The sequence below is a fragment of the Zea mays genome, chromosome 10 (assembly GCF_902167145.1).
Source record: "Zea mays cultivar B73 chromosome 10, Zm-B73-REFERENCE-NAM-5.0, whole genome shotgun sequence".
Classification (NCBI taxonomy): domain Eukaryota; kingdom Viridiplantae; phylum Streptophyta; class Magnoliopsida; order Poales; family Poaceae; genus Zea; species Zea mays.
In genome coordinates, this window is record NC_050105.1 from 36,127,565 (window position 1) to 36,199,653 (window position 72,089).

Genomic DNA, 72,089 nt, shown 5'->3' on the forward strand with positions numbered 1-72,089 from the left:
GTTTTCATGGGCTTAAAATACTGTAGTCTTCTTTGGTTTCATCATCACTCCTGTCAACTATAGCCTACTCAGCCTCGGCAGTTTCACCTTCGGCAATAGCTTCTTCCGACACAACTAGACCTGATCGCCTCATCACTTTCGATATTGGTGTTGTCTCTGTCACTTCAGACTCATCTCCCTCACGAGACACCCTTGCAGTTGATCTAACTTGGGCCATTTCAATAATCATTATTCCTTAAGACGAAGTTAACTTCGAATGACGAAGAGCGTGTTTGGAAAGCGTGATCCAGAAAGCTTCGGCTTTGGTTAAAATTTTCAACAACACAACAGTGCGATGGCAATGAATGCTCTGGTAACTCCTCACCAACATGTCTATAAATAGATGAACAATAGCCTGATATTGTTCATGTTGGATTGTATTCACTCTCTCGCATCCACGCCTTCGAGCAAGCCGAAGGTATCAATGTAATATTAACATTGTTGATATTCTTTTCTGTTTTATGGAATATAAGAATAAAATCAATTAATGAGATGCAGTTATCATATTTATCCTTTTGCATTCCTACTTGCATATTAAATGATGAAGGTATATCCTTCTTGACCTTCGTCTGACGGAGCTTTATCTTCATGATAAGATAATCCTTCAGAGGGACGAAGGTCCTTAATGTTTAACAATTGTGTTGCCTTGTTCTTGATTCACAACATTTGAGAACAAGTGAACACAGCTTGCTAAAGCGCAGGCTCAGAATGAGAAATTAAGCAAGGAGTTGAAGGAGACTCAGATGCTTCTGGAAGAGAACTCCAGCCGATTCAACCATGAAACCGAAGCTTTGAATATGACAATCAAGGTTGAGGCTGAAAAGAACCTGAAGCTGAGTGAAGCACTCAAAACTCTTAAGAATAAATGTTTTAATTTTGCAACCCAATGCACTGCTCGATTAAAGAGTATATTCAATTCAGTCGGAGCTGCATCCGAAGAAGCTAGTCTCTCTTCCGAAGATATCCCCGGAGCACTTGAAAGCGTCGAGAAAGAGGTTGACGTCCTCGATGAAGTCATAACTGGCCACGGTGACTTCTGTGCGCTAGTGGCTTCTCGTGGTACGGCTGCAGCTTTCATAAAAGCTAGGTGCAACCATGCAAGGGCGTTAACAGGCCAAACTTCAGCCTATCTCTAGCTGACCTTATTGACATTCTGGCCGAAGCCCGAAGCATTGGTAACAGATTTATTAGCTAGATCTGGGCGAAGGGTGACCGAGAACTAGCTGGAGATGAAGCTCGAAATCTACTTAGTAAGATATAAAAAATCTTTTTACCTTTGCACTTTTATTTAATACTTTATCTTACCACATTCCTCAGTACCTGCCTTTGTCATTCTTCAGGATGTTGGTACCAAAAGCTAGCACACCGAAGCTATAACTGAAGCATTAGAGGATACTTCGGAAGCTTCGTTTGCTAGTATCTGTAGAAACGCTTTTTGGGAACTCTTTGTGGAAAGAGATGTATTACTTGACAAGAAATTGTAATTAACTATGAAGAAATAGTTGTAAATATTTTGTAAATGCTTGGTAATGCTATTTTACCTTTCCTCCTTGTGTTATCTGCTTTGCTGTGGATGAAACCACTACTCGTAGCTTTTTGAGCCGAAGGCGAAAAACATCTTCCCTTCTTTTCGTTCACAACCAAGCACCTTTCAATCATAATCAAACATAAACTTCCTCATATGCAATGAGACGAAGCATCTTCGTACATAGAAACCTTCGCTTTTCCTGTTAATGCTTTGTGCTTTATGCCATGATGATGAATCTACGGATGCCTAATGCATGTTTGTATGAATGCAAAAGATGATGTAATGAAGCGTGCAAATGTATGTCGAAGGTAAAGAATTCACACGAACACATACACAGACTCTGCATCCCCTTAGGAACAACTTTGGAGTCTCTTCACCTTTTACTTACGTGGTACATCAGCTCTACATTCCCTTGGGAACGACTTTGGAGCTAAGCTCTACTATCACACCCGGATTTAAGGGGTAAAGCCGGGTGCATCTCATATATGCGACAAAGAAGACAACACATATAATAACAGAGTGCATAGAGATAAATGTCACAATATCATAAATGTATTTATTACATAGTGGAAGTCTTACAAAATAAAAGATAAACATAAAGCGAACTAAAGTCCATCCTTGGTGCCATAAAGTCGACTAGGAGACGCCACCTAGATCAAGTCGAACTCCTCGTTGTGTGGCTGTTGGTACTTGCTCTCAGTCGCAAGGAGGCCAACAAGGGTGAACAGTGATGACAACAGGGTTACGTGCTAGAAGGCAATAGCTCTGTTAATCTGGCCTCTCACGGGCACTATGCGGGGGTATTTATAGGTACCTGAGCGCCCAGCGCATTGTGCTAAGGACGCATGTGCCCTCAGCTACCTAGGTTATCCCCAGAATATTCCCATAAAGCGGGGTTACAGACTGTAATTACAGGGATGCCTTTACAAATTAGGCCCGTAACGCGCGGCGGCCACGCAGGGCCCGTTACGATAGGCCGGATCGCACGTGGGCCTCTGAGCTGGACGAGGCCGCACTGTGGGATGACGTCGTCGCCGGTCTTCGTCTGGTGCTGATCAAGCGAAGGGTGTCCCTGCCTGTTTTGTCTCTGTCAGACCAGCGGCTGCAGCGAAGGCTTCGAGCGAAGGGTGGCGTCTTTGCCTTCGCCCCAACATTTGCCCTCCGAGGGACCAGTTCGGCAAAGTCACCTGGTGCCGAAGACGTCGCTAGATGGCGGAGACGCTGCCCTCGCTCGAAGTGGTTCCGCGGGGGTTTTTGATGTGACCGTTGATTGACGGCGTACTGTTGGATTGCGGGTTTCCCGAAGCGCCGCGCCCTGTTGGATTGCGGGTTTCCCGAAGAGCCGCGCCCTGCCTATAAAAGGGGCCGGGGGTCGGCGCTTTTTGAACTTCACTTTCCGCGCACCGTGAAAACCCTAGCCGCCCGCCGTCTTGCTGCTCGTCTGCCCGCCGTGCTCTTGTTCGCCGGAGATCTGGCTCGAGTGAAGCAGACCGCCCGCCGCCGCCGACGGTACGTAGCGATGCCGACCTCCTCTTCTTCCGCTGCCTCTACGCCGCCGGCCGATCCCTCGCCGCCGGCCGCCGCCTCGTCTGAGGAGACGCTGAGTAGTTTGATGGCGGAGGAGTTGCGCACCGGCGATTCTGTTGATTTTGGCGTATCGCGGATGTCGTCGGTCCGCGTGCAAGATATGCAGCGGTTGGGTTACTTTGGCGCCCACCGTTCGTGCTACGAGAAAACCACCCACGATGGCACCCAACAGAGCTAACCCGAAGGCTGACGAGGCTGCGAAGGCAGCACTGCTCGCCGCAAGAAAGGGCAAGGCCCTCGACCTCACCCAATCCACCCACCAAGAGGCCACTGAAGACAATGTTCCCCGCACCTACGAAGACAACACTTTCCGCACCTGCGGCCCTGAAGGACAATCGCAGCCACCCCTAGGCTTCGCCCCACAGGAAGGCGCGGACCTCACCGAGGATGGTGAAGTCCTCGGCGTCTCAGCGGAAGAACAGCTACAGCTGCGCGCCCTGCGCCTCAAGAACCGCAATCTCCAGAGGCAGAAAGAGATACTGGAGGCCAAGCGCCAGCGTGTGTCCGCACTAGCCAAAGTGAGGCAAATGATACGCGACGAAGAGCAGAAGGCCCAAGACCTCGAGCGGGAGATCGCGCTGATGCAGCGGGAAGGCCACCTTGGCCTGCAGCAAGGGCCACCCCTCCAGCAGCGCGCACAACTGGAAGACACGCGCGAAGGCCACCTCGGCCTGCAGCATGGGCCACCCCTGCAACACCGAGCACAACCGGAAGACCCGAGTTTCCCCCAGCGCGACCACACCTTCCAGCACGCCGCGCCATTCCAAGGGGTCAACTATCTCGACGAGCGAAGTCCCCTGGCGCCACACCTGCAAGTGACGCCTTGGCCAGCTAACTTCCGAGCAGGGACCTATCCCAAGTACAACGGCAGCACCAACCCGGCGCAATACATAATGAGTTATCAGGTCGCCGTTGCATCCGCCGGAGGGGACGACGCCACAATGGCGAAGTCTTTCATCATCGCCCTAGAGGGCCCAACTCTCACCTGGTTCACCAGATTGCCTCCGCTGTCCATTGATTCCTGGAGAAGTCTCAGGGACAAGTTCCTGCTCAACTTCCAAGGGTACCGCCCAGACACCGACGCCTTGGCCGAGCTCTCGCTTTGCAAGCAGCTGGAAAAGGAGACTCTGCGGGAGTATTACCGCAAATTTTTAACACTCAAGTCACAGCTGCCCTCCGTTGATGATCAGATCGCTATCCACTACGCCATCAGTGGCCTTCGTGCCGGCGTCCTCTACAGCCACTGTATCAGAGATCCGCCCAAGAACCTCCAGGAGCTATATCAGCTCTTTGAAAAATATGCCAAATCCGAAGAGCTCCACCAGCGCAAGGTTGAGTCACAGCGGAAACCCAAAGATGCCCCACAGTCCAGCCGCACGTGGACGAGGACTCCGCAGCCAGACTCCGGTCGAGACGGCCGCAATCAGCAGCAAGTGCACAATATCGCCAACCAGCATCCCGCTGCTGACCCCCCTCGTTGCCAGGAATATCCCCCCCAGGGCCGCGGAAATGGAACTCGTGGTAGGGGCCGAGGGCGTGCGCAGCCGCCGCGCCGATTCTACTGCCTCTTCCATGGCGAAGACTGCGCCCACCAAACCAAAGACTGCCCCGAAACGAAGGCCACCAGAGACAGAATGGCACGGGCGCAGCCAGCCGACAACCCCAGAATTGTCGCGCACAATTACCCGCAACCCCCTCCACCATATATCCACGCTCCCGCCCCGCATCCACCGCACCACGCTTACCAACACCATCAGGAAGTACAAATCGTACCTCCTCCACCCCCACCACCACACCAGCAACATCAAAACATCCCCCATGCCCCAAAGCAGGAAGACTTCGCCGATCAACCATATCGCGGAGTCATTCACATGATAACTGGGGGGTCCAGCACTGACTTCAACACCAAGCGGCAGAAGCGGGACCACTACCGCAGCATCAACCATGTCACCGTCACAGGCCCAGTCGTGCAGACAAAGTGGTCCCACATACCGCTAACCTTCGACGCACGAGACGTCGACCTGCGCAGCGCCCCCCACATCGACGTTATGGTTATCAATTGCAGCGTGGCAGGCTGGGACCTACACAAAGTCCTAGTCGACAACGGCAGTCAGGCGGACATCATCTTCCTCCACGCCTTCGACCGCATGGGTATAAGCCACAGCCTGCTCAAGCCTTCGGACAATCCGTTGTATGGCTTCGGCGGCAAGGGCACCTTTCCCGTCGACAAAATAGAGTTGCCCCTCTCCTTCGGTGTAGCACCCAATGCCCGAAGTGAGCAAGTGACTTTCGATATCGTGGATATGGTATATCCATACAACGCCATCATGGGTCGGGGCTCCATCAATAAGTTCGAAGCCGCCATTCACGGACTTTACCTATGTATGAAGATACCAGGTCCGCTAGGCGCCATTACGGTCTACGGCAACCAGCAGACGACGCACAACATAGAGCGGGACTTCGTGCCCGGTCAGAGAAACGTGCACTGCCTCACGGCCCAGCGCGAGGTCCCTGCGCCCGCCAGCCCAACCGATAAACAGCACGACAAGGCACAGCTGCAGAGCCAAGACGGGACCAAGACTGTCCCCCTCGATCAGGCCACGCCCAAGCAGACAGTCACTATCAGCGAAGACCTCACCTCGCATGAAGAATAGAAACTCCTCTGCTGCCTGTCCAAGAATAAAGATGTCTTCGCCTGGTCCGCCCTCGACCTAGTCGGAGTCAGCCGATCCATAATTGAGCACAGCTTGGGAATTGACCCTTCGGTGCGACCAAAAAAGCAGAGGCTTCGCAAAATGTCCGACGAAAAGACAGAGGCCGCCAAGGCGGAGGTGCACCGCCTCCTAGAGGCTAAATTCATCGAGCCAGTGGCTTACCCCACGTGGCTCTCCAATGTTGTAATGGTGCAGAAAAAAGCGGGAAATGGCGAATGTGCATAGACTTCACCAGTCTCAACAAGGCCTGCCCAAAGGACAATTTCCCGTTGCCGCGGATCGACAAAATAGTCGATAGCGCGGCCGGATGCGAGGTCATGTCACTCCTCGACTGCTTCTCCGGTTACCACCAGATATACATGAAGGAGGAAGACAAGGCTAGCACCAGCTTTATAACACCCTTCGGCACATATTGCTTCATCAGAATGCCGGAGGGACTCAAGAACGCCGGGTCCACCTTCTCCAGACTCACCAAAACAGTACTCGAAGGGCAGGTTGGCAGAAATATATTTACATATGTGGACGACATCGTCGTCGCCAGCAAGAACAAGGAGGACCATCTCGCCGACCTCGCCGAGACATTCGCGATCATGCGAGACGCACGACTCCGCCTAAACCTGGAAAAGTGCGTCTTCGGCGTTCGCCAGGGCAAAATATTGGGCTACCTGGTATCACACCGCGGCATCGAGGCCAACCCAACCAAGATCCAGGGCATCGTAGACATGTCGCCTCCACAGTCCGCCAGGGACATCCAGCGTCTGACAGGCAGATTGGCCGCTCTCAACAGATTCATCTCCAGGTCCGCCGAGCGAAGTCTCCCCTTCCTCAAAACACTCCGCGGTGCAAAGGACTTCGCCTGGGGACCGGAGCAGGCAGCGGCCTTCGCCTCACTAAAACAGTACCTGTCGGAGCTGGCCATCCTCACAAGCCCCGACTCCTCGCTCCCCCTATTGCTCTACGTCGCGGCTTCGCCGCATGCTGTCAGCGCGGCACTAGTGTAGGAGCAGACAGTTGAGGGCGTGGTCAGGCAGTGCCCTGTTTACTATGTCTCCGAGGTACTGACACCGTCCAAATGCAACATGACAGAGCTAGAGAAGATTGCCTACGCAGTCGTTATGTCTTCGCGCAAACTGCGCCACTACTTTGAAGCATTCAAGGTCCGAGTCACCTCAGACAGGGGACTCGGCGAATTATTCAGAAACCCGGAGGCATCGGTGAGGATTGCCAAGTGGGCAACCGAACTATCCGGCTACCACATCAGCTTCGAGCCCAGGACAGCCATCAAGTCACAAGTCCTGGCAGACTTCGTCGTCGACTGGACTGGGCCAATAACACAACCAGACCCGTCCACAGAGAAGGTTTGGACGATCCATTGCGACGGCGCATGGTGCCATGCGGGGGCAGGCGCCGCTGCAGTCATCACCTCACCAGCCGGGGTCAAGCATAGATATGCAGCATGCCTCAGCTTCGCTCTGGAATTCGACAGATGCACAAACAATATAGCAGAATATGAAGCAGTCATCCTCGGCCTCCGCAAGCTAAGGGCCCTCGGAGTCACCACCTGTATCATCAAAACAGACTCCAAGATAGTTGCCGGCCAGGTCGAGAAAGACTACGCAGCAAAGGACCCCGCACTTATGCAATACCTCGCGGCCATCCGAAGTCTCGAGAGACAATTCAAGGGATTCACCTTGCAGCATGTGGATAGGGCCAAGAATGAGGAGGCCGACGCATTGGCCAAGGCCGCCGCCAGGGGCGAGTCCTTGCCCTCCGACGTGTTCTTTCATATCATCGGCACGCCAGCCGTCCGGAGCCCCGAAGGGCTCCAAATAACTAATGACAGCGAGGGCCACCGCATAGTCAACCTAATCATGACCGAAGACTGGCGGGCACCAATAACCCTGTTCCTACAGGGGTACTATCATCCAACCGACGTCAGCGAGGCTAAGCGCCTCAGACATCGAAGCCGGGACTTCGCACTGATTGAAGGCCAACTCTACAAGAAAGGGGTCAGTCAGCCAATGCTTAAGTGCGTCACCGAAACCGAAGGCATGCAGATCCTACGTGAAGTCCACAGTGGCACGTGCGGATCACACGCAGGGCCAAGGGCCCTAGCTGCTAAGGTGATCCGCCAGGGCTTTTACTGGCCCGCAATGATCTGCGCCGCAAATCGGGTCACAAGGTCCTGCGAAGCCTGCCAGAAGTTCTCTCCTCGGCCAACCCTCTACACCCACTACGCCACCTGCGAAGGCCCTGACATTGCGGGAGCCTCCGCCGTTGGCTCCGCCGTTGCTTCCGCTGTTGTTTCCGCCGCCACCGCCGCGGGATCTTCAGCACTCGGCGCAGCAGCTGCGGGGGCATCAGGCGCGCCTTCGGCGACCTCTGGGGGCAGGTCTTCGCCGGCCGCAGCGGATGCGGGGGCATCCGGTGCGTCTTCCGCAGTCTCCGGGGTCGGCTCCAGGGCGACCCCAGACACGGCCTCCGCCGGGGTCGGCTCCGGGTCAGGCAGCGCGCTGTTCAACGCCCCGAAGTCGTCCACCCTCTCGCCACGCGCCGCCTAAGACAAAACACACAAAATTCAGCAAACACACACACAACCCACATCCAACAAACGCCAAACAAACGAAAACGTTACCTGAGCCCTCGCCGTCTCGGCCCGCTCCCTGACCACCTCGCGACCGTGCGGACCCCACATACGGTCGTAGATGGCTCCGGCAGATTCCTTCACTACGGGGTCCTCAACCTTATAGATATCTCGCTCAAAATCTTCATCGGCTTGGTCGAAGACCTCGAAGTGCCGGCACCCTTCGCGGGAGAGCGCGTTCATCGCCCCCTCGCAGGTGACCAGGGAGGCATACGACATAAACCCCTCCACGACAGTGGGGAGTGCCTGCAACTCCTCCTGCACCCACTCCAGGCAGCGAAGTCCGGACTCTCGGTCCGGCACTTCGAAATCACCGGTCCGCGCGCCCAGCTCACGGTATGTATCCATAAGCTGTTTGCGCGTCCGCTCTGCCTCCACGCGCGACACGGCCTCGGCCCTCTCCACGCGGCTCTCCAGGGCGGTGAGCCGCTCCTGCAGCTGCTCGGCGCGCTCCCTGGCAATATTGCCCTCCGCCCGCGCCAATTTGGCCTCCGCCTGCGCAGCCTGCTCCTTGGCGAGGGCCTCGTTGGTCTCCCTCCTCTCCCCCGCCAGTTGGCGCCGGAGGTCAGCCATCTCCCTCTCCAGTGCGGCCACCTTGTCCGTCAGCTTACGGCACTTGCTGTCAGCGGCCGATTTTTCACGGACGGCGTCAGCATGTTGTGTCCGAAGTCTTTCGACTTCGGTAGACACAGCCGCCGTGAGGGCCCCCGACGCTGTACGGTTGGCGAAGTCAGCCACCTGCAGAGCACACGTAAGGCCGCGGCCTCAGCAAGCCGAAAAAAAAGAAAAAAGAAAAAAAAGAGAGTCTAGCTCAGCGGACCTGACTCAGCGCCTCCGTCACCTCCTTCAGCCGGCGGGACGCAGCGCCCGCCTCATCCCTGACAGCCGCGAGGGCCGACACCTCGCCTCCGGCGCTAAGAGCCCCGCCCTTCGCCTTCGGCACTACGGCAGCCGTCGTGGTCGCCGCGGCAGGCGCAACTATAGCAAGTTGGCCTTCGTCCGACCCTGCGACGTATCAACGAATAAAAAAACGAGCCAACGACTTACCACCAAGATAGTCGTCCACATTAATATCGGTGGCGAAGTCGGCGACACGTTTGCCTGACAACGGCAACGCTCGGGCCGCCTTCGCGACCTCCGCCACTCCGCTGGCCGGCGGCACCACCTTCGTCGATTTGGAGCCTCCGGCGCCTGCCGTTGCCTCCGGCGCCTTGCAAGATGCAGGGGCGCCCGACTTCACCGCCAGCGGCGGCTTGCCTCCGCCGGGGGCCGCAGCCTTTGCAGCCCCCCGATGCCTCTTCGGCCTGGCTTCAACGAGCCTGACAACTGCCTGCCGCTTTTGTGCAGCTCCCTGGCGATCCTTGTCCATCACTGCCGACACAACAGCAGCAATATTCCGCCCGTAAGGAAAAACTCTCCATTCACGAACCATGCGAGATGTAAAAAAGTCCTCGCCAGCCGCGCGGGGGATAGGAACATTCCTAGGCCAACAACCCCCGGTAACCCTCAGCATCCGAGCCAAAGACTCCCGGAGCTCGGGCGAAGACATCCTTCCCCCGGGGGCCGCGCACGTCCTCATCAACTCTCTAGCAAAACCATCAGAAACCCCAAGACCTCCCATAGCAGTACCTAATTTTCTCTTTTTAGAGGATGGGGCGGCCGCCGGCGCAGGGTCGTCTCCAGTCTCCACCACCGGCTTCTTCCCACAGCGGTCCACATCGTCTTGACCAGGATAGCCGTCATATGGCAATTGATTTAATTCAAAAACCCTGTTCAAACGGTCATTCGACCCGCGGATATCAAAGTTGCGCTGGCCCTCTGTCCTCGGCACGTAACGTCCAACGAGCCGCACCGCCCCATCCTCCGCCTCACGCACAAAGGCGGCCGGGTCGCGGCTTTGCAGATTCAGCGCGAAGGCAGGACTTCGCACCACCCTTCCACCATGAAAAGGCATCTGGCGAGGGCACACTTCGCCCAACGCCCAGCCATGCGCCAAGGGCCATACCCCGTACGCCACAAACTCTTCAACCAAATCGCGCCAACTGCTCAGGCCGGCGGCGCACCGAAGGGCCCCTTCGTCCACATCCTCCTCCGCCACTTCAAAGGGCGGGTACGCTGAGTAAAAATGAGAACACATCTCGGACACGGGGAGTCCCTCATGGCCTTCGACGGTACCCTCAGCAACGTAAAACCAAAATTCATTCCAGTTGCCCCACTTGTTGCGAGCACAAGGAACCAACTCGACTACCTGCATCGTGGTCTTGCCGGTCTTCGGCGTGAATGTGCAGGACCCAAACTGAGCAACTTCGTCTCCAATCATCCTCTTCTGCCAGTGCAAACAATAATACTTGGCAAAAACTTCGACCGATGGCTGTCCGCCGTACGAAGTCGTCGCCCAGACATACTTCGACAGAGCCACCACGGCATTCGGTGTCAGCTGATGTATCTGAACGTTGAACCTGCGCAGGACTTCGCCAACAAATCGGTGCGCAGGCAAGCGGAGACCGGCGGCGAAGAACGCCTCGAAAACAACCAACTCGCCCTCCGGCTCGGGGACTTCCTCCGTCCCCGGGACACGAGCAACTCTGTCGCCGAAGTAACCCAACCGCTGCATATCTTGCACGCGGACCGACGACATCCGCGATACGCCAAAATCAACAGAATCGCCGGCGCGCAACTCCTCCGCCATCAAACTACTCAGTGTCTCCTCAGACGAGGCGGCGGCCGGCGGCGAGGGATCGGCCGGCGGCGTAGCGGCAGCGGAAGAAGAGGAGGTCGGCATCGCTACGTACCGTCGGCGGCGGCGGGCGGTCTGCTTCACTCGAGCCAGATCTCCGGCGAACAAGAGCACGGCGGGCAGACGAGCAGCAAGACGGCGGGCGGCTAGGGTTTTCACAGTGCGCGGAAAGTGAAGTTCAAAAAGCGCCGACCCCCGCCCCCTTTTATAGGCAGGGCGCGGCTCTTCGGGAAACCCGCAATCCAATAGGGTGCGGCGCTTCGGGAAACCCGCAATCCAACAGTACGCCGTCAATCAACGGTCACATCAAAAACCCCCGTGGAACCACTTCGAGCGAGGGCAGCGTCTCCGCCATCTAGAGACGTCTTCGGCACCAGGTGACTTTGCCGAACTGGCCCCACGGTGGGCGCCAAATATTGGTACTTGCTCTCAGTCGCAAGGAGGCCAACAAGGGTGAACAGTGATGACAACAGGGTTACGTGCTAGAAGGCAATAGCTCCGTTAATCTGGCCTCTCACGGGCACTGTGCGGGGGTATTTATAGGTACCTGAGCGCCCAGCGCCTTGTGCTAAGGACGCATGTGCCCTCAGCTACCTAGGTTTCCCCAGAATATTCCCATAAAGCGGGGTTACAAACTGTAATTACAGGAATGCCTTTACAAATTAGGCCCGTAACACGCGGCGGCCACGCAGGGCCCGTTACGATGGGCCGGATCGCACGTGGGCCTCTGAGCTGGACGAGGCCGCACTGTGGGATGACGTCGTCGCCGGTCTTCGTCCGGTGCCGATCAAGCGAAGGGTGTCCCTGCCTGTTTTGTCTCTGTCAGACCAGCGGCTGCAGCGAAGGCTTCGAGCGAAGGGTGGCGTCTTTGCCTTCGCCCCAACAGTGGCTCCTCCTGGGCCACATGTTCTTCTCCTGTGGGGGGTTTATATATCGCAAGTGTGAGCTCACAAAAGATCATAGCTCAACAAGTCATGGGGAATAATGTGCATGAACTCTCCAAAGGTGGGAGTTCATGTGATGTGTAAGGCTGATCAATAATAGGGGTTAAAGCTGAGCATTACTTTTAATAAGCTGGTCAAATTTTATTAGCAATTACTAGATGTAAGTAAATACCAAACCATAATAGAAAATAATAGAACAAAATTAATAAATAGTCCCATGCAATGCAAATGATAAATTGAAGTTAGTTCCATAATTTAATCATGCGAGAGTCCTGAGCTGCTCATGACCGCAAGCACGGCTAGTATACCAGTTTTACACTCTGCAGAGGTTGTACCCTGTACCCACAGGTCATGTTACCCATCTGCCACGGGGTTGTACAGGCCCCATACACCTCTACCAAGGAAGCGAGGCAAGGTAACACTACGAGGCCTTTACCTAGTTCCACTAGCTTCAGAAAACCCACTACAGTTTCTAGGAAGAGCAATGCAGGAATCCCCCGTCTGACCGCCATCGTAGCAAAATTAACCTGGGAACCTCCCTACATGCCTACTCCCCTACTGCCCTTGCCCCTATTGGGTAAGGTAGTCCACCACTAGCTTTCATAGTTAGTCAGCCAAGGTCGTCCCATTCCACCCTTGTGGTGGCACATGTTTCTCAAGTTAAGCTCATGTTCCAATTAAAAATAATGATCTTGACATGAATAATAAATAAAATAACAGAATAATTAGAACATGGACATAATGTAATATTAAACCTAAAACCATATAGAGCAATAGCAAAACTACCCAAATGATTCAAGGGTGAACAAGGTAAAAGGATAACCAGTCTAGGGTGACCTATTGGGTCCCATCAAAATTAAACCTATGCATGAATAAGTGATAGTAAAGAACATCATTGGCTAATAAAAGTGGTCAAGGGCACAACTTGCCTTCAATGAGCTCCTGCTCAGTAACCTCTATCTGCTCAACACCGGGATCCTCGGCCACAGGCTCTTCTACTCGCCACAATACAAACAAGCATAGTGCAAAGGAGAAATTAACATCACACCAAACATGTATACAAAATACATATTAATAATCTACACATTAAAATGAGATCATAGGAAAAAGAATCACTAAATTCGAAGTTATGGATTTTAAATTATGATTTTCCGAATGTTTAGTGTGTTTGGTACAAAATTAATTGAGTGTTCAATTCTAATGTGGCTTTCATGTTAAAACAGTGACACTATGTGATGCACAATATTATTACAAAATTATAGGAACTGGAATGAACTGAAAAGAATTTAATATGAATTTTCTAGGCATTAAACAAGTTTCTGCAATTAATTTTGTAATGAAAATCATTCTCTAAATTGATTTCTCTGTTTAATTAACTGTTTGGACTGTGCGCGTGAATTGCAGAGAGTTCAGGGGCTATAGCGCGAAATGTCTACAGACTCATAATACACAAGGATGGATCGTGGGTTGATTTCTACTAACCCTAGGGGCTCTTAAGCAACAGTGACGCGGCTGAAGGGGTATCGCTCGCACTGAGCCGTCCGATCCGGGATGGTCGACCCAAATTAGAAGCGCACGCGTTATGTAACTGTAATTTCCCCCGATCGCAAGGTCCAGAACGGACGGTTGAGGGACGGCCACGTCCTGATCGGATCAAAACCGCACATCATCGAAATGACGATCCAGATCCAACCTTGCGAAGAGGTATGCTATAATCTAATCCAGTTCGTTCCTTAAGAATCCGACGGTAGAACCCTAGCCCCCTTACTTAGGCCAAACTCCGGTGGCCGAGCAGGGCCATACGGCGGTGCGCCATGGCCGGCGACTCCGCAACACCCTACGGTACACGGTTCTCTAGGGTATCGAACACTAAACGAAATTGAGAAGGAGACGGGTCCGGATAGGGGGTTGTTACAATGGTTCCAGTCGAGCCTTCGGCTATCCATGGCGCTCCGTGGATCCGTGATGGTGGTGAAGCACTGGTGAGCAATTGTCGGCGTCCCAAGCTCCAATCGCGCCAAGTGAGGCCACACACGCACACCGACAACCGTGCTGGAGCACCCAAGCCTGCTATCGCGACCACACCGGCAATGCAGATGCGACACCACGGCAGTAGACCTTCTCTTTCCTTCACTCACCGATTCCTCGCTACTCGATGTCGTTAGGGCAAAGGAGGAGAAAGGGAGGGGTTGGCCTTGGTATATAGAAGGCAGGGTGCGGTCAGATAGTGCCGAGTAGATCTCGGTTGTTAGGCTAGCCAGAATCTCAGGCGGGGCAGCTATGGCGGCGTAATTCTCGGATAGTGGAGAAGAAGGGGAGTCTCGGCTAACAGGTGGGGTCAGGCGCGTCTGACCGAGTTGTGAAGATCGTGGGGGGTCCACTAGTCAGAGTACGTGCGCGCAGAGACAAGCGACTGACGCGTGGGCCCGTACTGGCAGTGAGGAGTTCTCACGGGTGCGAGGAACGGTGACTGGGCCGCGCGAATGAAGGGGCTACCGCGCGGCAGTGGAGGGGTAACAAACCGAAATCATTACAGTGAGCCCAGTTAGACTCTTTTTTCCTTTTTCTTTTGTATTTCCCATTTTCCTTTCTTCCCTATTTCTTTTATTTCAGATTGAAATCCAAATTTTGGTAGTAATTTTAAATATACAAATTTGAACATACTAATGTGGAATTATATCTATTCATATATTCATTTACTTTGCTTTGCCAATATTTATCCTTCTTTTTCTCCAAATTCTAAAATTCCAAATTTTGGTCTAAATTCCAATTTGAACATTAATGTCTTTCTATAAATTTTTATTACTAACATATGCACACACAAATAAAGTCCAGCATGATGCATGATGTATTTAGATGCCATTTGTTTTAATTACTTCTTCTTGATTATAATTATTCTCTAGTCATAATGAATAGATGGCACACAAATAAGGAGTTCAACTATTTTCTCATTATATACACTTTGGGTATTACAAATCCTACGCCCCTTAACAAGAATCTCGCCCTCGAGATTTAGGAAGGACTAAGGAAAAGATGGGAAAATTCTATGCGAAGCTCTTCTTCTCTCTCCCAAGTAGCTTCATCTTCTCCATGGTGACTCCACTGCACTTTGCACATCTTTATAACTTTATTTCTTGTAACTCGAGTCAAAGTGTCAAGAATCTTGATAGGATATTCCATATAGGTTAAATCACCCTGAACACTGAGCTCTTCCATTGGTAACTGTAACTCAGGGACACGGAGACACTTCTTAAGTTGAGACACGTGGAATACATTGGGCACATCAGACAAGTGATCAGGTAACTCAAGCTGATATGCCATCTCCCCAACTTGGCTAAAGATTCTGAAGGGTCCAATTAAGCGAGGGGATAATTTTCCCTTAACTTTGAATCTCCTCATTCCACGAAGTGGTGACACCTTGAGGTACACATGATCACCTTCCTCAAACTCCAGTGGTCTTCTTCTATTATCAACGTAGCTCTTTTGCCTAGTCTGAGCTACCCTCAAGTTCTCCTGGATTATACGGATTTGTTCTTCTGCCTCTTGAATAAGTTCAGGCCCAAAGAACTGTCTTTCTCCAGTCTGATCCCAATGTAGAGGAGTCTTGCACTTCCTGCCATATAAAGCCTCGAATGGTGACATCTTCAGACTGGCCTGGTAACTATTATTATATGAGAATTTTGTATATGGTAGACTCTTGTCCCAACTGCCTCCATGCTGAAGGGCACAAGCTCTCAACATATCTTCTAGTACTTGATTTGTCCTTTCAGTCTGGCCATCAGTTTAAGGATGATAGCTAAACTGAAATTCAACTCCTTATCCATATTCTCATGAAAGCTTTTCCAAAACATGGAGGTAAACTGTGAACCTCGATTAGACACGATCTTCTTTGGTACCCAGTGTAAACACATAATCAGAGCCATGTATAACTCTGCCAGCTGAGAACCTTTATAAGTAGTCTTGACCGGAATGAAATGTGCCACTTTGGTCAGTCCATCCACAATCACCCATATGGAATCATACCCTTTCGGGGTGCGAGGCAACCCAGTAATGAAATCCATGCCAATTTCTTCCCACTTCCAGTCGGGTATCTTCAACGGGTGCAGTAGTCCAGCTGGTCTTTGGTGTTCGTCCTTGACTCTTTGACACACATCACACATAGCCACATGTGCAGCCACATCTCTTTTCAGCCCATACCACCAGTACTTCCGCTTCAGATCCTGATACATCTTAGTGCTACCAGGATGAATAGGGTAGTCAGAATCATGGGCTTCCTTCAATATAGTCTCACGAAGGCTGTCAATCTTAGGAACACATATCTGGTCCTTGAACCATACTGTGCCTTGCTCTTCCTCCATGAATTCTGGACCTCTACCTTCAGTAATCAGATCCTTGATCTCTTGGATTTTAGCATCACCAATCTGACCCTTGCGGATTTCTTGCTCCAAGGTAGGTTCCACATCAATAGTGACTCCTTCAGTATGTGCAACTATTCCTAGGTTGAGTCTCCTGAAATCTTTGACAAGCTCATTGGGTAACTGTGCAACAATGACTGAATGGATGTGCTCCTTCCGACTAAAGGCATCTGCAACTAGATTCGCCTTGCCCGGGTGATAGTGAATCTCCAAATCATAAACCTTTATGAGTTCCAACCATCGGCGTTGCCTAAGGTTGAGATCCTTCTGAGTGAATATGTACTTTAGACTATTGTGATCGGTGTACACTCGACACTTGGTTCCCATAAAATAATGTCTCCATAACTTGAGCGCATGCACTACGGCTGCCAGTTCTAAGTCATGAGTGGGATAGTTAAACTCATGTTTCTGCAACTAATGAGACGCGTAGGCAATCACGTGTCCTTCTTGCATAAGAACACATCCCAAGCCTTGGCCACATGCATCACAATAGATATCAAATCCCTTCTGTAGATCCGGCATAACCAACACTGGGGGTGACATCAATCTCAACTTCAGTTCATTAAAGCTATCTTGGCACTTCCAAACCCACTTAAACTCTCTCCCCTTCTCCAGAAGTGAGGTCATTGGCTTGGCAATCTTAGAAACCCCTTCAATAATCGCCGATAATAGCCTGCAAGTCCCAAGAAACTCCGGACCTCAGTAACTGTACTTGGTGTGCTCCACGCCACAATCTCCCTGAATTTGACAGGATCCACTGAGATTCCACCATTAGAGATGATGTGTCCAAGGAATGGCACTTCGTCAATCCAGAACTCGCATTTGCTATACTTGGCGTAAAGTAGATTATCCTGTAACTTTTGTAACACCAATCTCAGATGTTCCTCATGATCACTATCACTCTTGGAATAAATAAGAATATCGTCAATGAATACCACGATGAATCTATCAAGATACTCCATGAGTTAATGGAATTATATTGGTTAAGCAACAAATAAATAAGTATAGAAAAATGCATATCATACTGGAATTCTAATAAAATATTAATACAAAATAAAATAAAAATAACTATATATATCTGTACATAGATTATGTTTGTTTGGAATACAATCATCCCTATTGAATTATATATTTTTATGCCACTATGCTTAAAGAGATAAAATAGATAGGTAAAATATAATGGTTGCATGCATTCTAGGGTTTTGCTTGTGTGCATTCAACCGGGAAATTTGATCCCCAAATCAAATTGAGTTTGGAACAAATTTGGAATTTGTGATTAGATTTGTAATAGAAATTCAAATAGGAAAAGAAAAAGAAAATGAAATTCTTGTGCCCTATGGGCCGAATTGAACTTAGCCGGCCCAACTCCCTCCCCACTTCTCTCCTCCTCGCCAGCCCACTACGCCCTGCCGTTGTCACCGGCTGACTGGTGGACCCCTGTGTCAGTCGCGCTCCATCACTAGCAGGTAGGGACCACTTGTCAGGCTCATATGCCTCCCCTCCACCTCGGCTGCGGACTTAAACAAAAGCTCACCGTGATCCGCATGTGCATGCGATTTGGTTGGGGATTTCTGATTCCACCTAGGCTCTGACATCGCGCCGCTGTTGTAACCGATTTCCTCGACCATAGCGCACCTCTCGGAGTATAAAACCAGGTTCACGCCCCGCCATGTGCGGCGAGGTAATGCCTCCACCATGGTCTGTCATCTCCGCCTCCACTCGGTGTCCATGGTGGGGTCTGGGAGTTTCGCCGGTGCGCGTGGATTGTGATCGGGCAAGTGCTTGGCCGCGGAGGCTTTCGGTGTCCTGTGAATCGCTCGCCGAAGTATCGGCTCCGCCGTGGATCCGCCTCGTGTCGTGGGTAGGGCCGTGCCCATCTCGATTCGAGGTAATCCCTCGCTCAAATGGTCCATCAAGATTTTAGGAGTGTTTTGCACCTCGTCGCTTGCTTAATCGGAGCTCTGGCGCGCCTGTGGCGGCACTCCGGTGTGGTCACCTCCGCCTGGTGGCCGGCCTCGCCGTGGCTCGGCGGTAGGGTGGAAGAAGACGCGAGAGTCGTAGGATGTAGAGTGTACGAATGTGATCGGATCCTGGGCATACCCCTTCGAGATTGAATCCGGACCCTCGATCTAGATCGGACTGTTAAGAATCAGCCACGATATCTTTTGATCTCGGTCGTGGATCTCTGATCCAACGGCCAGGGTCGTTTGATACCCCTTCGCCGAGCCAAATTCACAAAAGAGCCCCTCGGTTTTTCCAAAACTAACCCGCAGTCCAGCTTGGTTGCACTTGATTGAGTCTCGGGGATTTCACGAGTTAGCCCCTGAGCTTTCTGGTTATTATGCGCACAGTCCAGGAAATAGAGAAAATAGGAAAAATGGTTATATGAATTTATTTTTAGTACAAAAATAAATCCAGAACCTTGTATAAATCATATTTAATCCATTTTAGCTCCAAATTGATTCATTTCAGTGACATTAATTTTGTTTTGACATTGTCTATCACCTAGTACCTTTGTTTAGCCATGAAACTTGATTTAAAATTATTCACTTGAATTACTCTATTCTAGGTACTAAATAACTCCAGAAATTCATAATTTCTTTGTTCTAACTCTGAATTTACCCATTCCAGTTGTGTTAGCTTTGTAATAAAATTATCAACACTTTGGTAACCTTATTTTATCATGAGACATGTTGCAAAATTTTAGGAACTGGAATGGAGTGATTTGGACTACAACTGAATTTTCTATGCATTTTACAAGTTCAGCACTAATTTATATATTAAAAATCTATTTAAAATTTAATTTCTCTGATTTTCGAGTTGACTGGACCGGGCGACAATTACCAGAAAGATCAGGGCACTTGGCGTAAGATTCTTAAGACACAGAACTACATCTGTATGGACGGCGGGTTGATTCTAATATTGATCAGGGGTTCTTTTGCATGATACGCTAGCCATAGGGGTATCCTTTAATCTGGGTCGTTGGATCTGGTTTTAGTGCGCACGATTAGATCGCGAAGCGGTACACGCCCCTGAACGTCCGATCAATGGTGAGCGGCCCTGATTTAATTATTTGATATACGATCGTGGCCCTCGGATCATGATCAACGGTCGTGATTCTTTTAGACGTGGGTATTCCAGTTTCTAATCCTAGCCGTCCAGTAAGATCTGACGGCGCGCCCAACTTTCCCCAACCTGACACACGCGCACGGCGGCGCCGCCCACAAACTACGGTGGAGCTTCACCGGCAAACCATGCGCCCCATGCTCTAGTGCTCGGTTTCTCAAGATTTTAGGTGCTAAACGATGTGCGAGGTGAAGTCAATCGAAGAGGCAGGGTCTGACCAGGGGTGGCGGCGCAGAGAACCCCCAACACGACCGACTACGGATCCGCGGCGGGGCTAAGGTTCCCGCGAGCGATTCACGTAGCTAGGGTGAGCATCTACCTATGATCCTCGGTGTTGTGTAACAAGGGGTAACGAGCGGGAGGCAGGACAGTTTCTTACCGGCAATGGCGCGGCACAGAGCTCCAATTGCGGAACAATGGCGTTAGTGGCGGAATCGCACAGCGGCGGATGAGATCCACGCGGAATTCCACCCAGTCCTCACTGCAACGAACGCTCCCGCACCATGCACAACCTCCACCCACGCAAATTGAACCGCGACCGAGAGTTCCGTGGCCCGAATCGAAGTCTCCTCGCCGGTCGACGGTGGCGGCTCAAACTTCCTTCGCTGGCAAATCCGTGGCTCCCTAGGTAGTCTCAACGAAAGGCGAGAGGGTCGCAGCAGGAGGTTTTATACCCATGGTCCGAGTGCCCTGTAGCCCACCATTTCGCCGGTCTGGTAGGGAGGTCGTTGCGCTCACCCAGGAGTTCCATTGAGCTAGCTCTGATTGAGAAGGGGGGAAGAGGAACAACGGGTCTGGGTCACGAGCACGCTGCACGCGTGTGTCTGCGGAACGGGGCCCACCCATTCGGTCTCCCATTTCCAGTAGAACGCAGGCGCGTATGGAGCTGGGGCACAGGCCCGCTGTCAGCGGACGAGGGGAGAGGCGCACTGGGCCGAGCGGTAAGATACAGCCCAGGTGCAGTTTTCTTTTTTTTTCTTCTTTTTGTTTTTATTTTCTGTTTTCTTTTGAATCTCAAATTTGAATTTGATTCTTGTTATGAGGCTCAACTTTGAGTTAATTATACAAATTCAAATCTTAATGTAGGAATACTATATTTTATTATATATATTTTTATACTATTTTTAGTCACATAGCATTTCCTTTCTTCTTTTCCAAACTCTATAATTTCTTTTAGGATTTAATTTCCCATTTGGATATTTAACATTTTTTTACATTACTGTAATATTGTCACATAAATGCACACACAAATAAAATCCCAGCATGATGCATGTATTATTTTTGGGTATCTCTTGTTAATCATGTATATGTGTAAGTAATGTGTCCACATGAAATGATAAACATTGGTAATACATATAGATATAGAATAATATAATTTCTCTTTTAGACCTTTCGTACAAAGTGGGTATTACAAATCCTACCCCCCTTAAAAATAATCTCGTCCTCGAGATTTATGAAGATCTAGGGAAAAGGTGGGAAAATCTTTGCGAAGCTCAGCTTCTCTCTCCCAAGTAGCTTCATCTTCTCCTGGTGACTCCATTGCACTTTGCACATCTTTATCACCTTATTTCTTGTAACTCGAGTCAATGTATCGAGAATCTTGACCGGGTACTCTGTGTAAGTCAAATCACCCTAAACACTGAGCTCTTCCATTGGTAACTGTTCCTCAGGGACACGGAGACATTTCTTCAGTTGAGATACATGGAACACAGTATGCACATCCGATAGACTAGCAGGTAACTCGAGTTGGTATGCCATCTCCCCAACTCGCCTAAAGATCAAGAATGGCCCAATGTAGCGAGGGGACAATTTGCCCTTAACTTTGAATCTCCTCATTCCACGAAGTGGTGACACCTTGAGGTACACATAATCTCCTTCCTCAAATTCCAGTGGTCTTCTTCTATTATCTGCGTAGCTCTTTTGTCTGGTTTGAGCTACCCTCAAATTCTCTCGAATTATACGGACTTGTTCTTCCGCCTCTTGTATAAGTTTAGGCCCAAAGAACTATCTTTCTCCAGTCTGATCCCAATATAGAGGAGTCCTGCATTTAATTTCCTGCCATATAAAGCCTCAAACGGTGACATCTTCAAACTGGTCTCATAGCTATTATTATAAGAGAACTCTGCATATGGTAAGCTCTTATCCCAACTTCCACCATGTTTAAGAGCACAAGCTCTTAACATATCCTCCAGAACTTGATTTGTCCTTTCAGTCTGTCCATCAGTCTAAGGGTGATAGGCTGAACTAAATTTCAACTTCATATCCATTTTCTCATGAAAACTTTTCCAAAATATTGAGGTAAACTGCGAACCTCGATAAGACACGATCTTCTTTGGTACTCCATGTAAACATACAATCCGAGCCATATATAACTCTGCTAGCTGAGAACCTTTATAATTGGTCTTGACAGGAATGAAGTGAGCCACTTTAGTCAATCTATCCAAAATCATCCTTATAGCATCATATCCTTTCTGGGTACGAGGCAATCCAGTAATGAAATCCATACCAATCTCTTCCCACTTCCACTCGGGTATCTTCAATGGGTGCAATAGTCCAGCTGGCCTCTGGTGTTTAGCCTTCACTCTTTGACACACATCGCACATAACCACATGTGCAGCCACATCTCTTTTCAATCCATACCACTAGTACTTCTGCTTCAAATCCTGATACTCCCAGGATGAATAGAATAATCCAAGTCATGTGCTTCCTTTAAAATAGTCTCTCGAAGGCTTTCAATATCAGGAACACACATCCTGTCCTTGAACCATACGGTGCCTTGCTCATCTTCCGTGAATTCTGGACCTCGACCTTCAGTAATCAAATCCTTAATCTCTTGTATTTTCGCATCACCAATTTGTCCTTTGCGGATTTCTTGCTCCAAAGTAGGTTCCACATCAATAGTAACTCCTTTAGTGTGAGCAACTATCCCCAGGTTAAGTCTCCTGAAATCCTCAACAATCTCATCGGGTAGCTGGGAAACAATAGCTGAATGAACATGCTCCTTTCGACTCAAGGCATCTGCAACCAATTTTGCCTTGCCCGGGTGATAGTGAATCTCCAAATCATAATCCTTAATAAGCTCTAACCAACGGCGTTGCCTAAGGTTGAGATCCTTCTGAGTGAATATATACTTTAAACTCTTATGATCTATGTACACTTGGCACTTGGTTCCCATAATGTAATGTCTCCAAATCTTAAGTGCATGCACAATGGCTGCCAATTCTAAGTCATGGGTGGGGTAGTTCAACTCGTGTTTCCGCAACTGATGAGACGCGTAGGCGACCACATGTCCTTCTTGCATGAGCACACATCCTAAGCCTTGGCCACATGCATCACAATAAATATCAAATCCTTTCTGTAGGTCTGGCATAACCAACACTGGTGGCGACATCAATTTCTTCTTCAATTGATCAAAGCCGTCTTGGCACTTCTCGTCCCACTTGAATTCTCTGCCTTTCTCCAGAAGCGAAGTCATAGGCTTAGCAATCTTCGAAAATCCTTCAATGAATCTCCGATAATAGCCTGCTAATCCCAAGAAACTCCGAATCTCAGTAATTGTAGTGGGTACTCTCCACTCCATTATCTCCTTAACTTTAGCAGGATCCACTGAAATTCCTCCATTAGAAATAATATGACCAAGAAATGGCACCTCACCAATCCAAAACTCGCACTTGCTAAACTTGGCGTAGAGTTGATTATCTCATAGCTTCTGTTGCACCAATCTCAGATGTTCCTCATGATCACTATCACTCTTGGAATAAATAAGAATATCGTCGATGAACACTATGACGAATCTGTCCAAATACTCCATAAACACCTTATTCATCAAATTCATAAAATAAGCTGGTGCATTGGTTAATCCAAACGACATAACAGTAAACTCATATAATCCATATCGAGTCGAGAAAGCCGTCTTGGGAATATCCGATGGTCTAATCCTCATCTGATGGTAACCCGATCGGAGATCAATCTTCGAGAATACTCTAGCACCTCTCATCTGATCAAATAAATCCTCAATACGGGGCAACAGATACTTGTTCTTCATAGTAACATCATTAAGAGATCTATAATCCACACACATTCTTTGTGATCCATCCTTCTTCTGCACAAACAGAACCGACGCTCCCCAAGGTGAGGAACTCGGACGAATGTACCCAACCTCTTGTAACTCAGTTAACTGCTTCTTTAGTTCCTTTAACTCCTCTACAGACATCCTGTATGGCCGTTTAGATATAGGGGCAGTTCCAGGTAAGAGATCAATAACAGACTCAACTTCTCTATTAGGTGGCATCCCTGGTAACTCCTCTGGAAAGACATCCGGGAAATCCCTAACTGCACGAATGTTGTCATCCACCAACTTCTCATCTACTAAGAATGTCGCTAGTTTGATGGGGGTAGTTACTGCAACTTCAACTTCAAATCTTTGTCCTTTGGAACTGGTGAGTTCTACGGTTCCCTTAGCATAGTGTATATACTGCCTTTGCCTTTCTTAACCATGATATACCAAGGATCACGTCTATAGTGCTCTCTTCTAACACTATAGGGGTAGCCCATCTGGGTTAGAAACACAAGGTAAGAAAGGAAGAATTGTGGACAAGTCGAGTAATTACAAGGAATGTTACTGCGGGGGATTTATTAGCTAAGTAGATTAGTGTGTCACCCACTAAAGCTAATACATTACCTTATGGTGGTACATGCTAAGATGCCTAACTATAATGTTTCAATCAATCAAAGAAGCAAATCAAGCATTTATCATCAGAACAATCAACCAACATTTTTTTTAAAATAGAGAAAATAGTTTTAGTTTTGTCTTAGGTCTCCTATCTCTTAAAAAGGTCATAAATGTAGGATTCCGATGTGTGAAATCCATCTTGTCTCGGAGTAGAAAAGATAAGAATGATCAGAGTAGAATAGCAAAAGGTGAGACAGGATCAAGATAAGGTAAGTATGGGATGAATCAGAGTAAGATAAGTAGATAAGGGTTTGTCCATTTCTATCTAGGTTTCGTTCTACAGTCAACATTTCCTCTGATACCACTTCTGTCACACCCGGCTTTAAGGAACAAAGTTAGGTGCATCTCATACATGCGCAAAGAAGACAACATATATAATAACAGAGTGTATAGAGATAAATGTCACAAAACATCAGAGTATTTATTACATAGTGGAAGACTTATTACAAAATAAAATGATAAATATGAAATGAACTAAGGATCGTTGGCGCCAATGTCAACTGAGAAACGCCACCTAGATCAGATCATACTCCTTGCCTTGTGGCTCCTCCTGAACCACCTGTTCTTCTCCTGTGGCGGGGGGTGTGAGACAGCAAGGGTGAGCTCACACATGATCATCGCTCAACAAGTTGTGGGGAATAATGTGACATGAACTCACCAAAGGTGGGAGCTCATGGAGTGTAAGGCTTATCAAAGAGAATGGTTAAAGCTGAGCATTAATTTTAATGTTGGTCAAACTTTTATTAGCAATTACTAGATGTAAGTAAATACCAAACCTTAATAAATAATAGAACAAAATTAATAATAAACCCATGCAATGCAAATGACAAAATTGAATTTAAGTTTCATAATTTAATCATCAGAGAGTCCTGAGCCGCTCATGACCGTGAGCTCGGCTAGTATACCAATTTTACACTCTGCAGAGGTTGTACCCTTTACCCACAAGTCATGTTACCCATCTACCAAAGGGTCGCGACTCCCATACACCTCTACCAAGGAGGCGAGGCAGGGTAACACTATGAGGCCTTTACAAAGTACCACTAGCTTCAGAAAACCCGCTACAGTTTATAGGAAGCTCCAGTGCAGGGTTCTTGCCTGACCGCCATCGCAGCAAAATCAACCAAGGACCTCCCTACACTAACCACTCCCCTACTGCCCTTGCCCCTTTCGGGTAAGGTAGTCCTCCACTAGCTTTCCTAATTAGTCAGCCAAGGGCGTCCATAAACCCTTGTGGTGGCATGTGTTTCTCAAGTTAAGCTCTATGTTCCAATTAACATTAATGATCTTGACATGAACATAAATAGAATAACAAAATAACTGGAACATAGATATGATAAATAATTATCGCAAATCCATGTAACGCAATAGCAAACTACCCAAGTGATTCAGGGGTAAACAAGGTAATGAGATAAACAATCTAGGGTAACCTATTGGGTCCCATCAAAATTAACCTATGCAAGAATAAATGATATTAAAGAACATTATTGGGTAAAAAGTGGTCAAGGGCACAACTTGCCTTCAATGAGCTCCTGCTCAGCTACTTCTATCTGCTGCTCACCAGGATCCTCATTCACGTGTTCTTCTACTCGCCACAATACAAACAAGCACAGTGTATATAGAGCAATTAACAGAACACCAAACATATAAACAAAATACACAGTAATAATCTACATATTAAAATAAAATCCTAGGAACAGGAATCATAATTTTTCGAGTTATAGATTTTAAGTTATGGATTTTCAAAGGTTTTATATGTTTAAAATGGATTAAGTGAGAGATTAAATTTCTTACTGTTTTCATGACAAAACAGAGAGTTCCAGTGGTAGAGAATAATATTACAAAATTTTAGGAACTGGAATGGAGTGATTTGGACTACAACTGAATTTTCTATGCATTTTACAAGTTCAACACTAATTTATATATTAAAAATCTATTTAAAATTTAATTTCTCTGATTTTCGAGTTGACTGGACCGGGCGACAATTACCAGAAAGATCAGGGCACTTGGCGTAAGATTCTTAAGACACAGAACTACATCTGTATGGACGGCGGGTTGATTCTAATATTGATCAGGGGTTCTTTTGCATGATACGCTAGCCAAAGGGGTATCCTTTAATCTGGGCCGTTGGATCTGGTTTTAGTGCGCATGATTAGATCGCGAAGCGGTACACGCCCCCGAACGTCCGATCAATGGTGAGCGGCCCTGATTTAATTATTTGATATACGATCGTGGCCCTCGGATCATGATCAACGGTCGTGATTCTTTTAGACGAAGGGGTATTCCAGTTTCTAATCCTAGCCGTCCAGTAAGATCTGACGGCGTGCCCAACTTTCCCCAACCTGACACACGCGCACGGCGGCGCCGCCCACAAACTACGGCGGAGCTTCACCGGCGAACCATGCGCCCCATGCTCTAGTGCTCGGTTTCTCAAGATTTTAGGTGCTAAACGATGTGCGAGGTGAAGTCAATCGAAGAGGCAGGGTCTGACCGGGGGTGGCGGCGCAGAGAACCCCCAACACGACCGACTACGGATCCGCGGTGGCGCTAAGGTTCCCGCGAGCGATTCACGTAGCTAGGGTGAGCATCTACCTATGATCCTCGGTGTTGTGTAACAAGGGTAACGAGAGGGAGGCAGGACAGTTTCTTACCGGCAATGGCGCGGCACAGAGCTCCAATTGCGGAACAATGGCGTCAGTGGCGGAATCGCACGGCGGCGGATGAGATCCACGCGGAATTCCGCCCAGTCCTCACTGCAACGAACGCTCCCGCACCATGCACAACCTCCACCCACGCAAATTGAACCGCGACCAAGAGTTCCGTGGCCCGAATCGAAGTCTCCTCGCCGGTCGACGGTGGCGGCTCAAACTTCCTTCGCTGGCAAATCCGTGGCTCCCTAGGTAGTCTCAACGAAAGGCGAGAGGGTCACAGCAGGAGGTTTTATACCCATGGTCCGAGTGCCCTGTAGCCCACCATTTCGCCGGTCTGGTAGGGAGGTCGTTGCGCTCACCCAGGAGTTCCGTTGAGCTAGCTCCGATTGAGAAGGGGGGAAGAGGAACAACGGGTCTGGGTCACGAGCACGCTGCACGCGTGTGTCTGCGGAACGGGGCCCACCCATTCGGTCTCCCATTTCCAGTAGAGCGCAGGCGCGTATGGAGCTGGGGCACAGGCCCGCTGTTAGCGGACGAGGGGAGAGGCGCACTGGGCCGAGCGATAAGATACAGCCCAGGTGGCAGTTTTCTTTTTTTTTCTTCTTTTTGTTTTTATTTTATGTTTTCTTTTGAATCTCAAATTTGAATTTGATTCTTGTTATGTGGCTCAACTTTGAGTTAATTATACAAATTCAAATCTTAATGTAGGAATACTATATTTTATTATATATATTTTTATACTATTTTTAGTCACATAGCATTTCCTTTCTTCTTTTCCAAACTCTATAATTTCTTTTAGGATTTAATTTCCCATTTGGATATTTAACATTTTTTTTACATTACTGTAATATTGTCACAAAAATGCACACACAAATAAAATCCCAGCATGATGCATGTATTATTTTTGGGTATCTCTTGTTAATCATGTACATGTGTAAGTAATGTGTCCACATGAAATGATAAACATTGGTAATACATATAGATATAGAATAATATAATTTCTCTTTTAGACCTTTCTTACTAAGTGGGTATTACAAATCCTACCCCCCTTAAAAATAATCTCGTCCTCGAGATTTATGAAGATCTAGGGAAAAGGTGGGAAAAATCTTTGCGAAGCTCATCTTCTCTCTCCCAAGTAGCTTCATCTTCTCCTGGTGACTCCATTGCACTTTGCACATCTTTATCACCTTATTTCTTGTAACTCGAGTCAATGTATCGAGAATCTTGACCGGGTACTCCGTGTAAGTCAAATCACCCTAAACACTGAGCTCTTCCATTGGTAACTGTTCCTCAGGGACACGGAGACATTTCTTCAGTTGAGATACATGGAACACAGTATGCACATCCGATAGACTAGCAGGTAACTCGAGTTGGTATGCCATCTCCCCAACTCGCCTAAAGATCAAGAATGGCCCAATGTAGCGAGGGGACAATTTGCCCTTAACTTTGAATCTCCTCATTCCACGAAGTGGTGACACCTTGAGGTACACATAATCTCCTTCCTCAAATTCCAGTGGTCTTCATCTATTATCTGCGTAGCTCTTTTGTCTGGTTTGAGCTACCCTCAAATTCTCTCGAATTATACGGACTTGTTCTTCCGCCTCTTGTATAAGTTTAGGCCCAAAGAACTGTCTTTCTCCAGTCTGATCCCAATATAGAGGAGTCCTGCATTTAATTTCCTGACATATAAAGCCTCAAACGGTGACATCTTCAAACTGGCCTGATAGCTATTATTATAAGAGAACTCTGCATATGGTAAGCTCTTATCCCAACTTCCACCATGTTTAAGAGCACAAGCTCTTAACATATCCTCCAGAACTTGATTTGTCCTTTCAGTCTGTCCATCAGTCTGAGGGTGATAGGCTGAACTAAATTTCAACTTCATATCCATTTTCTCATGAAAACTTTTCCAAAATATTGAGGTAAACTGCGAACCTCGATAAGACACGATCTTCTTTGGTACTCCATGTAAACATACAATCCGAGCCATATATAACTCTGCTAGCTGAGAACCTTTATAAGTGGTCTTGACAGGAATGAACTGAGCCACTTTAGTCAATCTATCCAAAATCACCCTTATAGCATCATATCCTTTCTGGGTACGAGGCAATCCAGTAATGAAATCCATACCAATCTCTTCCCACTTCCACTCGGGTATCTTCAATGGGTGCAATAGTCCAGCTGGCCTCTGGTGTTCAGCCTTCACTCTTTGACACACATCGCACATAACCACATGTGCAGCCACATCTCTTTTCAATCCATACCACTAGTACTTCTGCTTCAAATCCTGATACTCCCAGGATGAATAGAATAATCCAAGTCATGGGCTTCCTTTAAAATAGTCTCTCGAAGGCTTTCAATATCAGGAACACACATCCTGTCCTTGAACCATACGGTGCCTTGCTCATCTTCCGTGAATTCCGGACCTCGACCTTCAGTAATCAAATCCTTAATCTCTTGTATTTTCGCATCACCAATTTGTCCTTTGCGGATTTCTTGCTCCAAAGTAGGTTCCACATCAATAGTAACTCCTTCAGTGTGAGCAACTATCCCCAGGTTAAGTCTCCTGAAATCCTCAACAATCTCATCGGGTAGCTGGGAAACAATAGCTGAATGAACATGCTCCTTTCGACTCAAGGCATCTGCAACCAATTTTGCCTTGCCCGGGTGATAGTGAATCTCCAAATCATAATCCTTAATAAGCTCTAACCAACGGCGTTGCCTAAGGTTGAGATCCTTCTGAGTGAATATATACTTTAAACTCTTATGATCCGTGTACACTTGGCACTTGGTTCCCATAATGTAATGTCTCCAAATCTTAAGTGCATGCACAACGGCTGCCAATTCTAAGTCATGGGTGGGGTAGCTCAACTCGTGTTTCCGCAACTGATGAGACGCGTAGGCGACCACATGTCCTTCTTGCATGAGCACACATCCTAAGCCTTGGCCACATGCATCACAATAAATATCAAATCCTTTCTGTAGGTCTGGCATAACCAACACTGGTGGCGACATCAATTTCTTCTTCAATTGATCAAAGCCGTCTTGCACTTCTCGTCCCACTTGAATTCTCTGCCTTTCTCCAGAAGCGAAGTCATAGGCTTAGCAATCTTAGAAAATCCTTCAATGAATCTCCGATAATAGCCTGCTAATCCCAAGAAACTTCGAATCTCAGTAATTGTAGTGGGTACTCTCCACTCCATTATCTCCTTAACTTTAGCAGGATCCACTGAAATTCCTCCATTAGAAATAATATGACTAAGAAATGGCACCTCACCAATCCAAAACTCGCACTTGCTAAACTTGGCGTAGAGTTGATTATCTCGTAGCTTCTGTTGCACCAATCTCAGATGTTCCTCATGATCACTATCACTCTTGGAATAAATAAGAATATCGTCGATGAACACTATGACGAATCTGTCCAAATACTCCATAAACACCTTATTCATCAAATTCATAAAATAAGCTGGTGCATTGGTTAATCCAAACGACATAACAGTAACTCATATAATCCATATCGAGTCGAGAAAGCCGTCTTGGGAATATCCGATGGTCTAATCCTCATCTGATGGTAACCCGATCGGAGATCAATCTTCGAGAATACTCTAGCACCTCTCATCTGATCAAATAAATCCTCAATACGGGGCAATAGATACTTGTTCTTCATAGTAACATCATTAAGAGATCTATAATCCACACACATTCTTTGTGATCCATCCTTCTTCTGCACAAACAGAACCGACGCTCCCCAAGGTGAGGAACTCGGACGAATGTACCCAGCCTCTTGTAACTCAGTTAACTGCTTCTTTAGTTCCTTTAACTCCTCTACAGACATCCTGTATGGCCGTTTAGATATAGGGGCAGTTCCAGGTAAGAGATCAATAACAGACTCAACTTCTCTATTAGGTGGCATCCCTGGTAACTCCTCTGGAAAGACATCCGGGAAATCCCTAACTGCACGAATGTTGTCATCCACCAACTTCTCATCTACTAAGAATGTCGCTAGTCTGATGGGGGTAGTTACTGCAACTTCAACTTCAAATCTTTGTCCTTTGGAACTGGTGAGTTCTACGGTTCCCTTAGCATAGTGTATATACTGCCTTTGCCTTTCTTAACCATGATATACCAAGGATCACGTCTATAGTGCTCTCTTCTAACACTATAGGGGTAGCCCATCTGGGTTTCTAAAACACAGGGTAAGAAAGGAAGAATTGTGGACAAGTCGAGTAATTACAAGGAATGTTACTGCGGGGGATTTATTAGCTAAGTAGATTAGTGTGTCACCCACTAAAGCTAATACATTACCTTATGGTGGTACATGCTAAGATGCCCAACTATAATGTTTCAATCAATCAAAGAAGCAAATCAAGCATTTATCATCAGAACAATCAACCAACATTTTTTTTAAAATAGAGAAAATAGTTTTAGTTTTGTCTTAGGTCTCCTATCTCTTAAAAAGGTCATAAATGTAGGATTCCAATGTGTGAAATCCATCTTGTCTCGGAGTAGAAAAGATAAGAATGGTCAGAGTAGAATAGCAAAAGGTGAGACAGGATCAAGATAAGGTAAGTATGGGATGAATCAGAGTAAGATAAGTAGATAAGGGTTTGTCCATTTCTATCTAGGTTTCGTTCTACAGTCAACATTTCCTCTGATACCACTTCTGTCACACCCGGCTTTAAGGAACAAAGTTAGGTGCATCTCATACATGCGCCAAGAAGACAACATATATAATAACAGAGTGTATAGAGATAAATGTCACAAAACATCAGAGTATTTATTACATAGCGGAAGACTTATTACAAAATAAAATGATAAATATGAAACGAACTAAGGATCGTTGGCGCCAATGTCAACTGAGAAACGCCACCTAGATCAGATCATACTGCTCGCCTTGTGGCTCCTCCTGAACCACCTGTTCTTCTCCTGTGGGGGGGTGTGAGACAGCAAGGGTGAGCTCACACATGATCATCGCTCAACAAGTTGTGGGGAATAATGTGACATGAACTCACCAAAGGTGGGAGCTCATGGAGTGTAAGGCTTATCAAAGAGAATGGTTAAAGTTGAGCATTGCTTTTAATGTTGGTCAAACTTTTATTAGCAATTACTAGATGTAAGTAAATACCAAACCTTAATAAATAATAGAACAAAATTAATAATAAACCCATGCAATGCAAATGACAAAATTGAATTTAAGTTCCATAATTTAATCATCAGAGAGTCCTAAGCCGCTCATGACCGTGAGCTCGGCTAGTATACCAGTTTTACACTTTGCAGAGGTTGTACCCTTTACCCACAAGTCATGTTACCCATCTACCAAGGGGTCACGACTCCCATACACCTCTACCAAGGAGGCGAGGCAGGGTAACACTACGAGGCCTTTACAAAGTTCCACTAGCTTCAGAAAACCCGCTACAGTTTATAGGAAGCTCCAATGCAGGGTTCTTGCCTGACCGCCATCACAGTAAAATCAACCAAGGTCCTCCCTACACTAACCACTCCCCTACTGCCCTTGCCCCTTTCGGGTAAGGTAGTCCTCCACTAGCTTTCCTAATTAGTCAGCCAAGGGCATCCATAAACCCTTGTGGTGGCACGTGTTTCTCAAGTTAAGCTCTATGTTCCAATTAACATTAATGATCTTGACATGAACATAAATAGAATAACAAAATAACTGGAACATAGATATGATAAATAATTATCCCAAATCCATGTAACGCAATAGCAAACTACCCAAGTGATTCAGGGGTAAACAAGGTAATGAGATAAACAATCTAGGGTAACCTATTGGGTCCCATCAAAATTAACCTATGCAAGAATAAATGATATTAAAGAACATTATTGGGTAAAAAGTGGTCAAGGGCACAACTTGCCTTCAATGAGCTCCTGCTCAGCTACTTCTATCTGCTGCTCACCAGGATCCTCATTCACGTGTTCTTCAACTCGCCACAATACAAACAAGCACAGTGTATATAGAGAAATTAACAGAACACCAAACATATAGACAAAATACACAGTAATAATCTACATATTAAAATAAAATCCTAGGAACAGGAATCATAATTTTTCGAGTTATAGATTTTAAGTTATGGATTTTCAAAGGTTTTATATGTTTAAAATGGATTAAGTGAGAGATTAAATTTATTACTGTTTTCATGACAAAACAGAGAGTTCCAGTGGTAGAGAATAATATTACAAAATTTTAGGAACTGGAATGGAGTGATTTGGACTACAACTGAATTTTCTATGCATTTTACAAGTTCAACACTAATTTATATATTAAAAATCTATTTAAAATTTAATTTCTCTGATTTTCGAGTTGACTGGACCGGGCGACAATTACCAGAAAGATCAGGGCACTTGGCGTAAGATTCTTAAGACACAGAACTACATCTGTATGGACGGCGGGTTGATTCTAATATTGATCAGGGGTTCTTTTGCATGATACGCTAGCCAAAGGGGTATCCTTTAATCTGGGCCGTTGGATCTGGTTTTAGTGCGCACGATTAGACCGCGAAGCGGTACACACCCCCGAACGTCCGATCAATGGTGAGCGGCCCCGATTTAATTATTTGATATACGATCGTGGCCCTCGGATCATGATCAACGGTCGTGATTCTTTTAGACGAAGGGGTATTCCAGTTTCTAATCCTAGCCGTCCATTAAGATCTGACGGCGCGCCCAACTTTCCCCAACCTGACACACGCGCACGGCGGCGCCGCCCACAAACTACGGCGGAGCTTCACCGGCGAACCATGCGCCCCATGCTCTAGTGCTCGGTTTCTCAAGATTTTAGGTGCTAAACGATGTGCGAGGTGAAGTCAATCGAAGAGGCAGGGTCTGACCGGGGGTGGCGGCGCAGAGAACCCCCAACACGACCGACTACAGATCCGCGGCGGCGCTAAGGTTCCCGCGAGCGATTCACGTAGCTAGGGCGAGCATCTACCTATGATCCTCGGTGTTGTGTAACAAGGGGTAACGAGCGGGAGGCAGGACAGTTTCTTACCGGCAATGGCGCGGCACAGAGCTCTAATTGCGGAACAATGGCGTCAGTGGCGGAATCGCACGGCGGCGGATGAGATCCACGCGGAATTCCGCCCAGTCCTCACTGCAACGAACGCTCCCGCACCACGCACAACCTCCACCCACGCAAATTGAACCGCGACCGAGAGTTCCGTGGCCCGAATCGAAGTCTCCTCGCCGGTCGACGGTGGCGGCTCAAACTTCCTTCGCTGGCAAATCCGTGGCTCCCTAGGTAGTCTCAACGAAAGGCGAGAGGGTCGCAGCAGGAGGTTTTATACCCATGGTTCGAGTGCCCTGTAGCCCACCATTTCGTCGGTCTGGTAGGGAGGTCGTTGCGCTCACCCAGGAGTTCCGTTGAGCTAGCTCCGATTGAGAAGGGGGGAAGAGGAACAACGGGTCTGGGTCACGAGCACGCTGCACGCGTGTGTCTGCAGAACGGGGCCCACCCATTCGGTCTCCCATTTCCAGTAGAGCGCAGGCGCGTATGGAGCTGGGGCACAGGCCCACTGTCAGCGGACGAGGGGAGAGGCGCACTGGGCCGAGCGGTAAGATACAACCCAGGTGCAGTTTTCTTTTTTTTTTTCTTTTTTTTATTTTCTGTTTTCTTTTGAATCTCAAATTTGAATTTGATTCTTGTTATGAGGCTCAACTTTGAGTTAATTATACAAATTCAAATCTTAATGTAGGAATACTATATTTTATTATATATATTTTTATACTATTTCTAGTCACATAGCATTTCCTTTCTTCTTTTCCAAACTCTATAATTTCTTTTAAGATTTAATTTCCCATTTGTATATTTAACATTTTTTTACATTACTGTAATATTGTCACAAAAATGCACACACAAATAAAATCCCAGCATGATGCATGTATTATTTTTGGGTATGTCTTGTTAATCATGTATATGTGTAAGTAATGTGTCCACATGAAATGATAAACATTGGTAATACATATAGATATAGAATAATATAATTTCTCTTTTAGACCTTTCTTACAAAGTGGGTATTACAGCACAACACTGTCCTGTGGCAACGTACTTGGCCTCAGCGGTGGATAGGGCAACAGAAGTTTGTTTCTTAGAGCTTCAAGACACCAGAGACCTTCCTAGGAACTGGGAAGTCCCTGATGTGCTCTTTCTATCAACCTTGCACCCGGCATAGTCGGAATCCGAGTATCCGATTAAGTCAAAGGTAGACCCCTTTGGATACCAGATCCCGAAGCAAGGCGTAGAAACTAAATATCTAAGAATTCGCTTAACGGCCACAAGGTGACACTCCTTAGGGTCGGATTGAAATCTAGCACACATGCATACACTTAGCATAATATCCGATCTACTAGCACAAAGATAAAATAAAGATCCTATCATAGACCGGTATGCCTTTTGATTAACGAACTACCTCCTTTATTGAGGTCAAGATGTCCGTCCGTTCCCATCGGTGTCTTTGCGGGCTTTGCATCCTTCATCCCAAACCTCTTGAGCAAGTCTTGAGTGTATTTTGTTTGGGATATAAAGGTTCCTTACTTGAGTTGCTTCACTTGAAATCCAAGGAAGTAGTTCAACTCGCCCATCATTGACATCTCGAACTTTTGCATCATCACCCTGCTAAACTGCTCATAAGACTTTTGATTAGTAGAACCAAATATAATGTCATCGACATATATTAGGCATACAAAGAGATCACCATTGCAAGTCTTAGTAAAGAGAGTAGGATCAGTTTTCCCAACCTTGAAAGTATTAGTAATAAGGAAATCTTTAAGGCATTCATACCATGCTCTTGATGCTTGCTTAAGTCCACAGAGCACCTTAGAGAGTTTATAGACGTGGTCGGGATACCTGTCATTCTCAAAGCCAGTGAGTTGTTCCACCGTAGATAGATTAGAATAACTACATATTAGATATGTACTTTCGCCGTCACGAGGGCGCGGACCGTCTCGCCCCGTGCTTATATAGTCACAAGCACGATAGTCCGATTGTGTGCCAAACAAGGTGTTCAAGAGTATGCATAATGATAATGGCATCTCTCCAACTGTAAAGTTCAAGCTTCCTGTTCAAGTATCTGCAACAGTACAAGTGCCACTTGTATTCTTAGCATTTGTCGCCTTCCGCGTTGCTTGGCCATCCGGCGAGGATTCTTCAGAGGCCTTTTTTGATTGACGTTCACTGTAATCAACTCAAGTGGCAACAAATCCTTGCCGTAGCTGGAGTGTACACTTCAAAATCATTTTGCGGCTGCGCTGATTTTCCAGAACTGATGGCCTACGAGGTGTGAAGAAAAGCCCCCATCTAGCACTTCGCCCGGGTCGATGTTAAGATCTTTTTGTGTTGTCTGCCGACCACACCCGTATTACTCCTTCCGTTCTCCAGACATAAAATTAAAAACTAAATATTTGAGATGAAAAGTGTTCGTTTTAGCTTTTGTATGAACTTATTAATTCTCTAAACCATATTTTAATTTGGGATACTTATTTTTGAACGGAGAAAAATATCTGCTTTTAGAAAGTTGTTACAAAGTCCAACCACATCCATATTATATAAAAGAAAAATTATACAAAACCTGATGGTTTCTTATGTTCCTCCGTGGCTCTATGCATTGATCGATGCTTACAATTTTGCATGGGAAAGTATCCTGTTCCATTCCTCTTTTCGGTGACACAGTGGGTACTAGTTTAATTGATATGTAATAGCTTTGTTTTATTTGATGATTCAGAGGGTGTCAACATGGATCTCGTCTAGACCTGAGTATGAACCACCTGATCCGATCAACTCCACCGTACCTGCCAAAAAAATTTTAACGGACCTTACCAATACAATGGACTTGTACGAGCTATAGTTTTTTACCACAACAATATACAAGCCTAGTATAAGCTATAATTTTGACTCAAAATCCAACATAACCGGAAAAAACTTACCCGCCATGTCCAACGGAAAGGGCGGTGCGTTGGTGTGCGACCTCCCCTATTCCATGTCTTGGTGGTGGTGGCCCGAATGCTCAACAAGAAAGATCTGAAACTATGCACGAGTTAGACACAGGCCAAACCAAACGACCCACCACACGCTTAAACAGGTGTAATCTGGCCTGTCTTGAACTCGACTACGTGTACTCTCGCCTATCTTGAACTCCACTGCTATTCTGTATCATGCTCTCGACAATTTTGGTATTTTGAATTTGAATACGTCAAGGAAAAGTTGAGATAAATGAGTTCCGTTTCTTTGCCGTGCTCAAGTTAGTTTTGTCAGCGCTACTTTTTATCCTTTCAACACTTGCGTTGCATAAAGATACACTTAAGAAAATACTGCTGTTTCTGTTCTCATATTTTAGATGGGAAAAAAAATCTATTACTCCCCAAAAAATATCTGCCCTTGTGAAGAAATTTCATGTTTGCCAATAATTTCCCATCCTCAGAAGTTTCAGAAATGCGAAAAGAAAATAGGAAACAGACAAAAAAGGCAGAATCAGGAGGCTAGACGAAAGGAGGAGAAAGAGAGAACAATCAGTAGTTTTCTTTCTTGTTGGACATTCGGGCGGCCAAAGCAGCGGCCCCCTTATCTCCAGGGACCAGGGGAGGTCGCACACCAACGCACCGTCCTTCCCTTTCCTCCTCCTCCTCCCTCTCCTCGGAAGGTGAGAACCTCCAGCGATCCTCGTCTTCTGTGTGTGAGTTCTTTGTTCTTGGATGGGATTCTTGCCTGCTACCACCTGATTCTCGTTTCGAGGTGTCCATCCCTGGATACATGGATGGATTAGGATTAGCAATCATGTGTTGTTAGTGGGCTCTGATTCTTGTCCACTTAATCGCTGTTTTTTTGGGGTTGGGGTGGGGGGGGGGGTATTGATTTTGTTTTTGTTTAAAGTTTTGGTTGTGGATAAGCGGCAAGGTATCTTTCTCCGTCTTTAGGTATAATCGATGTAAATGCGAGGTTGAAACACTAATTCAATCGGTAAACGGAGCTCGGTTGTGAATTTCTCTGTCGCCGGAAATGAAACATCTTTTTTGTGAGCCCTCAATTCCAAATCTTTGCGCGTTGTATCGGTGCCCCTATCCATCCAGATTGCCGCGGATTGATTTGCTAGGAAGCGGCAGAACATCTGCCGCTATGTTTAAGCCTGCACATAATTTTTTTTCATTTTTGTTTGGCACAGTTTTTCTTTTGAAACGAGGCTTTCCCCGTTTCCAGTATAGAATATTGTTTGGCACAGTTTATTCTCCATTTTCTAGCACATTTTGATTTTGCAATTTGTTTGAGATGAGATGGATCAAGGGCAACATACTGATGATTGTTATGCACTATTCCTGCGCATGATTATAACTGACCTTTTGTGTGTATCGGAGAATTTTAGAAGATTGGTTTTTAATATTGATTAACCGTTGTAATGTCTTTGTGCAGGTCAAGTGACGGTATTTGTGACCATGGCAGGGACCTTACTCCAGTCAGTTGCCCTGGGAACACCATTTGGGGGTCGCATGAGAACCCATTGTTGGAGGTCCCATGGCACCAGGAGGCCTGCCTCTATGTTGGCAGTGTCACTTAGCCGCCCTGTCAAGATGTCAGCATTTGTGGGTCTAAGATCAGTGCATAGCTTCTCGGTCACACCGACGGTGTCCAATTCCAGGTCGGCAGTTGCATCTTACAGGTCATCGCGACAGACAAGACGATCTCGTTTTGTCACTCAGGCAATGTTTGAGAGGTTCACGGAGAAAGCTATTAAGGTCATCATGCTTGCGCAAGAGGAAGCAAGGCGCCTGGGCCACAACTTTGTTGGAACTGAGCAGATCCTCTTGGGTCTGATTGGAGAGGGCACTGGTATTGCAGCTAAGGTGCTCAAGTCCATGGGAATAAATCTTAAGGATGCACGTGTGGAGGTGGAGAAGATTATTGGCCGCGGCAATGGTTTTGTTGCTGTTGAAATACCATTCACACCACGTGCGAAACGTGTTTTGGAGCTCTCCTTGGAGGAAGCTCGCCAATTAGGTAGTTTGATTATCAAGGTTTCTTGTGAAATGCTGTCCTTGCACGTTGCCTTAAATTTCATTTTCTAATCTCTCCAATTTATGCATGAAAACATGGTAGAAGGAATTGCTGGTCAATGTCCTTGTGATACACTTTTGGTCTTGTTTTCTAATTTTACTTATTTGTATTCGAACAAAAATAGCCTATTGACCAATGTTCTGTTTTCCCAGAAAGGAATTTCATTTTCCTATTACTTCCATGCTTATGCATTTCTATAGGGAGTTCTAGAAAGCTTCCCTGTTAGCATATTTTTGGATGAAACTGCCCCCCCCCCCCTAAAATACAGTGTACAACTTGTTGATTGTCAGATACAAAGATATCAATTGCATTTTGACAGAGCTTCTATTTCATCTTCCCATAAATATTGAGGACATCATTCGCAACTGATGTCAGAGGGACCCTGACAGTGGACAGTTGATTGCAATGTTTGTATGTAGTTGATTTTCCAGGCCTCTGTTTTATGTCACCTTTCTAAGTATTCAAGTGGAACTTGCGAATTGATCATAATCTCATTGCAGTCCACTTACTGTGGTGCTATTATATATCTTCATCAAAGAAACTTTTGTAGTAACGCAGGCTGTAAAATAACAGTGTACCCCAGTGACAGGTGGCTTCGATCCCCTTTTATCAGCATCACATTTGATATTTCCAAACTTGTACTTATTTGCATCAGCATCATTAAGCTATTACCCCATTCAATAATTTAGGTCTTAGGATAGGATGCATTTGAACTAATAGATGCATTTCTTTCTTCATTGTCTTGCTTTGTGCACCTATAAAGAAATTTGCTGCTGCGCACCTCTTTATGTAAAGTATTTCCACCCTGCTTTCTCATCTAATACTGTAACAGACAAACACCCTTTATGTTGTTCCACAACTAAATTACATTTACTTCCTTTGTTGGTAATTGTCAAGACATTTATCTTAACAAGAATACATTTCCTTTTATGTATCATACATACAACAGCACATCCATTTCCTCATTATATTTCAAAATTTTAATAAATTCCATAGAAGATTTATCCCAAGCACTAAATACTTGCCTCGCAGGACATAATTATATTGGATCTGAGCACCTGCTCCTTGGACTGCTTCGTGAGGGTGAAGGTGTGGCGGCTCGTGTGCTTGAGAGTCTCGGAGCTGACCCCAGCAATATCCGTACACAAGTAAACTTATATCTGATGTGTCTATTTCTGACAGTAGGGAGTCCTCTGTATAAAAAGAAATTCTTTTTATTAGCTGTTTCTTCAATGTCATGGACCTCTATAGGTTATTCGAATGATTGGTGAGACCACAGAAGCTGTTGGTGCTGGAGTTGGCGGCGGCAGCAGTGGTAATAAGATGCCAACTCTTGAGGAGTATGGAACTAATTTAACAAAATTAGCAGAGGAGGTAATATTTCCGACCCACTGCATTATAATTAGTACAAGTTATGTAATAAAACTAATGTTGATCATATCTGCAGGGAAAATTAGATCCTGTTGTTGGAAGGCAGCCACAAATTGAGCGTGTGGTACAAATTTTAGGCAGACGAACCAAGAACAATCCCTGCTTGATTGGAGAGCCTGGTGTTGGAAAAACTGCAATTGCTGAAGGACTTGCTCAGCGCATTTCTACAGGCGATGTACCTGAAACAATAGAAGGGAAAAAGGTACCCTTTTTGCATCGTTTCAAAGCAATTATGCAATATGTACCTATCTATTTATAGCATTTTGCTGTCAATTAGTCCTACATCTATCGTGATTTCGTGAACATATGAGCATAATAAAAATCTTTTGTTCTTGTGCAATGTTGTTTAGCTGTATATGGTATATTTATGCAGCTTTACATGAGGGTGCATGCATGTGTTACTCTTTTTTCTCATTTTACTTGAGTCATCCCATCCAGTGGACTTTTAAGTATGTAAGCACGATTTAGTGATTCAAGAACCTGCTCCGTAACCACTGGAGAGATTGTAGAAATAATCATCTATACTAAGTCTAACCAGCACACTGATTGAGCAAATAGAAGAAGGAAGTATGTTGTAAATATTTGTACTCTCTTGTGATATGTTAAATCAGAATTTCTAACTGATTAGTCTGAGCTCACTGGTCTGTGGTCTAGTAATTGTTTGAACTGGCTGTAAATATATTTTTCTGTATTATTTCGATGAGATTGTGAGGATATGATGGATATTCCTTCAACCAATTTACGACAGGTCATAACCCTTGACATGGGACTTCTTGTTGCTGGCACAAAGTACCGTGGAGAATTCGAAGAAAGATTAAAGAAGCTGATGGAGGAAATAAAGCAAAGTGATGAGATAATACTCTTTATTGATGAAGTTCACACTCTGATAGGAGCAGGAGCAGCGGAAGGTGCTATAGATGCTGCTAATATCTTGAAGCCTGCGTTGGCCAGAGGTGAATTACAGGTGTGTAGATAACATGTTCCTATGCTGTGGTCAACATTCTCAAGTTCAGTATCTTGTTGTCCTTCAATATGAGCTTTCCAGCGCTCTGGCTTGTAATGAGGTTGTTATGACTAACCTATTATGTTTAATTGCAGTGCATTGGAGCCACTACACTAGATGAATATAGGAAGCACATTGAGAAAGACCCAGCACTTGAACGGAGGTTTCAACCTGTGAAAGTGCCAGAACCAACAGTAGATGAAACCATTGAAATCCTCAGAGGACTGAGGGAACGATATGAGATCCACCATAAACTTCGTTACACTGATGAAGCTCTGATTGCAGCTGCAAAGCTGTCATATCAATATATCAGGTCTGTCAACTGTAAATAAAATATATCACATGCATCAGTGGAAAATATAAAAACAATTCAAAGAAAATTATGTTGGAAACTTAGCTTGCATCTCCGAAAAAACAACCATGTTTGTCCATCCAAAATTTTATTTTTGCTACTTTATTGCATCCTAATGATCATCTGACAGTATATTTCTGTTTGCAGTGATCGGTTTCTCCCAGATAAGGCAATTGACTTGATTGATGAAGCAGGTTCCCGTGTTAGGCTACAGCATGCACAGGTACCAAGTCATCTGTTATTTGTATGCTTGATTCTTGCATGCCCTAAACAGTATCTAAATTTTACTTCTCGTGCAGGTCCCCGAGGAAGCAAGAGAGCTTGACAAGGAGCTCAAACAAGTCACGAAACAGAAGAATGAAGCTGTTCGAAGCCAGGATTTTGAGAAGGTAATTGACTATGGATGATCTGTTACATTTTACATGTCTTTCAAGTTTGTGACATAACTTAAATATTGGCCTGATCTCCTGAAGATCATATTAAACTATAATTTCCATCCACCATAACTGTTCTATATACAATGACTTTTTGTATATTGAAAATATTTAATACAGTTGATGGGTTACAAATAATTTTGGATGATTCAGTATTTTTGGTTCGTTTCATCAATCAATGCTCTTACTTGAGTGAAGTTCCCCATTTCCATTTTTGGGACGTACTAACACAATAAGAGTTAAATGAACAGTTGTTACATGCTTTTGGTTTGTAGTTTTATTTGAACACAAGTTATCAGTGATAGTAACATGCCCCTTAATGTTCATTCGACCATGCACTTTCTTTCTTCCTGTTCTTTTTGTTTATTTAGCAATTTGCACCTGCTTCAATTGGATATGTGGACACCCTTGCTCTGTCTTCTCCCTTTACTTTTAAAATTTTTTTGCACCTTTTTCTTGATACAGATGTTCTTTCATAGCTAATTTCCTTTAAAATTATTATGCCATTAGGCTGGGGAATTGAGAGACCGTGAAATGGAATTGAAGGCCCAGATAACAGCCCTCATTGACAAGAGCAAGGAATTGAGCAAAGCAGAGGAAGAGTCTGGAGAGACAGGACCTATGGTCAATGAAGAAGATATCCAGCACATAGTATCTTCATGGACTGGCATCCCTGTGGAGAAGGTTTCCAGCGATGAATCTGATAAGCTTCTTAAGATGGAAGAGACTTTGCACAAGCGTGTCATTGGCCAAGATGAGGCTGTGGTAGCAATTAGTCGCTCCATCCGCCGTGCTCGTGTGGGTCTCAAGAACCCCAACAGGCCAATTGCAAGCTTTATTTTTGCTGGTCCCACCGGCGTTGGGAAGTCTGAGCTTGCAAAGGCTCTTGCAGCCTATTACTTTGGCTCTGAGGAGGCTATGATCCGGCTTGATATGAGTGAATTCATGGAGAGACACACGGTATCCAAGCTGATTGGTTCACCTCCAGGATATGTAGGATACACTGAGGGTGGCCAGCTGACAGAGGCAGTTCGACGGCGGCCATACACAGTTGTGCTCTTTGATGAGATTGAGAAGGCACACCCTGATGTCTTCAACATGATGCTTCAGATTTTGGAAGATGGGAGATTGACTGACAGCAAGGGAAGGACGGTGGACTTCAAGAACACACTCCTGATCATGACCTCAAATGTAGGGAGCAGTGTCATCGAGAAGGGTGGAAGGAAGATCGGATTTGACCTTGACTCTGATGAGAAGGACAGTAGCTACAGCAGGATCAAGAGCCTGGTCATCGAGGAGATGAAGCAGTATTTCCGACCTGAGTTCCTCAACCGTCTCGATGAGATGATCGTGTTCAGGCAGCTTACCAAGCTCGAGGTCAAGGAGATAGCGGACATCATGCTCCAGGAGGTCTTTGACAGGCTGAAGGCCAAGGACATCAATCTTCAAGTGACCGAGAAGTTCAAGGAGCGGGTGGTGGACGAAGGCTACAACCCTAGCTATGGTGCACGCCCGCTGAGGCGAGCCATCATGAGGCTGCTGGAGGACAGCCTTGCTGAGAAGATGCTCGCAGGGGAGGTAAAGGAGGGCGACTCTGCCATAGTAGATGTGGACTCGGAGGGGAAGGTTGTTGTGCTCAATGGTCAGGGCGGCATACCGGAGCTCTCAACTCCGGCGATCACCGTTTAGCTCGTACATAACAAATGACAAAATTAATAGCATAGTTTTTGTTCAAACACATTATCATTTATGGTTAGAATATCTGTGTATATGTAGTGGTATAGTCAATGGGGAAATCGTTCCTGCCTCTAAATTCCTTTTTTTCAAGTTAAGGTGTTTCTTTTGTCGCAAGTTAATCTGCCTGGTTATTAAGATATTGTTTACAGAGTGATGTGAAAAGCTCTTGTCTGTGTTCAAGGATACATATACAGACGGGTCAAGTAGCATGTAGGCAATAGTTCCAATATAGGCCTCAGCGTTGTCTTTAACCGAGCATCCGAAAACACTTGCACCTAAATACCGTCGCCTGAAAATACAAAAAAACGAACCATATACTACGATAAAAAAATACTGTCGGCGTTTCGAACCCGGGTATCCGTAAGTCAACCAGTAAATTTGTCGCTGCGTGTCCCTGCCCAGATGGATTGGCGCAAGATGGAACACAAGGGGAAACGCGGCTTGTATTATCTCGCACCGGGGATGTGCTCGTAGTAGGGGTTACAAGCGTCGCGAGAGAGAGAGAGTGTGAGCCTGTTCGTTTGCTCGTTCTCCCCCGCGCGACCCCCTTCCCAGGAAGGCCCTGGACCTCCCTTTTATAGACGCAAGGAGAGGGTCTAGATGTACAATGGGGGGTGTAGCTATGCGCTAACGTATCTGGCAGAGAAGTGCTTGAGCCCTGTGTACATGCCAACGTGGCTGTCGGAGAAGCGCTTGAGCCCTGCGTACGCGATAACGTGGCCGTCGGAGAAGTGCCTGAGCCCCGTAGAAGCACAGCTGGCGGTGCGGCTGGGATCCTACTGACGTCTCCTTGCTTCTGTAGGGGGCTGAGAACCACCGACGTCATGGACGCACACGGGGGACCATCATTACCTGTTACCGGGGCGAGCCAGATGGGACGCCGGTCATGTTCCCTCGTAGCCTGAGCTAGCTAGGGGTAGGGTAATGATGTATCCCCTGTGGCGCGGTCGGTCCGAGCCCAAGGTCGGGCGAGGCGGAGACTTCTCCTAAGGCCGAGCCCTAGGGTCGGGCGAGGCGGAGACCTCCTCCCGAGGCCGAGGCCTAAGGTCGGGCGAGGCGGAGCTTCCTGTTGCGCCCGAGACTGAACTCGGCTGTTGTCAGTCTTACCCCGGTGGGTGGCACAGCAGTCGGAGCGGGGCGAGCGGCGCTGTTTTCCTGTCAGATCGGTCAGTGAAGGGGCGAAGTGACTGCGGTCACTTCGACCTTGCCGACTGAGGCGCGCGTGTCAGGATATGGTGTCAGGCGGTCTTCGCATTGAATGCGCCTACGACACGGTCGGCTGGTAAGGCGATTTGGCCAAGGTTGCTTCACAACGAAGCCTGCCCGAGCTGGACTTCGGGTGAGCCGAGGGTGCATCCACTGCCTGAGGAGGCCCTCGGGCGAGGCGTGAATTCGTCCGGGACTACTGTTCCCGCCCGAGGCTGGGCTCAGGCGAGGCGAGATTGCGTCCCTTGGTAGACGAGGCCTTGACCTGAACCGTGCCCATCAGTCTTTGCAGTTCGTACTGAGGGTGTTTACCAGCCGTGTTTAGGAGTATTGGGGGTACCCCTAATTACGGTACCCGACAGTAGCCCCCGAGCCTCGAAGGGAGTGTTGGTACTCGCTTGAAGGCTTTGCCGCATTTTTGTGAGGGGACCGGCCTTTCTCGGTTATACTTTGTTCCGGTGGGTGCGCGAGCGCACCCGCCGGGTGTAGCCCCCGAGGCCTCGGAGGAGTGGTTTGACTCCTGTGAGATTTTAATGCTTTTCGTGATGCTTCGGCCGGCCTTGTTGTTCCCTCATGCGGCCTGGCCGTAGCCCGGGTGCATGGTCAGGTACCGAGTTTTTAGGCTGGTTTGTTGACGCTGTCAACGGTTTGGCCGTAGCCGGGTTGCGGGAGCATCCCCCGAGCCTCTGCACGGAGCGAGAGAACGATCAAGGACTGTCTCAACTTTTATTATTCGCCCCTTCGTCGCCTTTCCGCAAGGAAGAAGGGGGGAAAGCGCCATGTTTCCCTCGGAGGGCGCCGAACATGGTGTCTCCAGTGAGTTGCTAACGGGTGATCCGAGTGGACGCTCGTGCCCCGTTCGATAAGGGTCGGCTAGTGGCCCAGAGGCGCGCTCCAAAAGTACCTGCAGGTGATTTGCCGGACCCGGACCCATTCGATAGGGTCCGAGGGCTCGATGCCTCCCTCTGGTGAGATTCCGTTACAAAATCGCTCCTGCTGGTCTCGGAAATGTCCTAGGGTACCTCGGGAGCGTAGCCCGAGCCTCGGCCATGTAACGAACGTACCCAAAGTCATCCCTCACTCTGCATGCTCTGGGCGGCTGTCGAACCCTTCCGAGGGTCCAGCCTTCAAACTCCTGATCAGTAAAGGGTGCGGAGCCCGAGTGCTTTGGGGCGGCTGTCGAACCCTTCCGAGGGGCCAGCCTTCGAACCTTTGATCAGTAGGAGGGCTCGGGGGCCCATTTCCTTCGCCGCTGAGGCCTAAACATTTGGGCATTTGAGCGTAATGCTGTGTTTCTTCCTCATTTCGAGCATTAGGACTTGCATGTCGGTTAGCGGAACCACTTAACCAAGCGTGAGTTGCCTTGCGCGGAAGGTGACGAGTGAGGTATCCGTATCCCGGAGGCGTAGGAGTCCCTCGGCTCGGTCGGCCTTGCCGCTCGAGGCCTCTCTCGCTCAGTTTTAGGACCTTCGGTCGCTCTACGATGAGCTGGAGCCGGAGGCAGCGGTGTCGGCGTGGACAGAGGCAGAGTCTGCTCGAAAAGAGGCTTCGTCGGCCCGGGAGCAGGCGGCTTCCCAGGCCGAGGAAGTGCAGAAGCGGTGGCTGGAGCTTGGCCAGGTCATCCGCGAGTGGGACCAACCCCGGAGTCATGCTGCCGAGGCCATGAGCCGGGCTGAGGTCCTCGGGGGACAACTGGCTGAGGCTACGGAGCGGCCAGCCGAGGCGTCCGCTCGAGCCGGGACCCTTGCGGAGACCCTGGTTGTGGGGGCCCAAGCGCGGTGCTGGCGCCCTCCTTTGAGGTGGAGATCCTTCCGCTCGCGTCGCCGTCTGGGGCCGGGCCAGATTCCGCCGAGGGTGGAAACGGCGCCGAGGGTGCTGCTGCTCCCCCTGCCTATGTCTGAACCTGCAGGAACAGTTTGTTTGTAGTATGCGTATGTTTTTTACGGCCGCTGAGGCCTAAACATCTTATCGTCGTATTATAAAGCTGTGTTTCCTTTCCTCTCGTTTTGAGTATTAGGACTTGTTCGTCGGTAGCAGAACCACTTATTTGAGCGAGAGTTACTTTTCGCGGAAGGTGATGAGTGAGGTATCCGTATCCCGGAGGCGTAGGAGTCCCTCGGCTCGGTCGGCCTTGCCGCTTACGTGCACTCTTACTCGTTTGCAGGATTCTGATATCGATATAGTCGAGAAGGCACGAAAGTCGTTTTCTACTCGAGCGTTAGGACTTGTTCGGTAGCAGGATCGCTTATCCGAGCGTGAGTTACTTTTCGCGGAAGGTGATGAGTGAGGTATCCGTATCCCGGAGGCGTAGGAGTCCCTCGGCTTGGTCGGCCTTGCCGCTTACGTGTACTCTCGTCGTTTTTAGGATCCCGCTATCGATATAGTCGAAAGCACGAAAGTCGTTTTCTACCCGAGCGTTTAGGACTTGTTCGATAGCAGAACCGCTTATCCGAGCGTGAGTTACTTTTCGCGGAAGGTGATGAGTGAGGTATCCGTATCCGGAGGCGTAGGAGTCCCTCGGCTCGGTCGACCTTGCCGCTTACGTGTTCTCTCGCTCGTTTTTAGGGTTCCGTTATCGATATAGTCGAAAGTCGTTTTGGTAGAAAACTTTTCCTTCGGTAGAAAACTTTTCCGAGGAAAATTTTGACGCAGAGGGGGTTCCCCCCTTCTAGCCCCCGAGGGAGGGTCGGGCTTTGCCGAGGCAAGGCTGATCCTTCCTTGATGGTTAGACTTTATTTATGCATGTAAAGAAAACAAGGTATATGAATGACTTGAAACATCTTAAGGGTAGAAGCGACATAGCTGTTGGATGTTCCAAGCGTTGCTGTAGGCCTCGCCTTGATCGTTGGCCAGCTTGTATGTTCCGGGCTTCAAAATCTTGGCGATGATGAATGGCCCTTCCCAGGGAGGGGTAAGCTTGTGGCGCCCTCGGGCGTCTTGTCGCAGCTGAAGTACCAGGTCTCCCACCTGGAAGCCTCGGGGCCGAACCCTTCGGGCGTGGTAGCATCGCAGAGACTGCTGATACCGTGCCGAGTGTAGTAAGGCCACGTCCCGAGCTTCTTCGAGATGGTCCAGTGAGTCTTCTCGGCTGGTCTGGTTGCTTCGGTCGTCGTACACCTTTGTCCTCGGGGAACCGTGTTCTAAGTCCGTGGGTAGGACGGCCTCGGCCCCATAGACTAGAAAGAACGGCAAGAAACCCATGGCTCGGCTTGGCGTCGTCCTCAGACTCTAGACCACCGAGGGTAGCTCTTACATCCACCGCTTTCCAAACTTGTTGAGGTCGTTGTAGATCCTCGGTTTAAGTCCCTGCAAAATCATACCATTGGTACGCTCCACCTGCCCATTCGTCATGGGGTGAGCTACGGCGGCCCAGTCCACACGGATGTGGTGGTCCTCGTAGAAGTCCAGGAACTTCTTCCTAGTGAACTGTGTGCCATTGTCGGTGATGATGGAGTTCGGGACCCCAAAGCGATGGATGATGTTTGTGAAGAACGCCACCGCCTGCTCGGACCTGATGCTGGTTAGGGGTCGGACCTCGATCCACTTGGAGAATTTGTCGATGGCGACCAGCAGGTGCGAGAAGCCCTCGGGTGCCTTCTGCAAGGGACCGACGAGGTCTAGACCCCACACGGCAAACGACCAGGTGATGGGTATTGTCTGTAGGGCCTGAGCGGGCAGGTGCGTCTGTCTTGCGTAGAATTGACACCCTTGGCAGGAGCGTACAATCCTAGTGGCATCGGCCACCGCAGTCGGCCAGTAGAAACCTTGTCGGAAGGCATTCCCCACAAGGGCTTGAGGTGCTGCATGGTGACCGCAAGCCCCCGAGTGTATTTCTTGCAACAGCTCCTGTCCTTCGACAACGGATATGCATCGTTGGAGAATGCCTGAGGGGCTGCGGTGGTAGAGCTCCTTTTCATCACCCAGTAAGACGAACGACTTGGCGCGCCGCGCCAGTCGCCGAGCTTCGGCCTTGTCGAGGGGCAGCTCTCCTCGGAGGAGATATTCCAGGTACGGGGCCTGCCAGTTTGGGTTTGGCGTGACCCCATTCCGCTCTCCCTTGACGCGCAGGGCCTCACCCTTGGCGGCTGAGGGTACCTCGGGCTGGGCCGAGGCCTCCTCGGGCTCGGGCGTGTCGTCGATCTTGACGGAGGGTTGATGTATGTCCCTGGAGGAGACGTTCGGGGGAACCGTCGTCCGCCCCGAGGCTATTTTCGCCAGATCATCCGCAGTCTCGTTGTACCGTCGAGCGATATGGTTGAGCTCCAGCCCGTAGAACTTGTCTTCCAGGCACCGAACTTCGTCGCAGTAGGCCTCCATCTTCCGGTCGCGGCAGTGGGAGTTCTTCATGACTTGGTCAATGACAAGCTGCGAGTCGCCACGAGCGTCGAGGCGCCGAACCCCTAGCTCAACGGCGATGTGCAGTCCGTTAACCAAAGCCTCGTACTCGGCCATGTTGTTTGATGCCGGAAAATGGAGGCGCAACACATAGCGCACATGTTTCCCGAGGGGTGAGATGAAGAGCAGGCCCGCACCTGCTCCTGTTTTCATCAGCCACCCATCGAAGTACATGGTCCAAAGTTCGGGTTGGATTGAGGCTGTCGGCAATTGGGTGTCGACCCATTCAGCCACGAAGTCCGCCAAGACTTAAAACTTTATGGCCTTCCGAGGAGCGAACGAGATTGTCTCGCCCATGAGTTCCACTACCCACTTTGCTATCCTACCCGAGGCCTCTTGGCACTGGATGATCTCCCCCAGGGGGAAGGATGACACCACAGTCACCGGATGAGACTCGAAGTAGTGTCGCAATTTTCACCGTGTTAGAATTACTGCATACAGTAGCTTCTGGATTTGTGGGTAGCGGATCTTGGTCTCGGATAGCACTTCGCTGATGAAGTAGACCGGCCTCTGGACGAGCAGTGCATGCCCTTCTTCTCGTCTCTCGACTACGATCGCGATGCTGACCACCTGAGTGGTTGCGGCTACGTAGATCAAGAGGGCTTCTCCCGCAGCGGGGGGCACCAAGATGGGCGCATTTGTAAGGAGTGCCTTAAGTTTCCGAGGGCTTCCTCGGCCTCGGGGGTCCAAGTGAAGCGCTCGGCCTTCCTTAAGAGGCGGTACAAGGGTAATCCTTTCTCGTCGAGGCACGAGATGAAGCGGCTTAGAGCCGCAAGGCATCCCATGACCCTATGTACTCCTTTCAAATCTTTGATAGGCCCCATGTTGGTGATGGCCGCGATTTTCTCCGGGTTGGCCTCGATGCCCCGCTCGGAGACGATGAACCCCAGGAGCATGCCTCGGGGGACTCCGAAGACACACTTCTCGGGATTGAGCTTCACGCCCTTCGCTCTCAGACACTTGAATGTCGTTTCAAGGTCGGAGAGGAGGTCGGAGGCTTTCCTCGTCTTGACAATGATGTCATCGATGTAAGCCTCGACCGTTCTGCCGAGGTGCTCCCCGAACACGTGGTTCATGCACCTTTGGTATGTCGCACCTGCATTCCTCAAGCCAAATGGCATAGTAGTATAACAGTACATGCCAAAAGGTGTGATGAAAGAAGTCGCGAGCTGGTCGGACTCTTTCATCTTGATTTGGTGATAACCTGAATAGGCGTCGAGGAATGACAGGGTTTCACACCCGCAGTGGAGTCCACAATTTGATCGATGCGAGGCAGAGGGTAGGGAACCTTCGGACATGCTTTATTCAACCCGGTGTAGTCGACACACATCCTCCATTTCCCACCTTTCTTTTTCACAAGCACAGGGTTAGCTAAACCATTCGGGATGGAATACCTCTTTGATGAACCCTGCGGCCATTAGCTTGTGGATCTCCTCGCCTATGGCTCTGCGCTTTTCTTCGTCAAAACAGCGTAGAGGCTGCTTCACGGGTCGGGCACCGGCTCGGATGTCCAGTGAGTGCTCGGCGACATCCCTCGGTATGTCGGGCATGTCCGAGGGACTCCACGCAAAAATTTCGGCGTTTGCGCGGAGAAAGTCGACGAGCACTGCTTCCTATTTGGGGTCGAGCTCGGAGCCGATCCGGACTTGCTTGCAGGCGTCGTTGCTGGGGTCGAGGGCGATGGACTTAACCGCCTCAGCCGGTTCGAAGTTGCTGGCATGGCGCTTCGCATCAGGCACCTTCTTGGAGAGGCACTCTAGGTCGGCGATGAGGGCCTCGGACTCGGCGAGGGCCTCAGCGTACTCCATGCACTCCACGTCGCATTCGTACGCATGTCGGTACATGGATCCGACGGTGATGACCCCGTTGGGGCCTGGCATCTTGAGCTTGAGGTACGTGTAGTTGGGGACAGCCATGAACTTGGCGTAACACGGTCTCCACAGCATCGCGTGGTAGGTCCCTTAGAACCCGACCACCTCGAACGTGAGGGTTTCCCTGCGAAAGTTGGAGGGAGTTCTGAAGCAGACGGGCAAATCGAGTTGTCCAAGGGGCAGGACGCGCTTTTCGGGGACGATCCCGTGAAAGGGCGCCGCACCGGCCCGGATCGTGGACAGATCGATCTCCAAGAGCCCGAGGGTCTCGGCGTAGATGATGTTGAGGCTGCTGCCTCTGTCCATGAGGACCTTGGTGAGCCTGGCGTTGCCGATGACAGGGTCGACAACGAGCGGGTACCTTCCTGGGCTTGGTACGCAGTCGGGGTGGTCGCCTTGGTCGAAGGTTATGGGCTTGTCGGACCAGTCTAGGTAGACTGGAGCCGCCACCTTTACCGAGCAGACCTCCCGGCGCTCCTGCTTGCGGTGCCGAGCTGAGGCGTTCGCCACTTGCCCACCGTAGATCATGAAGCAGCCGTGGACCTCGGGGAACTCCTCTGCCTTGTCGCCCTCCTTCTTGTGGTTATCTTGGCCTTTGCCATCTCCCACCGGGGACCTGACTTTATGGAAGTAGCGCCGGAGCATGACGCATTCTTCAAGGGTGTGCTTGACGGGACCCTGGTGGTAGGGGCACGACTCCTTGAGCATCTTGTCGAATAGGTTGGCCCCTCCAGGAGGCTTCCGAGGGTTCGTGTGCTCGGCAGCAGCGACAAGATCTGCGTCAGCGGCTTCACGCTTCGCTTGCGACTTCTTCTTGGCCTTCTTCTTCATGCCACGCTGGGCGGACGCCTCGGGGACGTCTTCCTGCTGCCGTCCCTGAGGCTGCTTGGAAGATGGCTTCGACCGCCTCCTGACCAGAGGCGAACTTGGTGGCGATATTCATCAATTCGCTCGCCTTGGTGGGAGTCTTGCGCCCCAGTTTGCTCACCAGGTCGCGGCAAGTGGTGCCGGCGAGGAACGCCTCGATGACATCCAAGTCGGTGATGTTGGGCATCTCGGTGCGCTGCTTCGAAAACCGTCGGATGTATTCTCGCTGGGATTCCCCTGGCTACTGCCGGCAGCTTCGGAGATCCCATGAGTTCCCAGGGCGCACGTACGTGCCCTGGAAATTTCCAGCGAAGGCCTTGACCAGGTCGTCCCAGTTGGAGATCTGCGCGGGAGGCAGATGCTCCAGCTAGGCCCGGGCGGCGTCGGAGAGGAACAGGGGGAGATTGCGGATGATGAGGTTGTCGTCGTCCGTTCCTCCTAGCTGGCAGGCCAGCCAGTAGTCCGCAAGCCACAACTCCGGCCTCGTCTCCCCCGAGTACTTGGTGATGGTAGTCGGGGCCCAGAACCGAGCCGGGAACGGTGCCCGTCGTATGGCCCGGCTGAAGGCTCGTGGACCTGGTGGTTCGGGTGAGGGACTCCGATCCTCCTCACTGTCGTAGCATCCTCCACGCCTAGGGTGGTAGCCTCGGTGCACCTTCTCGTCGAGGCGGGATCGACGGTCGTGACGGTGGTGCTCGTTGCCGAGGCGATCCGGGGCTGCTGGCGTCCCGTCCCGCGTGCGCCGGTGTGGACCGAGGCCTCCCGCATGAGTCGGGAAGTCGTTGCGCGATGCTCCGGGGGGCACCCCTGCCTACGGGAGGCAGAGCTTTCGGCCCGTCGGACCGCGACATCCTCCAGGAGATTCTTGAGTTCTCCCTGGATACGCCGCCCCTCGGTGGTGGATGGCTTCGACATTGCTCGGAGCAGCATCGCTGCTGCAGCTAGATTCTGGCCGACCCCGCTGGAGGCCGGGGGCAGCCTTGCCCTGGCATCGTCAACAATATGGCGTTGGACGTCCCGGGCCCGATGACGCGCTTCTCCGGCGAGTGCTCGGCCTGCCCACTCCTGCTCGATGTTTTGCCGGAGCTGCACAAGTTGTCCTGCTTCCTCGTCGAGCTTGGCCTGCATCTCACGGATTTGCTCAAGCTGTGTGTCCTTACCCCCCACAGGGACTAGGACCACAGCTAGCTCCCGCGGGATGTCAACGCGAGAAGCAGGCCCAGGGGGATCGTCATCCTCCGGCATACCGAGGTGGTTGCCTTCGTCACGATCCCCCAGATCGACGTGGAAACATTCGCGACTTGGGCCACAACCCTTGTCGCCAAGGCTGTGGCCATCATCAGAGCAACCGGAGAGGCAGTAGTCACATGCGGTCATGAAGTCTCGCATGGCACTAGGATCACGGAGCCCGGAGAAATCCCAACCGGAGTCGGGGTCGTCTTCTTCCTCGAAACCCGGGGGCCCGTAGGTTGAGACGGCCGTCAGTCGGTCCCAGGTTGACCACATATGGTACCCCGGAAGGTTAGGATATGCCTTTATGAAAGCGCTTACCAAAGCGGGGTCGCTTGGTGGATCGAAGCTGAATCTAAAAGGCACAGGGTGGAAAACGGACGGTACCTCTTTGTCGATGGACAGTGGGGAAGTCGCGTTGGGGACGGACTGCACCGTTATCTCAGGTACGAGGCTAACGCCCAGCAAGTCCTTTGCGAGAGTGCTGGTGTCATCAGTCCGCTTGGGGTTGGCACGTTGCGGGGAAACAACATCCGTAGTTGTCTCAGGTGCGAGGAAAACGCCCGACATGTCCCCCGCTGGGGCGCCGGCGTCGTCGGCTCACTCTGGACCGACAGCCGACGAGGTGCCGCCTCCTGCGTGGCCACGGTTGCCCCGTCTCCTCCTCCTGCGGCGAGGAGGGTGGCAGGGCAAACCCAGATGCTGCTCTTCCGCCACGGGGGGAAGACGTCGTTGAGTTCGCCGCCGCCAGGCGAGCTGACGATCGTCGTTGTTGCTGTCGCGCTGCAAGGGGAGGAGTACCATGTCGTAGCTGCCGTCGAGGGACATGAACTTGAGACTCCCGAAGCGGAGCAGCGACCCCGGCTGAAGAGGTTTCTGAAGACTACCCATCTGGAACTCAACGGGAAGGTGTTCGTTAACACGCAGCAGGCCCCTACCTGGCGCGCCAACTGTCGGCGTTTCGGACCCGGGGGGTCCGTAAGTCAACCAGTAAATTTGTCGCTGCGTGCCCCTACCCAGATGGGTTGGCGCAAGATGGAACACAAGGGGAAACGTGGCTTGTATTATCTCGCACCGAGGGTGTGCTCGTAGTAGGGGTTACAAGCGTCACGAGAGAGAGAGAGAGAGAGAGAGAGAGAGAGAGAGAGAAAGAGAGAGTGAGCCTGTCCGTTTGCTCGTTATCCTCCGCGCGACCCCCCTTCCCAGGAAGGCCCTGGACCTCCCTTTTATAGATGCAAGGAGAGGGTCCATATGTATAATGGGGGGTGTAGCTATGTGCTAACGTGTCTGGCAGAGAAGTGCCTGAGTCCTGTGTACATGCCAACGTGGATGTCGGAGAAGCGCTTGAGCCCTGCGTACGCGATAACGTGGCCATCGGAGAAGTGTCTGAGCCTCGTAGAAGCACAACTGGCGGTGCGGATGGGATCCTACTGATGTCTCCTTGCTTCCGTAGGTGGCTGAGAACCACCGACGTCATGGACGCACGCGGGGGACCATCATTACCTGTTACCGGGGCAAGCCAGATGGGACGCCAGTCTTGTTCCCTCGTAGCCTGAGCTAGCTAGGGGTAGGGTAATGATGTATCCCCTGTGGCGCGGTCGGTACGAGCCCAAGGTCGGGCGAGGTGGAGACTTCTCCTGAGGCCGAGGCCGGGGTCGGGTGAGGACGCGATTCCTCTCGAGGCCGAGGCTGACGCCGAGCCCTGGGGTCGGGCGAGGCGGAGACCTCCTCCCGAGGCCGAGGCCTAAGGTCGGGCGAGGCGGAGCTTCCTGTTGCGCCCGAGGCTGAACTCGGCTGTTGTCAGTCTTACCCCGGTGGGTGGCACAACAGTCGGAGCGGGGCGAGCGGCGCTGTTTTCCTGTCAGATCGGTCAGTGAAGGGGCGAAGTGACTGCGGTCACTTCGACCTTGCCGACTGAGGTGCGCGTGTCAGGATAAGGTGTCAGGCGGTCTTCGCATTGAATGCGCCTGCGACACGGTCGGCTGGTAAGGCGATTTGGCCAAGGTTGCTTCACAACGAAGCCTGCCCGAGCTGGGCTTCGGGCGAGCCGAGGGTGCGCCCACTGCCTGAGGAGGCCCTCGGGCGAGGCGAGAATTTGTCCGGGACTACTGTTCCCGCCCGAGGTCGGGCTCAGGCGAGGCGAGATTGCGTCCCTTGGTAGACGAGGCCTTGACCTGAACCGTGCCCATCAGTCTTTGCAGTTTATGCTGAGGGTGTTTACCAGCCGTGTTTAGGAGTATTGGCGGTACCCCTAATTACGGTACCCGACAAATACTAACGTCAATGTGTAAAGCTCAAAAATTTGTATCAGAAAAAATAATAATATAAATAAATAAATATATTTATGTTAGTGTTTTGAGAATTTTTAAAATCTTTAAAGATTTATTAGTTGCCTTCCTTTTCATAATGAATTAATGGTATCAAATTAGTCAAGTAACCAATAAATAAATAAGTAAATGTGTATCTCATATTGATAATTTTTGTTGTGATGTATTTTATTGAAATAAAGGAATCATCACTTAAATTTGATCTCAAATTATAAATGATAATATAAAACAAAAAATGAGGAAGGAAATTTTAATAAAATTATTTATTCGTTCCATGATTAAATAGGGAGAAGAATAAATAATAATATTATAAACAGTAGAGTTTATATTCACATAGGGATGGTGTTTGATATTTAGGAATCTGAAATTCAAACCAGAAATTTAAATTTAATTGAATCCTTGAATTTGGAAAAAAGAAAGGAAAATACAAAAGAAGAAGAGAAATCAGCCCACCTCGGCCAAAAGCCACGCATCCGTCTACCTCGGCCTTTTTCCCCGCGCAGCCCAGCTAGGAGAGTGGCACTGACGTAGGAGCCCTACGTGTCAGCCGCATCCGCGTGATCACCGTGCTCGCTCGTTTCTCTACGCTGCGGGCCCAGTGGCCGGTCTCTGAACCGCGCGCGCGTCTCGCTGTCTCCAAGACCCTACCTGTCATCCCGGTCACGCGCCAACAACCCGAACGGATCGCGCAACAGATCTCCCCATCGATAGCTGGCGCTCCTCAACGAACCCCGCCCATCTATAAAGCCATGACATAGGTTTCCCCTCCCCTCATCCTTCTCCTCGGTGCACCACGCGACCTGTGAGAGAGAGGGCGTGGTAGACCAAATTGGGGCGGAATCCGATCACTGCGGATTAGCCTTCTCGCCGGCGTTTTGCTCCTCGTGATAGCACTGGAGGGGCTCCTGGGCGGAAGGAGTCTGGTGCTGACCTCGAGCGGGGGTGACGTCCACTGTATCGGCGGCGATTTCTCGCCGTCGTTGTCACGCAACTGTAGTTCTGCTTCGCGCCGAGGACCGGGTCGACTGCGTCTCCATCCCCGGTAAGACACCCACGACTAGGTTCGCCTTGAGCTTCGCATCATGTTAGGGGTAGACGCGTCAGGATTGGACTGTTGTAGCGTGGGGCGCCCTATGCCGGTCATGGCACCGCCGCACTTGTCCCAGCGTCGTCGTGTGATCCGGGTGGAGATGGGTGGCACTCGCTGACCGGGGTACCGTTTCGACCGGGTTGATTTGATTCGTCCGATTTCGATCCAGCGCGTACGAATCGATCTCAACCATTTAAAACCTAAGCCGTTGATCCTACATCTTGTGGCTACGATTGGATACCGGTTGGCAAATAAGCCTGAGCTAATCCACACCGCAGATTGACAATCCAATGACCAGATTCCTCTGCGTACCCCTTCGCTGTGGCAAATTAGCATAATAGCCCCTAGACTTTTAGGCAATCAACCCACTGTCCAGGTCAATGTTAAAATCATTACAGAGAAGTCCTGGAATTTACAAAATAAACCCTGAACTCTTCTGAAATAGTGGCCGCAGCCCAAAAGCGAAATAAAATGAGTAAACTTAATAAAGAAAAGGATGTTTTGTATAAAACTAATTCTAGAAACTTGTTTAATTCATATTTAATTCATTTTAGCACCTTTTTGATCCATTCCAGTTGCATTAAATTCGTATTAATATTGTTTATCATCTGGTAATCTTGTTTTGTCATGAAATATAGGTTAAAATTATGCACTTAATATATTCTATATCTAACACTTAAAACTTTAGAAAATCATAACTTCATAATCGTAACTTCGAATTTAGTGGTCCTTGAACCTACGATCTCATAGCAGCGCGCAGAATAGTCTTACATTGTTTGTTCTCATGTATGGTGTACTATTATTTTTAAGTACCTTTTTTTTATCTATTTGTATGTATTGCTACGAGTAGCAGCGAGGTTATGAGTCACTTGAAGACCAAGTTGGTGATGTATCTAGGAATCTCGAGTCTAAAGCAAGTTGTGCCCTTGATCACTCTTCTTTACCTAATAATATTCCAGTTAGTCACTGTGACATGTTCAGGTTAATTTGATAGGACCTAACAGGTTTCCCTAGATTTGTTTATCCCACACCTTGTTTACCACTGAACTTTTGGGTAGTTTTGCTATTGCTCTACCTGGTTTTGGGAAATTAATGTTATATTATGATCATGTTCTAGTTATGATGTTGTTTTAATTATTGTTCATGATAAGATCATTGTGTTAATTGGAACATGGAGCTTAACTTGAGATATCCATGCTACCACAAGGGTGGAATGGGATGCCCTTGGCTGACTAATTAGGAAAGCTAGTGGAGTACTACCTTACCCGAAAGGGGCTAGGGCGGTGAGGACATGTGTATAGGGAGGTTCCCGGGTCGATCATGCTGTGATGGCTTTTCGGACGAGTGATTCCTATATTGCCCTTCTCAGAAACCGTAGCGGGTTTTTGAAGCCATTCACCTTGGAAGTGTCTAAGGTCCTTGCAAACCCTAGCTAGATGGGATACATGACTTGTGGGTAAAGGGTGCAACCTCTGCAGAGTGTAAACCTGGTATATCAGCCATGCTCACGGTCAAGACGACTCAGGATTCTCGCATGATTAATTTATGAAACTAAACTTAATCTCACCTTGCATCGCTTGGGGGGGATGTGCAAGGTTGTCGCAACATTCCATCGGACATTGCCGATTTCTTTCGACAAGAGATTGACAAGGTCCACGATAAACAAAAAACAAGAGTTGAGGAGGAGGCATGGAGGTTGGCACCGGTGGGTTCGCCTCGTGGTACCGATGATGACGATGAAGCTGAGTTGCAGGCTGCAATGCGTGCGTCGAGAGAGGAGGAGGAGGAGCTTATGAGGCGTTCTCGCGCGAGCGGTGGCATGTATGAGACGGGTGGTGGCTCCTCCCAAGGTGGTGTCTGTGCCTTGTTTTTAAGAACACCTTCTGGGAAGGAGAAGCCATAGATGCTGCATACAAGGAATTATACGGGTTCATTCTCTAAGGCTAGAAAGAATGTGGTCCATTATGTTGGTAAGCAGTGGGCTAAGTTGTTCCATGCGGAGGCGATTAGGGCATAAAGCTAATAGTTCATATATCATCAATGCATTCAAAGAGACTAAAAACATGGTAAGTGTGAATCTATAGTTTATCATTGTCAATCCATGTCATACATTTCTCTCATTGTATTGTACATGACATGTAGGTGAAGGGGTCCAATATCCGAAAGGCTATTTGATTGACAATCAATACTTAGACGAGAATGATAAGGATTTGCAGGATGATTTCATGAAGTTCAAGCTTGATTGGCCAACATATGGACTTACCATCATGTGCGACTCATGGACAGGACTGACCCAAATGTTAGTGACTAATTCCTGTTACTTTGCAATGGTGTTATGTTCTTCCATAAGTCAGTAGATGCAACTGGTAAATCCCAGGATGCGAACTACCTATACAAGGTAATTTCATTCATTGTTTTATGGTTGGTTGAAAGAAATTCTACGCGCCTATTATTGTTCTCATTGGATGATACATGTAGGAAATCTTGGACGTGGTCACCGAAATTGGTCTAGAGCATGTGGTCCAGATTATCACTGATAATGGTGCGAACTAAAAAACGGCATTTCGTATGGTAGTCGCGAAGCATCCTAGTATTGTGTGGCAGACCAAGCACTGCAAGAGTTTGAGTTGTACAGAAGAAATCAAGGGGATTTTGGTAGACCTTTGGCTGAAAAGTGGCATACAATGACAACACTTCGCCTGGTAAGTAATTGCCCATTGTCTTTAGTACATTAAGGCATTTGTTCGTGATGTGACTGTGCTACTTTTTGATTTCTTGCTTCGAGATTGGTTTCACAGTGTTGTTCCTCCAGTGGCTGTGAGCACAACTGGAGCACTTTTGCTTTGGCGCACACAAAGGTCAGGAATCGGTTGTCGCATCAGAAGCTCCATAAGTTTGTGTATGTCAACTACAACCTAAGGCTACACCTAAAGGATGCAGTTGGGTTCACAAGTGTGCAAGGGGAGGAGGATCCATTTCGATAGTTGATGGAGTTGTCCCTATATGACATAAACAATCTGATCCATAAGTGGATGGAAATGGGTCACTCAAACACGGATCTAGTGCTAGATGAGGAGAATACCGAGAGTGACACACCATTACCATAAAGCCTCATGGCTCAAATCACTTCAAGGGAAACTTTGGCTGAGTGGACTAAGAAGAATGTGGGGGACACTCACATTGGTAAGCGAAAGGTGTAGTTCGTGTTACCAAAAAGAAGCAAAGAAAGAAAGAAGTGGCAAGCGATGATGAGACCTATACTGGTGATTAAAGTCCACAATACCAAGAGTCTATCGATAGCAGTTCAACTACGTCTTCTGATGGTGTTGGTGTTGGTGGTGGTAGTGTTGGCGGTAGCTGTGTTGGTGGTGGTGGTGGGTCTGAGATGGCTCCTCCCATACATTTCACAGGTACCATTACATTTGGTTCTCAGTAAATTAGTGATTGCTATCTAACCATATTATTGTAACTATGTAGGGGAGTCTAAGTATGAATACGCTTGTAACCGAAGAAAGAACAATAATAGGATGAAGTTGTTGTCACTTGACTAGTGTATCCTCATCATATTTTTATACTTCATCGTATTTTGAATCAGCGTTCATCATGGCCTTCTTCCTTTAATTTATCCCCTCGGCGTGAATGGATAGAGAAAAAAGATGGGCCATGTTACTTAAGTTGTTTTGCTCTATTTTGGTTCTACACGGGAATTTTGACGGGTGACAAACAAGGACTATCTAAGCTAGAACTCACAGGAGGCTTGTTGGGGACTTGTTCTCAAATGCTATGAGTTAAGAACAAGGCAACACAAAATATTAAATGTTAATGTCCTTCGTCCTTCGAAGCATTATTTCCCTTAGGATATAACGATCTTCGGACGAAGGTCATGAAGGACGTACCTTCATCATCACGATATACGTTAATGAAAGATAGAGCATATGAAACATGAAAGATAACATGAATAATCATATAACATAATTCACATGCCTTTATTATATAATCTCGAATAGATAAAGATAATATTTAATTACACTTGTACCTTCGGCTTGACAGAAGGCAAAAAATCCAAACGTGGCGTTCGAGCGAATACCAGATAGCGTGAATAGTACATGGGTACTGTTCATCTATTTATAGGCACAGGACGTAGCCTGTGAGAAATTACATTCATGCCCTTTACAATCATAATACAAGTTATCATGGGCCGATTGGTCATTTCATCTTTAAGTCGGTGCATCTGGAAGTACGCTACGAAGCTCTCTGATTGATAGCTTTGGCTTTGTGTCAATCTTCCGAAGGTGTTTCTTCTTATGGGACCTTCGGCGACGAAGCAGACCCCCAACAAGGCTGGTCTCCCTTATGGGAGATTGGGCAACATGTTGAAGCCCAACAACCATCAAGATTGGCCTTATGCATTGCCACTCCTACTAAAAATTACTCCCTCCTTTCTTTTTTATTTGTCACATTTTAGTTCAAAAGTGAACTAGCGGGCGACAAATATGCAAGAATGGAGGTAGTACAAATTAGCAACCATGATGCGAATAAAAACACGGTAGGGTTGGTTGAAACCTTCATTCAAAAGTTATATAGTTATGATGAATGTTTATGCCTCCTTTGATGAGAACACGAGGTGTGGGAGCACACATGTGTTACTATTAGAGATTGTTTGGGGGCAATTCCGGCATCACACAACTTTGTCCCCCCGTTTGGTGGATGCTCGGTGCTCCCATGGCGGAAGCTTATGCCTTGAAAGAGGGATTACTACTAGCACAACATACGAATGCAATTGGTTATTTGACAAATCTGATTGCATGGAGGTTGTACAAGACCCAACATGAAATGCATAATTCAATTTTATTTATCTTATTTATTATCTTATTTTATCCATTAAACAAAGGGTTTCTTAATATGAAACTTACATACACAAAAGACACTATTCTAAGAAAACAATTCTTAATATATGATCTTAAATTTTTGGTGAATATTCTATAAACATCAATTCTATATAGTTTTATTTGTCCATGAATTTATGATTTATTTGCTACGAAGAGATGGTTTCTAGGCACTACAATGAATAGTTTTACTTAATTAAACAATTGATAATATTTCTGTGTTATCTCTTTTCACCTTAGTTCCAAGTTTTTTAACTTCAAGTTTTGAACTATCAAAGTTTGAACCTCTTTATTTATTTTCTTTATACTTTTAAAAGACATTTTAACTCAAATCTTTTGGAGCGCCTTTATAAATTCCAAAATAGGATTTTGAGGTGTTACAAATTCTACCCCCCTTAAAAATAATATCGTCCTTGAGATTACTAAGAAAGGATATATTTAGTTTGGTTCGTTTTTTAATTGGTTCCAATACTGTTGGGGGTCTGCTTCGTCGCCGAAGGTCCTGTAAGAAAAAACACCTTCGGAAGATCAACACAGAAGCAATGCCGAAGCTACCATCCAGGGAGCCTCAGCATAGTGACACGCCTTAAGACGAAGGGTTGCACCGACTTAGATGAAAAGACTGATAGACCCATGATAATTTTGTGTCATGGTGGTAACCAGCTGTAAAGGACATGAATGTAATTTCACACAGGCTGCGCCCTGTGCCTATAAATAGATGAACAGTACCCCCGCACTGTTGACGCTGACTAGTATTCACTCGTGCATCATGCTTGTACCTTTGCCTTCTGTCAAGCTGAAGGTACAAATGTAATTCGATATTGTTCTTATTCATTCATTCATGATAATATAATTAAAATATATTGGTGATGTCATATGATTATCCATGTTATTTCTCATGTTTCATATGCTTCGTCTTTCATTGATATATGCTGTGATGATGAAGGTACGTCCTTCATGACCTTCGTCCGTAGATCGTTATATCCTTAGGGAAATAATGCTTCGAAGGACGAAGGGCATTAACCATTAACCTATTTTTGTGTTGCCTTGTTCTTAATTCGAAGCATTTGAGAACAAGTCTCCAACATTGGCGCCCACCTCCGGTGAACTCACTTCCACTTTTGAGCTGATGGCTTCGTTCAACAACCACGTTAAAGCACCTTCGGCTACGAAGCTGGTACTCTCGATAACAGGCGGCTCAAGCTCAGAGCCAGCTAACAAGAAGCAGAAGAAGAAGCACAGAGAAGGGTACATCATGTTGGGGTGCAGGGACCCTTCATTAAGTCAAAATGGTCTCACATCCCAATCACCTTCTCCCAGGAAGACCTTCAGCTCAAAGATTACCCTCACAATGATGCTATGGTCATATCTTGTGTCATCAAGAGATTTCTGGTCCATAATGTTCTGGTTGATACATGCAGTGCAGCGGATATCATATTTGCTAAGGCCTTCTGACAGATGCAAGAGCCAGAAGACAAGATTCATGATGCTACACACCCTCTTTGTGGCTTCAGAGGAAGGCAGATTGTAGCGCTTGGCAAAATCACAATGCCAGTGACCTTCGGCTTTGTCCATAACACAAGGACTGAACAGGTTGTCTTTGACATTGTTGACATGGAGTACCCATATAATGCAATCATTGGTCGAGGGACACTTAATGCTTTCGAAGCAATACTTCATCCTGCATACCTATGCATGAAGATACCTTCGGAACAAGGGCCCAATGCTGTCCATGGGAGTCAAGAAGCTGCCAGAAAAGCCGAAGGAAACTAGATAGATTCAAAGGCAATTCATAATATAGATGGAGCCGAAGCCTGTGAGTAGTACAAATACAAAAGAGAGAAGGCTGCTTCGGCAGATCAGCCGAAACCTATGCTTCTATGTGAAGATATAGCAGAGCAAAAGGTACTGCTGGGTTCTCAACTATCTGAAGAGCAAGAGAAAACTTTGGTAAGATTTCTATTCAACAACAAAGATGTCTTTGCTTGGTCAGCCAATGATCTGTGTGGTGTCAACAGAGATGTCATTGAACATTCACTCAATGTGGATCCATCCTTCAGGCCAATAAAACAAAGGCTTCAGAAAATGTCTGATGACAAAGCTGAAGGTGCTCGGAACGAAGTGAAGAGACTTCTCAGTGCTGGTGTTATCAGAGAGGTGAAATACCCAGAATGGCTAGCTAATACTGTTATGGTGAGGAAGGCCAACGGTAAATGGAGAATGTGTATTGATTTTACAGATCTTAACAAGGATTGTCCAAAGGACGAATTCCCATTGCCAAGAATAGATTCTCTAGTAGACGCAGCAGCTTCTTCATAGCTCATGAGTTTACTGGACAGTTACTCAGGCTACCACCAAATCTGGATGAAGAAGGAAGATGAGCCGAAGACTAGCTTCATAACCCCAAGTGGCACATATTGTTATCTTCGGATGCCTGAGGGGCTTAAAAATGCTGGAGGGAGCTTCAGCAGAATGACAACCAAGGTCCTTCATTCTCAAATAGGCAGGAATGTACTGACCTATGTTGATTATATCATAGTGAAAAGCACGAAGCAAGAAAATCACATTGCTGATTTGCAAGAGACATTTGCCAATTTTAGGCAAGCTGGCCTAAAATTAAATCTAGAAAAGTGTGTTTTTGGGGTGAAGAAGGGCAAGTTCCTTGGCTGTTTAGTATCAACGAAGGGAATTGAAGCCAACCCAAGCAAGATCGAAGCTACTCTTCGGATGGAGCCGCCAAGCACAAAGAAGGCGGACCAACGTCTGGCAGGAAGACTCACATCATTAAATAGATTCATATGTAGATCAGCAGAAAGAAATATGCTATTCTTTGAAATACTAAAGTGAGCCGAAGTTTTCCAATGGGGATCGGTTCAACAAAAAGCCTTCAAAGAGCTCAAGCAATATTTGATTGATTTAACAACATTATCTCCACCTGCACCAGGGGCTCAATTGCTCTTATATGTGGCGGCTTCGCATTTTGCAGTGAGTGCGGCGCTAGTACAGGAGAAGCTAGATGGCCAAGTCAAAAAGCAAGCTCCAGTGTACTTCGTCTCTGAAGTTTTAAGTCTATCAAAGAAAAAATATATAGAATTGGAGAAGGTGTTGTATGTTGTGTTAATGGCCTCCAGGAAGCTTCGGCATTATTTTCAAGCATACCACATAATTGTTCCTTCGTCACAGCCTCTGAAGGACATAATGAGGAACAGATAAGCTACTGGAAGAATTAGAAAATGGGCTGCTGAGCTTAATGAATTTGCTATTGACTATGTGCATAGATCTTCAATTCAGTCCCAGGCGTTAGCAGACTTCATCGCCGATTGGACGCCAGGGGCTTAGGAAGAAGAAATAAATAAAGACGCCGAAGCTTGGACAATGTTCTGTGATGGTTCTTGGGGAACCTTCGGTGCAGGAGTGGCTGCTGTCCTAGTAGCACCTTCGAAAGTCAGAACATGTTACGCAACCAAGCTTGATTTTAGTTGTACAAATAATATTGCTGAATACGAAGCACTCCTGTTGGGGCTTTGGAAGTTAAGGGAAATGGGAATAAGAAGGGCCATCCTAAAAACTGATTCTCAAGTCATTTCTGGCCATGTGGACAAAAGTAGCAAGGCAAGAGATCCAAAGCTTGAAAAATATCTGGATACAGTTCGAAGGTTGGAGGCTTCTTTCGAAGGTTTTTCTGTCAAGAATATTCCAAGAGGTGAAAATGAGCATGCAGATCTGCTAGCCAAATCAGCGGCTCAGGGGCTCCCTCTACCTTCGGAAGTATTTTTGGAAACAATAAAGGCACCTTCGGTTGAACTCATGGAGAGAGCAGTGCTTGTCATTTCTCCAGTACATAGTGAAGATTGGAGGAATGAAATGATATCCTTCCTCCAAGGTAATTGTCTTTCGGATGACGAAGCTTATAATAAGAGAATGGAAGCAAGGACGAGACCGTATGTGATAATAGAAGGGGAATTATATAAACATGGAGTTTGTTCTCCACTCCTCAAGTGTTTATCAAGAGCTGAAGGTATTGAATTAATGAAGGAGATACATGCAGGCCTATGTGGATCTCATATTGGGTCTAGGCCCTTGCTGGGAAATGTGTTTAGACAAGGATTTTACTGGCCGAAGGCAGCTTCGGATGCAGCAGAGCTAGTTCAAAAGTGTGAAAATTGTCAAAAATGTGCAAGAGACCAGAAACAACCTTCATCTCTCACTCAGTTAATACAGCCTACCTGGCCATTGCAAAGATGGGGCCTGGATTTGTTAGGCCCACTTCCACCAGCGCAAGGTAATTTAAAATATGTTGTGGTGGCTGTAGAATACTTCTCTAAGTGGATTGAAGCGAAGCCTTTAGCTACAATAACTTCGGTTACAGTCCAGAAATTTTTCTGGCAAAATATTGTTTATCGCTTCAGCGTGCCGAAGGCTATAACTGTGGACAATGGAACACAGTTTGATGCCGAAACGTTCAAGGATTTTTGTGATCAGATTGGCATGAAAATTCATTTTGCATCAGTTAGGCATCCGGAGTCAAATGGGCTGGTCGAAAGAGCAAATGGTATTATAATGACAGAAATAATGAAGCTAATCTTCAATCAGCCCAGAGGAAAGTGGCCAGATGAGTTGATTAAAGTGGTGTGGAGCCACAATACAACCATATCAAGATCAACAGGTTTCACACCATTCAAATTATTATTTGGTGATGAAGCTATAACCCCAGAAGAAGCTAAAGCAGGGTCAATAAGAACAGCAGCTTCGGCAGAAGACAAAGCTGATTATCACATAGCAAAAGATACTATAGAAGGGACCAGACTTCAGGCTGTGGAGAACATCAATAAATATCAAGCCGAAACAATAAAATGGTGAGACAGAAAAGTTCGATTGCAAAATATTAAGCCAGGTCATTTGGTGCTTCGGAGAGTGGCCAATCTGGACACAGTAGGCAAACTACAGATGAAGTGAGAAGGACCTTTTCTGGTGGTATCTTCGTCAAGGCCCGATTCTTACAGATTGAAGGATATGGACGGCAACAACATTCCTAGATCTTGGAATGCGGATGAGCTTCGGCGATATTATGTGTAATTTGATGTAATCTTTTTCCATTTTTTCCTATGGCACCATTTTCCTTTCCAAAGGGGGAGAAAGGTTTTTAATGGGGCCATGGCTTGTAATTTTTCCTTTCTTATTTAGCTCTACTTGAGAAAAATTCCCCAAAAGAATGTAAAATGTAAAATCTGAGCATGCACCATCGAGTGTAGAAAAAAGAAAAAAAAACAGGGAGAAGCTCCAAAGTCGTCCCTAAGGGGATGCAGAGCACGAAGAAGCTACAAAAAGTCGTTCCTAAGGGAGCGCAGCGTAAGTTTTCTGCTCAAAAGTCGTTCCTGAGGGAATGCAGAGCCAAATACCGCCGAAATATAAGGCGAAGAAGTTCAAAAGTCGTTCCTAAGGGGATGTAGAACTTATACCGCCAAAATAGAAGGCGAAGAATTTCAGAAGTCGTTCCTAAGGGGATGCAGAACTTACACTGAAAAGTAAACGGTGAACACCGAAAAATAAACGGTGAAGAAGACTCCAAAGTCGTTCCTAAGGGGATGCAGAGTCTGGGTATGGCTTCGTAAGCGTGTGTTTGGACATTCATTTGCACGATTACATCACATCATTCATTGCATTCATACACATTCATTTAGACATTCGTAGGATCATCATCATCATAACATAGAATACAAACAGATGCTTCGGCTCTAATGACAAGGCTTCGATGAGCATAAAAAAGCAGAGTTATGCTTCGTTGTGTACAAAAAGAAGGGAAGGTGTTTTTCGCCTTCGGCTCAAAAAATACAAGTTTCGTCCACATCAAAGCAGTTCATACATGGAAGGAAAGGTAAAAATATATTACAGGGTATGGACAAATTTACAGAACAGTGTTTAATTCCTAGATTACAATATCTTTTACAAAGTTAATTCAAAAATTTATCTAGAGCTCTTTGCAGCAGCTTCATCACTTCATCGTTACCCGTCAAGCTTCGGATCATTGCTCTTCGGCTTCGTCATCCTGTATATAACAAAGCGGTATAAGGTAAACACAAATTTCAAGGAGAAAGTAAGCAACAGGTACGAGTTTATTACCGGCTTGAGATGACTCCGAGCTTCGTCACCAGCTAAGTTTCGCCCACCCTTCATCCAGATTTGTGTTATGAATCTATTTCCAATGCTTCGGGCCAGACTTGGGATGTCAGTTAAATCCGCTGGTGATAGGCTGAAGTTAGGCCTATTCACGATCTTCCCATGTGTGCAACCAGTCTTCATGAAAGCAACAGCTGTGCCGCGAGAAGCTAGCAGGGCACAGAAGTCACTGTGCCCAGCTATAACTTCGTCAAGCGCATCAACTTCGCCCTCAATGTGTTCGAAGGTGCCTGGCAGGTCTTCAACCGAAGGTTCAAATTTTTCAGAACTGGCTCCAACTGAGTTGAAGACCTGCTTCAGCCATTGCATGCACCGGTTGCCGAAGTCTAGACATTTATCCTGAAGCTCCTTCAATGATTTTTGCAAATTCGAACTCTTTTCGACTTCAGCTTCAAGCTTCGCATCAAAATTCTTCTTTTCTTGTTCGAAGCTTTCTGACTTCGTCAGGAGTTCATTGTTTAATCTGCCAATTTTGGCTTGGGCTTCTGCCAGTGAACCCTCCATTGTTTGAAGAACAAAATCTTTCTTTTCAAGAGCAGCTTCATGATCTTTGATTTTGCTTTCCAAGCCTTCAATTATAACCTCATTTTTCTTATCCTCGATGTCCTGTTGCATCCTCAAGTCTTTACTTAGTAGCATACTCTGTACAAAATAACCTTCGCCAGCAATCACCTTCAACGTAAAACAATGAAAAAGCCGAAGGAAAAATTTTACCTTGAAATTAGAATAGAATAAGCTACCAACGATATGCTGTTGTCGGTAGCGACTGATGTCAGCTTCAAGCTTCGGGAAACCAACACTCTTCGACATAGTGCTGATAACCTTCGCTCCAGTTCGATCTCGGATGCATCCTAAGATTTCCTCGTTAATTCCGCCGAAGAGCAACACTCCTGGCTGGTAGCCACAGGATATAGCATACGCCTGTAGCTCCTCTTTTTCAGCCTTAGATAATTCTTGACCAATTATATTTTGAAAATTGAAGCCTTTTTCCTCCGAAGTATCTTTGGTGACTGTCTTCCCTTTTTCAGGCACTGTGGCCATGGTTTCTTTGGCAGCTGCATTAGCTTCTTTCACGGCCATATCCAAGAGTATTCTATCAATATCAGATAATGTGCTCTCCAGATTCATGGCTTCGGCCGTTGTAGCTTCGGCAGTTGTAGCTTCGGTGGGAGCAGCTTCGGTAGCTGCAGCAACTTCGGCATCTGGTGTTATTTTTGACGCTGAGGCCGACGGTGGCATTTCTTCAATTGTTTGCATAACAGTAACATTCCTTTGCTTTTTTTGCCCAACCGCCTTCTTCGTTGCTGAAGGCTCGTCCTTCTTCTGTAAAAGCTTTGTCAGTTCTGGCCCCAGGGGACTTAGCAGCTTGATAGGTAAAGATTCGGTCATTACCTTTATAATTTCTTCCACTTCGGCAGCAGAAGGTGTCCAAGGAGCTCCCTCTTCTATCTCAGCCATCTTCGGCTCTGGAGTTGCTGTTTTCCTCTTCTTCGAGGTTGTCACCTTTGGCTCAGGACTGGATTTTTTCTTTTTCAAAATTTTTTGATCTTCTTTTATCATCCTAGTAGCCTGTCTGTTCATAACAATGACAACCCTTTTTCACTTTGACCCTTTGGCACCCTTGCTTAATCGTTCATAGTCAGGGTATTCAAAGTTCACGACATCCATTACTCGATTCAACCTTCGTTTTGGTCGGGTGTCGAAGGCTGCATTCATCAGTTGATCTTCTTTCTTAGTATAGTTGCCCAAAATTTCGTTGCACATAGCCTCAATCATTTGTAGCCATTCTTGGCAAGGCTCTTTGAATTGTTTCTTGAACTTGAAGTGATAGGGCAGACGAATAAGTTCATTCTTTTTCTTTTCTCCCTTAAGCTTCGGCATATTCCATTCACTCAACGTCGGAAATACCCCATTGGCTAAGTATTCTTGCACCAGATCTCTAGTGCCGATCTACTCAGTCACAACTCTGAATTCTGCCATAGCCTGTTGGCATGGTGACCCCGATGACATGCGGCACAGCTTAAACTCAGCGGGCTCATTACCAGCGTCTTCAATTTCTCTCTCTTCTTCTCATCAGCCTTGATATAGAACCACTCACTTTTCCAGCTGGTTGGTCACTTGGTGCGGTAGCTTAGCATCGGGGCCTTCATGTCCTTGTGGTAAGCGAAGTTGTAACAGCCAAAATTCTCATGAAGCCCATCTTCTCTGGCCTTCGTTTGATAATGTATCTCATGCACTCGGCAGAAGGCTTCAACATTTGGGTCCATTCCCTGGCTTCAAAGGGCCCAAATGAAGATGCTGAGCCTAACGATAGCTTTAGGAGTCAGCTGATGAAGATAAATTTCATAATTATTCAAAACTTCCCCAATCATCTCATGAAGCGGAAACCGCAATCTAGCTTTGAAAAAGCTTTTGAAAACTACTACTTTGTCATTTTTTGGCTCTGGGGTGGTTTCTTCGCCGGCAAAACGAAGAAGCTTCTTCTCTGTCTCCCGAAGTAACCGAGCTTCATCATCATCGGCACATCAGCCTCTGAGACATTAGATTTTTGAAAATCTAAGTGGCTGGGCTTTGCTAGGACTAGAGTGTTATAGTCTTCCTCTTCATCAACATTTTCTTCCTCAATATCAGCTTATTCAGCCTCAGCAGTATGTGCATCTTTGTCAATAGTCCCCTCTGTTTCGGTAGCTTCGGCCTCCTCTCCGTCATGGGTCACCCTAGCAGTTGAACGTACTCTGGCCATCTGATATTGAATTTCTTGCAGATCTTATGAAATTGATGATTTTTACAGTTTTGACGAAGCTTTCTCTTATGCCGAATCTAAATCAAGATGATGCTTTGCTCGAGAATGAGATGAAAAAGCTTCGGCTATGGTTAATATTTTCAGCAGCACAACACTGCAATGGCAATGAATGTTGTGGTAACTTCACACCTACCCGTCTGTTTATATAGTGCTGCAGGTGTGAAGGTGAATCGTCAAGTCGCCCGCACCCACTGAACAGTTACCTGCACCCACTGAACGGTGGACCACGGCGCGTGGGAGGTGAATCGCCAAATCGCCTGTACCCGTCGCATGGTGGGTCACCTCGCGTTTGGAATATTTTAATCGTTTCTAGGCAACAAGCTCAGGGAAGGTGTTTTTCGGACCTTCGGCATTCCGAAGCCTTGGAGAATTTTTTCACGAATCAAGCTCGTTACGAAAAACAATCTAGCACCGCGAAGGGGCTACTGTTGGGGGTCTGCTTCGTCACCGAAGGTCCTGTAAGAAGAAACACATTCGGAAGATCAACACAGAAGCAACGCCGATGCTACCATCCAGGGAGCTTCAGCATAGTGACACGCCTTGAGACGAAGGGTTGCACCGACTTAAAGATGAAAAGACCGATCGACCCACGATAAGTTTGTGTCATGGTTGTAACCAGCTGTAAAGGACATGAATGTAATTTCACACAGGCTGCACCCTGTGCCTATAAATAGATGAACAGTACCCCCACACTGTTGATGCTGACTGGTATTCACTCATGCATCACACTTGTACCTTTGCCTTCTGTCAAGCTAAAGGTACAAATGTAATTCGATATTGTTCTTATTCATTCATTCCTGATGATATAATTAAAATATATTGGTGATGTCATATGATTATCCATGTTATTTCTCATGTTTCATATGCTTCGTCTTTCATTGATATATGATGTGATGATGAAGGTACGTCCTTCATGACCTTCGTCCGTAGATCATTATATCCTTAGGGAAATAATGCTTCAAGGACGAAGGGCATTAACCATTAACCTATTTTTGTGTTGCCTTGTTCTTAATTCGTAGCATTTGAGAACAAGTCTCCAACAAATACCATTTTTTTGTTCAAGTTCTTCAATGGGTATTTTCTGTGTGTAGCCATTTATTAGGTAAGATATGGT

General features: G+C 47.4%; 1 protein-coding gene across 2 annotated transcripts; it reads left to right on the top strand.

Annotated features, from left to right (window-relative positions):
* The first annotated feature begins 37,167 nt into the window (after nt 1-37,167).
* Nucleotides 37,168-44,296, top strand: LOC100383416 (uncharacterized). Of its 2 annotated transcripts, none has more exons than XM_035963152.1 (10): nt 37,168-37,793; nt 38,525-39,109; nt 40,199-40,314; nt 40,418-40,540; nt 40,614-40,799; nt 41,346-41,561; nt 41,696-41,913; nt 42,100-42,175; nt 42,252-42,341; nt 42,897-44,296. In XM_035963152.1, exons 2-10 carry the CDS (start codon nt 38,548-38,550, stop codon nt 44,073-44,075), a joined length of 2,766 nt encoding a protein of 921 aa, XP_035819045.1. In that variant the 5' UTR covers nt 37,168-37,793; nt 38,525-38,547; the 3' UTR covers nt 44,076-44,296. The 2 variants fall into 2 exon arrangements, with proteins under 2 accessions (XP_035819045.1, NP_001169540.1); NM_001176069.1 differs by having other exon boundaries at nt 37,643-37,760; nt 42,897-44,281.
* Nucleotides 44,297-72,089: the final 27,793 nt, after the last annotated feature.

Bases quoted from the DNA above. Each gene is read 5' to 3' on its own strand.
- LOC100383416 (XM_035963152.1), top strand. From the start codon at position 38,548: ATGGCAGGGACCTTACTCCAGTCAGTTGCCCTGGGAACACCATTTGGG. The intron at 39,110-40,198 runs GTAGTTTGATTA...CTTGCCTCGCAG, and splicing joins GGAGGAAGCTCGCCAATTAG to GACATAATTATATTGGATCT. The intron at 41,914-42,099 runs GTCTGTCAACTG...TTCTGTTTGCAG, and splicing joins CTGTCATATCAATATATCAG to TGATCGGTTTCTCCCAGATA.